Raw genomic sequence first — 70350 nt, 5'->3', positions numbered from 1 at the left:
CAGAGTTACATCTTTCCCTTCAAGAAGCCTTTCGCTAAGGCTGTTCTTGTGGAATTCCCAAAGGGATATTTGGAAGCCCATAGAGGGCTATGGTGAAAAAGGAAATATCTGCCGTTCAAAACTGGAAAGAAGCGTTCTGAGAAACTGCTCTGTGTTCTGTTAATTTATCTCACAGAGTTACATCTTTCCCTTCAAGAAGCCTTTCGCTAAGGCTGTTCTTGTGGAATTGGCAAAGGGATATTTGGAAGCCCATAGAGGGCTATGGTGAAAAAGGAAATATCTTCCGTTCAAAACTGGAAAGAAGCTTTCTGAGAAACTGCTCTGTGTTCTGTTAATTCATCTCACAGGTATACATCTTTCCCTTCAAGAAGCCTTTCGCTAAGGCTGTTCTTGTGGAATTGGCAAAGGGATATTTGGAAGCCCATAGAGGGCTTTGGGGAAAAAGGAAATATCTTCTGTTCCAAACTGGAAAGAAGCTTTCTGAGAAACTGCTCTGTGTTCTGTTAATTCATCTCACAGAGTTACATCTTTCCCTTCAAGAAGCCTTTCGCTAAGGCTGTTCTTGTGGAATTGGCAAAGGGATATTTGGAAGCCCCTAGAGGGCTATGGTGAAAAAGGAAATATCTTCCGTTCAAAACTGGAAAGAAGCTTTCTGAGAAACTGCTCTGTGTTCTCTTAATTCATCTCACAGAGTTACATCTTTCCCTTGAAGAAACCTTTCGCTAAACCTGTTCTTGTGGAATTGGCAAAGGGATATTTGGAAGCCCATAGTGGGCTATGGTGAAAAAGGAAATATCTTCCGTTCAAAACTGGAAAGAAGCTTTCTGAGAAACTGCTCTGTGTTCTGTTAATTCATCTCACAGAGTTACATCTTTCCCTACAAGAAGCCTTTCGCTAAGGCTGTTCTTGTGGAATTGGCAAAGGGATATTTGGAAGCCCATAGAGGGCTATGGTGAAAAAGGAAATATCTTCCGTTCAAAACTGGAAAGAAGCTTTCTGAGAAACTGCTCTGTGTTCTGTTAATTCATCTCACAGAGTTACATCTTTCCCTTCAGGAAGCCTTTCGCTAAGGCTGTTCTTGTGGAATTGGCAAAGGGATATTTGGAAGCCCATAGAGGGCTATGGTGAAAAAGAAAATATCTTCCGTTCAAAACTGGAAAGAAGCTTTCTGAGAAACTGCTCTGTGTTCTGTTAATTCATCTCACAGAGTTACATCTTTCCCTTCAAGAAGCCTTTCGCTAAGGCTGTTCTTGTGGAATTGGCAAAGGGATATTTGGAAGCCCATAGAGGGCTATGGTGAAAAAGGAAATATCTTCCGTTCAAAACTGGAAAGAAGCTTTCTGAGAAACTGCTCTGTGTTCTGTTAATTCATCTCACAGAGTTACATCTTTCCCTTCAAGAAGCCTTTCGCTAAGGCTGTTCTTGTGGAATTCGCAAAGGGATATTTGGAAGCCCATAGAGGGCTATGGTGAAAAAGGAAATATCTGCCGTTCAAAACTGGAAAGAAGCTTTCTGAGAAACTGCTCTGTGTTCTGTTAATTCATCTCACAGAGTTACATCTTTCCCTTCAAGAAGCCTTTCGCTAAGGCTGTTCTTGTGGAATTGGCAAAGGGATATTTGGAAGCCCATAGAGGGCTATGGTGAAAAAGGAAATATCTTCCGTTCAAAACTGGAAAGCTTTCTGAGAAACTGCTCTGTGTTCTGTTAATTCATCTCACAGAGTTACATCTTTCCCTTCAAGAAGCCTTTCGCTAAGGCTGTTCTTGTGGAATTGGCACAGGGATATTTGGAAGCCCATAGAGGGCTATGGTGAAAAAGGAAATATCTTCCGTTCAAAACTGGAAAGAAGCTTTCTGAGAAACTGCTCTGTGTTCTGTTAATTCATCTCACAGAGTTACATCTTCCCCTTCAAGAAGCCTTTCGCTAAGGCTGTTCTTGTGGAATTGGCAAAGGGATATTTGGAAGCCCATAGAGGGCTATGGTGAAAAAGGAAATATCTTCCGTTCAAAACTGGAAAGAAGCTTTCTGAGAAACTGCTCTGTGTTCTGTTATTTCATCTCACAGAGTTACATCTTTCCCTTCAAGAAGCCTTTCGCTAAGGCTGTTCTTGTGGAATTGGCAAAGGGATATTTGGAAGCCCATAGAGGGCTATGGTGAAAAAGGAAATATCTTCCGTTCAAAACTGGAAAGAACCTTTCTGAGAAACTGCTCTGTGTTCTGTTAATTCATCTCACAGAGTTACATCTTTCCCTTCAAGAAGCCTTTCGCTAAGGCTGTTCTTGTGGAATTGGCAAAGGGATATTTGGAAGCCCTTAGAGGGCTATGGTGAAAAAGGAATTCTCTTCCGTTCAAAACTGGAGAGAAGCTTTCTGAGAATCTGCTCTGTGTTCTCTTAATTCATCTCACAGAGTTACATCTTTCCCTTCAAAAAGCCTTTCCCTAAGGCTGTTCTTGTGGAATCCAAAGGGATATTTGGAAGCCCATAGGGGGCTATGGTGAAAAAGGAAATATCTTCCGTTCAAATCTGGAAAGAAGCTTTCTGAGAAACTGCTCTGTGTTCTGTTAATTCATCTCACAGAGTTACATCTTTCCCTTCAGGAAGCCTTTCCCTAAGGCTGTTCTTGTGGAATTGGCAAAGGGATATTTGGAAGCCCATAGAGGGCTATGGTGAAAAAGGAAATATCTTCCGTTCAAAACTGGAAAGAAGCTTTCTGAGAAACTGCTCTGTGTTCTGTTAATTCATCTCACAGAGTTACATCTTTCCCTTCAAGAAGCCTTTCGCTAAGGCTGTTCTTGTGGAATTGGCAAAGGGATATTTGGAAGCCCATAGAAGGCTATGGTGAAAAAGGAAATATCTTCCGTTCAAAACTGGAAAGAAGCTTTCTGAGAAACTGCTCTGTGTTCTGTTAATTCATCTCACAGAGTTACATCTTTCCCTTCAGGAAGCCTTTCGCTAAGGGTGTTCTTGTGGAATTGGCAAAGGGATATTTGGAAGCCCATAGAGGGCTATGGTGAAAAAGGAAATATCTTCCGTTCAAAACTGGAGTGAAGCTTTCTGAGAAACTGCTCTGTGTTCTGTTAATTCATCTCACAGAGTTACATCTTTCCCTTCAAGAAGCCTTTCTCTAAGGCTGTTCTTGTGGAATTGGCAAAGGGATATTTGGAAGCCCATAGAGGGCTATGGTGAAAAAGGAAATATCTTCCGTTCAAAACTGGAAAGAAGCTTTCTGAGAAACTGCTCTGTGTTCTGTTAATTCATCTCACAGAGTTACATCTTTCCCTTCAAGAAGCCTTTCGCTAAGGCTGTTCTTGTGGATTTGGCAAAGGGATATTTGGAAGCCCATAGAGGGCTATGGTGAAAAAGGAAATATCTTCCGTTCAAAACTGGAAAGAAGCTTTCTGAGAAACTGCTCTGTGTTCTGTTAATTCATCTCACAGAGTTACATCTTCCCCTTCAAGAAGCCTTTCGCTAAGGCTGTTCTTGTGGAATTGGCAAAGGGATATTTGGAAGCCCATAGAGGGCTATGGTGAAAAAGGAAATATCTTCCGTTCAAAACTGGAAAGAAGCTTTCTGAGAAACAGCTCTGTGTTCTGTTAATTCATCTCACAGAGTTACATCTTTCCCTTCAAGAAGCCTTTCGCTAAGGCTGTTCTTGTGGAATTGGCAAAGGGATATTTGGAAGCCCATAGAGGGCTATGGTGAAAAAGGAAATATCTTCCGTTCAAAACTGGAAAGAAGCTTTCTGAGAATCTGCTCTGTGTTCTGTTAATTCATCTCACAGAGTTACATCTTTCCCTTCAAGAAGCCTTTCGCTAATGCTGTTCTTGTGGAATTGGCAAAGGGATATTTGGAAGCCCATAGAGGGCTATGGTGAAAAAGGAAATATCTTCCGTTCAAAACTGGAAAGAAGCTTTCTGAGAAACTGCTCTGTGTTCTCTTAATTCATCTCACAGAGTTACATCTTTCCCTTCAAGAAGCCTTTCGCTAAGGCTGTTCTTGTGGAATTGGCAAAGGGATATTTGGAAGCCCATAGAGGGCTTTGGGGAAAAAGGAAATATCTTCTGTTCCAAACTGGAAAGAAGCTTTCTGAGAAACTGCTCCGTGTTCTGTTAATTCATCTCACAGAGTTACATCTTTCCCTTCAAGAAGCCTTTCGCTAAGGCTGTTCTTGTGGAATTGGCAAAGGGATATTTGGAATCCCATAGAGGGCTATGGTGAAAAAGGAAATATCTTCCGTTCAAAACTGGAAAGAAACTTTCTGAGAAACTGCTCTGTGTTCTGTTAATTCATCTCACAGGGTTACATCTTTCCCTTCAAGAAGCCTTTCGCTAAGGCTGTTCTTGTGGAATTCGCAAAGGGATATTTGGAAGCCCTTAGAGGGCTATGGTGAAAAAGGAATTCTCTTCCGTTCAAAACTGGAGAGAAGCTTTCTGAGAAACTGCTCTGTGTTCTGTTAATTCATCTCACAGAGTTACATCTTTCCCTTCAAGAAGCCTTTCGCTAAGGCTGTTCTTGTGGAATTGGCAAAGGGATATTTGGAAGCCCATAGAGGGCTATGGTGAATAAGGAAATATCTTCCGTTCAAAACTGGAAAGAAGCTTTCTGAGAAACAGCTCTGTGTTCTGTTAATTCATCTCACAGAGTTACATCTTTCCCTTCAAGAAGCCTTTCGCTAAGGCTGTTCTTGTGGAATTGGCAAAGGGATATTTGGAAGCCCATAGAGGGCTATGGTGAAAAAGGAAATATCTTCCGTTCAAAACTGGAAAGAAGCTTTCTGAGAAACTGCTCTGTGTTCTGATATTTCATCTCACAGAGTTACATCTTTCCCTTCAAGAAGCCTTTCGCTAAGGCTGTTCTTGTGGAATTGGCAAAGGGATATTTGGAAGCCCATAGAGGGCTATGGTGAAAAAGGAAATATCTTCCGTTCAAAACTGGAAAGAAGCTTTCTGAGAAACTGCTCTGTGTTCTGTTAATTCATCTCACAGAGTTACATCTTTCCCTTCAAGAAGCCTTTCGCTAAGGCTGTTCTTGTGGAATTGGCAAAGGGATATTTGGAAGCCCTTAGAGGGCTATGGTGAAAAAGGAATTCTCTTCCGTTCAAAACTGGAGAGAAGCTTTCTGAGAAACTGCTCTGTGTTCTCTTAATTCATCTCACAGAGTTACATCTTTCCCTTCAAGAAGCCTTTCCCTAAGGCTGTTCTTGTGGAATCCAAAGGGATATTTGGAAGCCCATAGAGGGCTATGGTGAAAAAGGAAATATCTTCCGTTCAAATCTGGAAAGAAGCTTTCTGAGAACCTGCTCTGTGTTCTGTTAATTCATCTCACAGAGTTACATCTTTCCCTTCAGGAAGCCTTTCCCTAAGGCTGTTCTTGTGGAATTGGCAAAGGGATATTTGGAAGCCCATAGAGGGCTATGGTGAAAAAGGAAATATCTTCCGTTCAAAACTGGAAAGAAGCTTTCTGAGAAACTGCTCTGTGTTCTGTTAATTCATCTCACAGAGTTACATCTTTCCCTTCAAGAAGCCTTTCGCTAAGGCTGTTCTTGTGGAATTGGCAAAGGGATATTTGGAAGCCCATAGAGGGCTATGGTGAAAAAGGAAATATCTTCCGTTCAATACTGGAAAGAAGCTTTCTGAGAAACTGCTCTGTGTTCTGTTAATTCATCTCACAGAGTTACATCTTTCCCTTCAGGAAGCCTTTCGCTAAGGGTGTTCTTGTGGAATTGGCAAAGGGATATTTGGAAGCCCATAGAGGGCTATGGTGAAAAAGGAAATATCTTCCGTTCAAAACTGGAAAGAAGCTTTCTGAGAAACTGCTCTGTGTTCTGTTAATTCATCTCACAGAGTTACATCTTTCCCTTCAAGAAGCCTTTCGCTAAGGCTGTTCTTGTGGAATTGGCAAAGGGATATTTGGAAGCCCATAGAGGGCTATGGTGAAAAAGGAAATATCTTCCGTTCAAAACTGGAAAGAAGCTTTCTGAGAAACTGCTCTGTGTTCTGTTAATTCATCTCACAGAGTTACATCTTTCCCTTCAAGAAGCCTTTCGCTAAGGCTGTTCTTGTGGAATTGGCAAAGGGATATTTGGAAGCCCATAGAGGGCTTTGGGGAAAAAGGAAATATCTTCTGTTCCAAACTGGAAAGAAGCTTTCTGAGAAACTGCTCCGTGTTCTGTTAATTCATCTCACAGAGTTACATCTTTCCCTTCAAGAAGCCTTTCGCTAAGGCTGTTCTTGTGGAATTGGCAACGGGATATTTGGAATCCCATAGAGGGCTATGGTGAAAAAGGAAATATCTTCCGTTCAAAACTGGAAAGAAACTTTCTGAGAAACTGCTCTGTGTTCTGTTAATTCATCTCACAGGGTTACATCTTTCCCTTCAAGAAGCCTTTCGCAAAGGCTGTTCTTGTGGAATTCGCAAAGGGATATTTGGAAGCCCTTAGAGGGCTATGGTGAAAAAGGAATTCTCTTCCGTTCAAAACTGGAGAGAAGCTTTCTGAGAAACTGCTCTGTGTTCTCTTAATTCATCTCACAGAGTTACATCTTTCCCTTCAAGAAGCCTTTCGCTAAGGCTGTTCTTGTGGAATCCAAAGGGATATTTGGAAGCCCATAGAGGGCTATGGTGAAAAAGGAAATATCTTCCGTTCAAATCTGGAAAGAAGCTTTCTGAGAAACTGCTCTGTGTTCTGTTAATTCATCTCACAGAGTTACATCTTTCCCTTCAGGAAGCCTTTCTCTAAGGCTGTTCTTGTGGAATTGGCAAAGGGATATTTGGAAGCCCATAGAGGGCTATGGTGAAAAAGGAAATATCTTCCGTTCAAAACTAGAAAGAAGCTTTCTGAGAAACTGCTCTGTGTTCTGTTAATTCATCTCACAGAGTTACATCTTTCCCTTCAAGAAGCCTTTCGCTAAGTCTGTTCTTGTGGAATTGGCAAAGGGATATTTGGAAGCCCATAGAGGGCTATGGTGAAAAAGGAAATATCTTCCGTTCAAAACTGGAAAGAAGCTTTCTGAGAAACTGCTCTGTGTTCTGTTAATTCATCTCACAGAGTTACATCTTTCCCTTCAGGAAGCCTTTCGCTAAGGGTGTTCTTGTGGAATTGGCAAAGGGATATTTGGAAGCCCATAGAGGGCTATGGTGAAAAAGGAAATATCTTCCGTTCAAAACTGGAAAGAAGCTTTCTGAGAAACTGCTCTGTGTTCTGTTAATTCATCTCACAGAGTTACATCTTTCCCTTCAAGAAGCCTTTCGCTAAGGCTGTTCTTGTGGAATTGGCAAAGGGATATTTGGAAGCCCATAGAGGGCTATGGTGAAAAAGGAAATATCTTCCGTTCAAAACTGGAAAGAAGCTTTCTGAGAAACTGCTCTGTGTTCTGTTAATTCATCTCACAGAGTTACATCTTTCCCTTCAAGAAGCCTTTCGCTAAGGCTGTTCTTGTGGAATTGGCAAAGGGATATTTGGAAGCCCATAGAGGGCTATGGTGAAAAAGGAAATATCTTCCGTTCAAAACTGGAAAGAAGTTTCTGAGAAACTGCTCTGTGTTCTGTTAATTCATCTCACAGAGTTACATCTTTCCCTTCAAGAAGCCTTTCGCTAAGGCTGTTCTTGTGGAATTGGCAAAGGGATATTTGGAAGCCCATAGAGGGCTATGGTGAAAAAGGAAATATCTTCTGTTCAAAACTGGAAAGAAGCTTTCTGAGAAACTGCTCTGTGTTCTGTTAATTCATCTCACAGAGTTACATCTTTCCCTTCAAGAAGCCTTTCGCTAAGGCTGTTCTTGTGGAATTGGCAAAGGGATATTTGGAAGCCCATAGAGGGCTTTGGGGAAAAAGGAAATATCTTCTGTTCCAAACTGGAAAGAAGCTTTCTGAGAAACTGCTCCGTGTTCTGTTAATTCATCTCACAGAGTTACATCTTTCCCTTCAAGAAGCCTTTCGCTAAGGCTGTTCTTGTGGAATTGGCAAAGGGATATTTGGAATCCCATAGAGGGCTATGGTGAAAGAGGAAATATCTTCCGTTCAAAACTGGAAAGAAACTTTCTGAGAAACTGCTCTGTGTTCTGTTAATTCATCTCACAGGGTTACATCTTTCCCTTCAAGAAGCCTTTCGCTAAGGCTGTTCTTGTGGAATTCGCAAAGGGATATTTGGAAGCCCATAGAGGGCTATGGTGAAAAAGGAAATATCTTCCGTTCTAAAACTGGAAAGAAGCTTTCTGAGAAACTGCTCTGTGTTCTCTTAATTCATCTCACAGAGTTACATCTTTCCCTTGAAGAAACCTTTCGCTAAACCTGTTCTTGTGGAATTGGCAAAGGGATATTTGGAAGCCCATAGTGGGCTATGGTGAAAAAGAAAATATCTTCCGTTCCAAACTGGAAAGAAGCTTTCTGAGAAACTGCTCTGTGTTCTGTTAATTCATCTCACAGAGTTACATCTTCCCCTTCAAGAAGCCTTTCGCTAAGGCTGTTCTTGTGGAATTGGCAAAGGGATATTTGGAAGCCCATAGAGGGCTATGGTGAAAAAGGAAATATCTTCCGTTCAAAACTGGAAAGAAGCTTTCTGAGAAACTGCTCTGTGTTCTGTTAATTCATCTCACAGAGTTACATCTTTCCCTTCAGGAAGCCTTTCGCTAAGGGTGTTCTTGTGGAATTGGCAAAGGGATATTTGGAAGCCCATAGAGGGCTATGATGAAAAAGGAAATATCTTCCGTTCAAAACTGGAAAGAAGCTTTCTGAGAAACTGCTCTGTGTTCTGTTAATTCATCTCACAGAGTTACATCTTTCCCTTCAAGAAGCCTTTCGCTAAGGCTGTTCTTGTGGAATTGGCAAAGGGATATTTGGAAGCCCATAGAGGGCTTTGGGGAAAAAGGAAATATCTTCTGTTCCAAACTGGAAAGAAGCTTTCTGAGAAAATGCTCCGTGTTCTGTTAATTCATCTCACAGAGTTACATCTTTCCCTTCAAGAAGCCTTTCGCTAAGGCTGTTCTTGTGGAATTGGCAAAGGGATATTTGGAATCCCATAGAGGGCTATGGTGAAAAAGGAAATATCTTCCGTTCAAAACTGGAAAGAAACTTTCTGAGAAACTGCTCTGTGTTCTGTTAATTCATCTCACAGGGTTACATCTTTCCCTTCAAGAAGCCTTTCGCTAAGGCTGTTCTTGTGGAATTCGCAAAGGGATATTTGGAAGCCCTTAGAGGGCTATGGTGAAAAAGGAATTCTCTTCCGTTCAAAACTGGAGAGAAGCTTTCTGAGAAACTGCTCTGTGTTCTCTTAATTCATCTCACAGAGTTACATCTTTCCCTTCAAGAAGCCTTTCGCTAAGGCTGTTCTTGTGGAATCCAAAGGGATATTTGGAAGCCCATAGAGGGCTATGGTGAAAAAGGAAATATCTTCCGTTCAAATCTGGAAAGAAGCTTTCTGAGAAACTGCTCTGTGTTCTGTTAATTCATCTCACAGAGTTACATCTTTCCCTTCAGGAAGCCTTTCTCTAAGGCTGTTCTTGTGGAATTGGCAAAGGGATATTTGGAAGCCCATAGAGGGCTATGGTGAAAAAGGAAATATCTTCCGTTCAAAACTAGAAAGAAGCTTTCTGTGGAACTGCTCTGTGTTCTGTTAATTCATCTCACAGAGTTACATCTTTCCCTTCAAGAAGCCTTTCGCTAAGGCTGTTCTTGTGGAATTGGCAAAGGGATATTTGGAAGCCCATAGAGGGCTATGGTGAAAAAGGAAATATCTTCCGTTCAAAACTGGAAAGAAGCTTTCTGAGAAACTGCTCTGTGTTCTGTTAATTCATCTCACAGAGTTACATCTTTCCCTTCAGGAAGCCTTTCGCTAAGGGTGTTCTTGTGGAATTGGCAAAGGGATATTTGGAAGCCCATAGAGGGCTATGGTGAAAAAGGAAATATCTTCCGTTCAAAACTGGAAAGAAGCTTTCTGAGAAACTGCTCTGTGTTCTGTTAATTCATCTCACAGAGTTACATCTTTCCCTTCAAGAAGCCTTTCGCTAAGGCTGTTCTTGTGGAATTGGCAAAGGGATATTTGGAAGCCCATAGAGGGCTATGATGAAAAAGGAAATATCTTCCGTTCAAAACTGGAAAGAAGCTTTCGGAGAAACTGCTCTGTGTTCTGTTAATTCATCTCACAGAGTTACATCTTTCCCTTCAAGAAGCCTTTCGCTAAGGCTGTTCTTGTGGAATTGGCAAAGGGATATTTGGAAGCCCATAGAGGGCTATGGTGAAAAAGGAAATATCTTCCGTTCAAAACTGGAAAGAAGCTTTCTGAGAAACTGCTCTGTGTTCTGTTAATTCATCTCACAGAGTTACATCTTTCCCTTCAAGAAGCCTTTCGCTAAGGCTGTTCTTGTGGAATTGGCAAAGGGATATTTGGAAGCCCATAGAGGGCTTTGGGGAAAAAGGAAATATCTTCTGTTCCAAACTGGAGAGAAGCTTTCTGAGAAACTGCTCCGTGTTCTGTTAATTCATCTCACAGAATTACATCTTTCCCTTCAAGAAGCCTTTCGCTAAGGCTGTTCTTGTGGAATTGGCAAAGGGATATTTGGAAGCCCATAGAGGTCTATGGTGAAAAAGGAAATATCTTCCGTTCAAAACTGGAAAGAAGCTTTCTGAGAAACTGCTCTGTGTTCTCTTAATTCATCTCACAGAGTTACATCTTTCCCTTGAAGAAACCTTTCGCTAAACCTGTTCTTGTGGAATTGGCAAAGGGATATTTGGAAGACCATAGTGGGCTATGGTGAAAAAGGAAATATCTTCCGTTCCAAACTGGAAAGAAGCTTTCTGAGAAACTGCTCTGTGTTCTGTTAATTCATCTCACAGAGTTACTTCTTCCCCTTCAAGAAGCCTTTCGCTAAGGCTGTTCTTGTGGAATTGGCAAAGGGATATTTGGAATCCCATAGAGGGCTATGGTGAAAAAGGAAATATCTTCCGTTCAAAACTGGAAAGAAGCTTTCTGAGAAACTGCTCTGTGTTCTGTTAATTCATCTCACAGAGTTACATCTTTCCCTTCAAGAAGCCTTTCGCTAAGGCTGTTCTTGTGGAATTGGCAAAGGGATATTTGGAAGCCCATAGAGGGCAATGGTGAAAAAGGAAATATCTTCCGTTCAAAACTGGAAAGAAGCTTTCTGAGAAACTGCTCTGTGTTCTCTTAATTCATCTCACAGAGTTACATCTTTCCCTTGAAGAAACCTTTCGCTAAACCTGTTCTTGTGGAATTGGCAAAGGGATATTTGGAAGCCCATAGTGGGCTATGGTGAAAAAGGAAATATCTTCCGTTCCAAACTGGAAAGAAGCTTTCTGAGAAACTGCTCTGTGTTCTGTTAATTCATCTCACAGAGTTACATCTTCCCCTTCAGGAAGCCTTTCGCTCAGGCTGTTCTTGTGGAATTGGCAAAGGGATATTTGGAAGCCCATAGAGGGCTATGGTGAAAAAGGAAATATCTTCCGTTCAAAACAGGAAAGAAGCTTTCTGAGAAACTGCTCTGTGTTCTGTTAATTCATCTCACAGAGTTACATCTTTCCCTTCAAGAAGCCTTTCGCTAAATCTGTTCTTGTGGAATTGGCAAAGGGATATTTGGAAGCCCATAGTGGGCTATTGTGAAAAAGGAAATATCTTCCGTTCAAAACTGGAAAGTAGCTTTCTGAGAAACTGCTCTGTGTTCTGTTAATTCATCTCACAGAGTTACATCTTTCCCTTGAAGAAGCCTTTCGCTAAATCTGTTCTTGTGGAATTGGCAAAGGGATATTTGGAAGCCCATAGTGGGCTATGGTGAAAAAGGAAATATCTTCCGTTCCAAACTGGAAAGAAGCTTTCTGAGAAACTGCTCTGTGTTCTGTTAATTCATCTCACAGAGTTACATCTTCCCCTTCAGGAAGCCTTTCGCTAAGGCTGTTCTTGTGGAATTGGCAAAGGGATATTTGGAAGCCCATAGAGGGCTATGGGGAAAAAGGAAATATCTTCCGTTCAAAACTGGAAAGAAGCTTTCTGAGAAACTGCTCTGTGTTCTGTTAAATCATCTCACAGAGTTACATCTTTCCCTTCAAGAAGCCTTTCGCTAAGGCTGTTCTTGTGGAATTGGCAAAGGGATATTTGGAAGCCCATAGAGGGCTATGGTGAAAAAGGAAATATCTTCCGTTCAAAACTGGAAAGAAGCTTTCTGAGAAACTGCTCTGTGTTCTGTTAATTCACCTCACAGAGTTACATCGTTCCCTTCAAGAAGCCTTTCGCTAAGGCTGTTCTTGTGGAATTCGCAAAGGGATATTTGGAAGCCCATAGAGGGCTATGGTGAAAAAGGAAATATCTTCCGTTCAAAACTGGAAAGAAGCTTTCTGAGAAACTGCTCTGTGTTCTGTTAATTCATCTCACAGAGTTACATCTTTCCCTTCAAGAAGCCTTTCGCTAAGGCTGTTCTTGTGGAATTGGCAAAGGGATATTTGGAAGCCCATAGAGGGCTATGGTGAAAAAGGAAATATCTTACGTTCAAAACTGGAAAGAAGCTTTCTGAGAAACTGCTCTGTGTTCTGTTAATTCATCTCACAGGTATACATCTTTCCCTTCAAGAAGCCTTTCGCTAAGGCTGTTCTTGTGGAATTGGCAAAGGGATATTTGGAAGCCCATAGAGGGCTTTGGGGAAAAAGGAAATATCCTCTGTTCCAAACTGGAAAGAAGCTTTCTGAGAAACTGCTCTGTGTTCTGTTAATTCATCTCTCAGAGTTACATCTTTCCCTTCAAGAAGCCTTTCGCTAAGGCTGTTCTTGTGGAATTGGCAAAGGGATATTTGGAATCCCATAGAGGGCTAAGGTGAAAAAGGAAATATCTTCCGTTCAAAACTGGAAAGAAGCTTTCGGAGAAACTGCTCTGTGTTCTGTTAATTCATCTCACAGAGTTACATCTTTCCCTTCAAGATGCCTTTCGCTAAGGCTGTTCTTGTGGAATTGGCAAAGGGATATTTGGAAGCCCCTAGAGGGCTATGGTGAAAAAGGAAATATCTTCCGTTCAAAACTGGAAAGAAGCTTTCTGAGAAACTGCTCTGTGTTCTCTTAATTCATCTCACAGAGTTACATCATTCCCTTGAAGAAACCTTTCGCTAAACCTGTTCTTGTGGAATTGGCAAAGGGATATTCGGAAGCCCATAGAGGGCTATGGTGAAAAAGGAAATATCTTCCGTTCAAAACTGGAAAGAAGCTTTCTGAGAAACTGCTCTGTGTTCTGTTAATTCATCTCACAGAGTTACATCTTTCCCTTCAAGAAGCCTTTCGCTAAGGCTGTTCTTGTGGAATTGTCAAAGGGATATTTGGAAGCCCATAGAGGGCTATGGTGAAAAAGGAAATATCTTCCGTTCAAAACTGGAAAGAAGCTTTCTGAGAAACTGCTCTGCGTTCTGTTAATTCATCTCACAGTGTTACATCTTTCCCTTCATGAAGCCTTTCACTAAGGCTGTTCTTGTGAAATTGGCAAAGGGATATTTGGAAGCCCCTAGAGGGCTATGGTGAAAAAGGAAATATCTTCCGTTCAAAACTGGAAAGAAGCTTTCTGAGAAACTGCTCTGTGTTCTGTTAATTCATCTCACAGAGTTACATCTTTCCCTTCAAGAAGCGTTTCGCTCAGGCTGTTCTTGTGGAATTGGCAAAGGGATATTTGGAAGCCCATAGAGGGCTATGGTGAAAAAGGAAATATCTTCCGTTCAAAACTGGAAAGAAGCTTTCTGAGAAACTGCTCTGTGTTCCGTTAATTCATCTCACAGAGTTACATCTTTCCCTTCAATAAGCCTTTCGCTAAATCTGTTCTTGTGGAATAGGCAAAGGGATATTTGGAAGCCCATAGTGGGCTATGGTGAAAAAGGAAATATCTTCCGTTCCAAACTGGAAAGAAGCTTTCTGAGAAACTGCTCTGTGTTCTGTTAATTCATCTCACAGAGTTACATCTTCCCCTTCAGGAAGCCTTTCGCTAAGGCTGTTCTTGTGGAATTGGCAAAGGGATATTTGGAAGCTCATACAGGGCTATGGGGAAAAAGGAAATATCTTCCGTTCAAAACTGGAAAGAAGCTTTCTGAGAAACTGCTCTGTGTTCTGTTAATTCATCTCACAGAGTTACATCCTTCCCTTCAAGAAGCCTTTCGCTAAGGCTGTTCTTGTGGAATTGGCAAAGGGATATTTGGAAGCCCATAGAGGGATATGGTGAAAAAGGAAATATCTTCCGTTCAAAACTGGAAAGAAGCTTTCTGAGAAAATGCTCTGTGTTCTCTTAATTCATCTCACAGAGTTACATCTTTCCCTTGAAGAAACCTTTCGCTAAACCTGTTCTTGTGGAATTGGCAAAGGGATATTTGGAAGCCCATAGTGGGCTATGGTGAAAAAGGAAATATCTTCCGTTCCAAACTGGAAAGAAGCTTTCTGAGAAACTGCTCTGTGTTCTGTTAATTCATCTCACAGAGTTACATCTTCCCCTTCAGGAAGCCTTTCGCTAAGGCTGTTCTTGTGGAAATGGCAAAGGGATATTTGGAAGCCCATAGAGGGCTATGGGGAAAAAGGAAATATCTTCCGTTCAAAACTGGAAAGAAGCTTTCTGAGAAAATGCTCTGTGTTCTCTTAATTCATCTCACAGAGTTACATCTTTCCCTTCAAGAAGCCTTTCGCTAAGGCTGTTCTTGTGGAATTGGCAAAGGGATATTTGGAAGCCCATAGAGGGCTATGGTGAAAAAGGAAATATCTTCCGTTCAAAACTGGAAAGAAGCTTTCTGAGAAACTGCTCTGTGTTCTGTTAATTCATCTCACAGAGTTACATCTTTCCCTTCAAGAAGCCTTTCGCTAAGGCTGTTCTTGTGGAATTGGCAAAGGGATATTTGGAAGCCCTTAGAGGGCTATGGTGAAAAAGGAAATATCTTCCGTTCAAAACTGGAAAGAAGCTTTCTGAGAAACTGCTCTGTGTTCTGTTAGTTCATCTCACAGAGTTACATCTTTCCCTTCAAGAAGCCTTTCGCTAAGGCTGTTCTTGTGGAATTGGCAAAGGGATATTTGGAAGCCCATAGAGGGCGATGGTGAAAAAGGAAATATCTTCCGTTCAAAACTGGAAAGAAGCTTTCTGAGAAACTGCTCTGTGTTCTGTTAATTCATCTGACAGAGTTACATCTTTCCCTTCAAGAAGCCTCTCAATAAGGCTGTTCTTGTGAAATTGGCAAAGGGATATTTGGAAGCCCATAGAGGGCTATGGTGAAAAAGGAAATATCTTCCGTTCAAAACTGGAAAGAAGCTTTCTGAGAAACTGCTCTGTGTTCTGTTAATTCATCTCACAGAGTTACATCTTTCCCTTCAGGAAGCCTTTCGATAAGGCTGTTCTTGTGGAATTGGCAAAGGGATATTTGGAAGCCCATAGAGGGCTATGGTGAAAAAGGAAATATCTTCCGTTCAAAACTGGAAAGAAGCTTTCTGTGAAACTGCTCTGTGTTCTGTTAATTCATCTCACAGAGTTACATCTTTCCCTTCAAGAAGCCTTTCGCTAAGGCTGTTCTTGTGGAATTGGCAAAGGGATATTTGGAAGCCCTTAGAGGGCTATGGTGAAAAAGGAAATATCTTCCGTTCAAAACTGGAAAGTAGCTTTCTGAGAAACTGCTCTGTGTTCTGTTAATTCATCTCACAGAGTTACATCTTTCCCTTGAAGAAGCCTTTCGCTAAATCTGTTCTTGTGAAATTGGCAAAGGGATATTTGGAAGCCCATAGTGGGCTATGGTGAAAAAGGAAATATCTTCCGTTCCAAACTGGAAAGAAGCTTTCTGAGAAACTGCTCTGTGTTCTGTTACTTCATCTCACAGAGTTACATCTTCCCCTTCAGGAAGCCTTTCGCTAAGGCTGTTCTTGTGGAAATGGCAAAGGGATATTTGGAAGCCCATAGAGGGCTATGGGGAAATAGGAAATATCTTCCGTTCAAAACTGGAAAGAAGCTTTCTGAGAAACTGCTCTGTGTTCTGTTAATTCATCTCACAGAGTTACATCTTTCCCTTCAAGAAGCCTTTCGCTAAGGCTGTTCTTGTGGAATTGGCAAAGGGATATTTGGAAGCCCATAGAGGGCTATGGTGAAAAAGGAAATATCTTCCTTTCAAAACTGGAGAGAAGCTTTCTGAGAAACTGCTCTGTGTTCTGTTAATTCATCTCACAGAGTTACATCTTTCCCTTCAAGAAGCCTTTCGCTAAGGCTGTTCTTGTGGAATTGGCAAAGGGATATTTCGAAGCCCATAGAGGGCTATGGTGAAAAAGGAAATATCTTCCGTTCAAAACTGGAAAGAAGCTTTCTGAGAAACTGCTCTGTGTTCTGTTAATTCATCTCACAGATTTACATCTTTCCCTTCAAGAAGCCTTTCGCTAAGGCTGTTCTTGTGGAATTGCCAAAGGGATATTTGGAAGCCCATAGAGGGCTTTGGGGAAAAAGGAAATATCTTCTGTTCCAAACTGGAAAGAAGCTTTTTGAGAAACTGCTCTGTGTTCTGTTAATTCATCTCACAGAGTTACATCTTTCCCTTCAAGAAGCCTTTCGCTAAGGCTGTTCTTGTGGAATTGGCAAAGGGATATTTGGAAGCCCATAGAGGGCTATGGTGAAAAAGGAAATATCTTCCGTTCAAAACTGGAAAGAAGCTTTCTGAGAAACTGCTCTGTGTTCTGTTAATTCATCTCACAGAGTTACATCTTTCCCTTCAAGAAGCCTTTCGCTAAGGCTGTTCTTGTGGAATTGGCAAAGGGATATTTGGAAGCCCATAGAGGGCTATGGTGAAAAAGGAAATATCTTCCGTTCAAAACTGGAAAGAAGCTTTCTGAGAAACTGCTCTGTGTTCTCTTAATTCATCTCACAGAGTTACATCTTTCCCTGGAAGAAACCTTTCGCTAAACCTGTTCTTGTGGAATTGGCAAAGGGATATTTGGAAGCCCATAGTGGGCTATGGTGAAAAAGGAAATATCTTCCGTTCCAAACTGGAAAGAAGCTTTCTGAGAAACTGCTCTGTGTTCTGTTAATTCATCTCACAGAGTTACATCTTCCCCTTCAGGAAGTCTTTCGCTAAGGCTGTTCTTGTGGAATTGGCAAAGGGATATTTGGAAGCCCATAGAGGGCTATGGTGAAAAAGGAAATATCTTCCGTTCAATACTGGAAAGAAGCTTTCTGAGAAACTGCTCTGTGTTCTCTTAATTCATCTCACAGAGTTACATCTTTCCCTTGAAGAAACCTTTCGCTAAACCTGTTCTTGTGGAATTGGCAAAGGGATATTTGGAAGCCCATAGTGGGCTATGGTGAAAAAGGAAATATCTTCCGTTCCAAACTGGAAAGAAGCTTTCTGAGAAACTGCTCTGTGTTCTGTTAATTCATCTCACAGAGTTACATCTTTCCCTTCATGAAGCCTTTCACTAAGGCTGTTCTTGTGAAATTGGCAAAGGGATATTTGGAAGCCCCTAGAGGGCTATGGTGAAAAAGGAAATATCTTCCGTTCAAAACTGGAAAGAAGCTTTCTGAGAAGCTGCTCTGTGTTCTCTTAATTCATCTCACAGAGTTACATCTTTCCCTTCAAGAAGCCTTTCGCTCAGGCTGTTCTTGTGGAATTGGCAAAGGGATATTTGGAAGCCCATAGAGGGCTATGGTGAAAAAGGAAATATCTTCCGTTCAAAACTGGAAAGAAGCTTTCTGAGAAACTGCTCTGTGTTCCGTTAATTCATCTCACAGAGTTACATCTTTCCCTTCAATAAGCCTTTCGCTAAATCTGTTCTTGTGGAATAGGCAAAGGGATATTTGGAAGCCCATAGTGGGCTATGGTGAAAAAGGAAATATCTTCCGTTCCAAACTGGAAAGAAGCTTTCTGAGAAACTGCTCTGTGTTCTGTTAATTCATCTCACAGAGTTACATCTTCCCCTTCAGGAAGCCTTTCGCTAAGGCTGTTCTTGTGGAATTGGCAAAGGGATATTTGGAAGCTCATAGAGGGCTATGGGGAAAAAGGAAATATCTTCCGTTCAAAACTGGAAAGAAGCTTTCTGAGAAACTGCTCTGTGTTCTGTTAATTCATCTCACAGAGTTACATGTTCCCCTTCAGGAAGCCTTTCGCTAAGGCTGTTCTTGTGGAAATGGCAAAGGGATATTTGGAAGCCCATAGAGGGCTATGGTGAAAAAGGAAATATCTTCCGTTCAAAACTGGAAAGAAGCTTTCTGAGAAAATGCTCTGTGTTCTCTTAATTCATCTCACAGAGTTACATCTTTCCCTTGAAGAAACCTTTCGCTAAACCTGTTCTTGTGGAATTGGCAAAGGGATATTTGGAAGCCCATAGTGGGCTATGGTGAATAAGGAAATATCTTCCGTTCCAAACTGGAAAGAAGCTTTCTGAGAAACTGCTCTGTGTTCTGTTAATTCATCTCACAGAGTTACATCTTCCCCTTCAGGAAGCCTTTCGCTAAGGCTGTTCTTGTGGAATTGGCAAAGGGATATTTGGAAGCCCATAGAGGGCTATGGTGAAAAAGGAAATATCTTCCGTTCAAAACTGGAAAGAAGCTTTCTGAGAAACTGCTCTGTGTTCTGTTCATTCATCTCACAGAGTTACATCTTTCCCTTCAAGAAGCCTCTCGCTAAGGCTGTTCTTGTGGAATTGGCAAAGGGATATTTGGAAGCCCATAGAGGGCTATTGTGAAAAAGGAAATATCTTCCGTTCAAAACTGGAAAGTGGCTTTCTGAGAAACTGCTCTGGGTTCTGTTAATTCATCTCACAGAGTTACATCTTTCCCTTGAAGAAGCCTTTCGCTAAATCTGTTCTTGTGAAATTGGCAAAGGGATATTTGGAAGCCCATAGTGGGCTATGGTGAAAAAGGAAATATCTTCCGTTCCAAACTGGAAAGAAGCTTTCTGAGAAACTGCTCTGTGTTCTGTTAATTCATCTCACAGAGTTACATCTTTCCCTTCAGGAAGCCTTTCGCTAAGGCTGTTCTTGTGGAAATGGCAAAGGGATATTTGGAAGCCCATAGAGGGCTATGGGGAAAAAGGAAATATCTTCCGTTCAAAACTGGAAAGAAGCTTTCTGAGAAACTGCTCTGTGTTCTGTTAATTCATCTCACAGAGTTACATCTTTCCCTTCAAGAAGCCTTTCGCTAAGGCTGTTCTTGTGGAATTGGCAAAGGGATATTTGGAAGCCCATAGAGGGCTATGGTGAAAAAGGAAATATCTTCCTTTCAAAACTGGAGAGAAGCTTTCTGAGAAACTGCTCTGTGTTCTGTTAATTCATCTCACAGAGTTACATCTTTCCCTTCAAGAAGCCTTTCGCTAAGGCTGTTCTTGTGGAATTGGCAAAGGGATATTTGGAAGCCCATAGAGGGCTAGGGTGAAAAAGGAAATATCTTCCGTTCAAAACTGGAAAGAAGCTTTCTGAGAAACTGCTCTGTGTTCTGTTAATTCATCTCACAGAGTTACATCTTCCCCTTCAGGAAGTCTTTCGCTAAGGCTGTTCTTGTGGAATTGGCAAAGGGATAATTGGAAGCCCATAGAGGGCTATGGTGAAAAAGGAAATATCTTCCGTTCAATACTGGAAAGAAGCTTTCTGAGAAACTGCTCTGTGTTCTCTTAATTCATCTCACAGAGTTACATCTTTCCCTTGAAGAAACCTTTCGCTAAACCTGTTCTTGTGGAATTGGCAAAGGGATATTTGGAAGCCCATAGTGGGCTATGGTGAAAAAGGAAATATCTTCCGTTCCAAACTGGAAAGAAGCTTTCTGAGAAACTGCTCTGTGTTCTGTTAATTCATCTCACAGAGTTACATCTTCCCCTTCAGGAAGTCTTTCGCTAAGGCTGTTCTTGTGGAATTGGCAAAGGGATATTTGGAAGCCCATAGAGGGCTATGGTGAAAAAGGAAATATCTTCCGTTCAATACTGGAAAGAAGCTTTCTGAGAAACTGCTCTGTGTTCTGTTAATTCATCTCACAGAGTTACATCTTTCCCTTCAAGAAGCCTTTCGCTAAGGCTGTTCTTGTGGAATTGGCAAAGGGATATTTGGAAGCCCATAGAGGGCTATGGTGAAAAAGGAAATATCTTCCGTTCAAAACTGGAAAGAAGCTTTCTGAGAAACTGCTCTGCGTTCTGTTAATTCATCTCACAGAGTTCCATCTTTCCCTTCAAGAAGCCTTTCACTAAGGCTGTTCTTGTGGAATTGGCAAAGGGATATTTGGAAGCCCCTAGAGGGCTTTGGTGAAAAAGGAAATATCTTCCGTTCAAAACTGGAAAGAAGCTTTCTGAGAAACTGCTCTGTGTTCTGTTAATTCATCTCACAGAGTTACATCTTTCTCTTCAAGAAGCCTTTCGCTAAGGCTGTTCTTGTGGAATTGGCAAAGGGATATTTGGAAGCCCATAGAGGGCTATGGTGAAAAAGGAAATATCTTCCGTTCCAAACTGGAAAGAAGCTTTCTGAGAAACTGCTCTGTGTTCTGTTAATTCATCTCACAGAGTTACATCTTTCCCTTCAAGGAGCCTTTCGCTAAGGCTGTTCTTGTGGAATTGGCAAAGGGATATTTGGAAGACCATAGAGGGCTATGGTGAAAAAGGAAATATCTTCCGTTCAAAACTGGAAAGAAGCTTTCTGAGAAACTGCTCTGTGTTCTGTTAATTCATCTCACAGAGTTACATCTTTCCCTTCAAGAAGCCTTTCGCTAAGGCTGTTCTTGTGGAATTGGCAAAGGGATATTTGGAAGCCCATAGAGGGCTATGGTGAAAAAGGAAATATCTTCCGTTCAAAACTGGAAAGAAGCTTTCTGAGAAACTGCTCTGTGTTCTGTTAATTCATCTCACAGAGTTACATCTTTCCCTTCAAGAAGCCTTTCGCTAAGGCTGTTTTCTGTGGAATTGGCAAAGGGATATTTGGAAGCCCATAGAGGGCTATGGTGAAAAAGGAAATATCTTCCGTTCAAAACTGGAAAGAAGCTTTCTGAGAAACTGCTCTGTGTTCTGTTAATTCATCTCACAGAGTTACATCTTCCCCTTCAAGAAGCCTTTCGCTAAGGCTGTTCTTGTGGAATTGGCAAAGGGATATTTGGAAGCCCATAGAGGGCTATGGTGAAAAAGGAAATATCTTCCGTTCAAAACTGGAAAGAAGCTTTCTGAGAAACTGCTCTGTGTTCTGTTAATTCATCTCACAGAGTTACATCTTTCCCTTCAAGAAGCCTTTCGCTAAGGCTGTTCTTGTGGAATTGGCAAAGGGATATTTGGAAGCCCATAGAGGGCTATGGTGAAAAAGGAAATATCTTCCGTTCAAAACTGGAAAGAAGCTTTCTGAGAAACTGCTCTGTGTTCTGTTAATTCATCTCACAGAGTTACATCTTTCCCTTCAAGAAGCCTTTCGCTAAGGCTGTTTTCTGTGGAATTGGCAAAGGGATATTTGGAAGCCCATAGAGGGCTATGGTGAAAAAGGAAATATCTTCCGTTCAAAACTGGAAAGAAGCTTTCTGAGAAACTGCTCTGTGTTCTGTTAATTCATCTCACAGAGTTACATCTTTCCCTTCAAGAAGCCTTTCGCTAAGGCTGTTCTTGTGGAATTGGCAAAGGGATATTTGGAAGCCCATAGAGGGCTATGGTGAAAAAGGAAATATCTTCCGTTCAAAACTGGAAAGAAGCTTTCTGAGAAACTGCTCTGTGTTCTGTTAATTCACCTCACAGAGTTTCATCTTTCCCTTCAAGAAGCCTTTCGCTAAGGCTGTTCTTGTGGAATTCGCAAAGGGATATTTGGAAGCCCATAGAGGGCTATGGTGAAAAAGGAAATATCTGCCGTTCAAAACTGGAAAGAAGCTTTCTGAGAAACTGCTCTGTGTTCTGTTAATTCATCTCACAGAGTTACATCTTTCCCTTCGAGAAGCCTTTCGCTAAGGCTGTTCTTGTGGAATTGGCAAAGGGATATTTGGAAGCCCATAGAGGGCTATGGTGAAAAAGGAAATATCTTCCGTTCAAAACTGGAAAGAAGCTTTCTGAGAAACTGCTCTGTGTTCTGTTAATTCATCTCACAGGTATACATCTTTCCCTTTAAGAAGCCTTTCGCTAAGGCTGTTCTTGTGGAATTGGCAAAGGGATATTTGGAAGCCCATAGAGGTCTTTGGGGAAAAAGGAAATATCTTCTGTTCCAAACTGGAAAGAAGCTTTCTGAGAAACTGCTCTGTGTTCTGTTAATTCATCTCACAGAGTTACATCTTTCCCTTCAAGAAGCCTTTCGCTAAGGCTGTTCTTGTGGAATTGGCAAATGGATATTTGGAAGCCCATAGAGGGCTATGTTGAAAAAGGAAATATCTTCCGTTCAAAACTGGAAAGAATCTTTCTGAGAAACTGCTCTGTGTTCTGTTAATTCATCTCACAGAGTTACATCTTTCCCTTCAAGAAGCCTTTCGCTAAGGCTGTTCTTGTGGAATTGGCAAAGGGATATTTGGAAGCCCATAGAGGGCTATGGTGAAAAAGGAAATATCTTCCGTTTAAAACTGGAAAGAAGCTTTCTGAGAAACTGCTCTGTGTTCTCTTAATTCATCTCACAGAGTTACATCTGTCCCTTGAAGAAACCTTTCGCTAAACCTGTTCTTGTGGAATTGGCAAAGGGATATTTGGAAGCCCATAGTGGGCTATGGTGAAAAAGGAAATATCTTCCGTTCAAAACTGGAAAGAAGCTTTCTGAGAAACTGCTCTGTGTTCTGTTAATTCATCTCACAGAGTTACATCTTCCCCTTCAGGAAGCCTTTCGCTAAGGCTGTTCTTGTGGAATTGGCAAAGGGATATTTGGAAGCCCATAGAGGGCTATGGTGAAAAAGGAAATATCTTCCGTTCAAAACAGGAAAGAAGCTTTCTGAGAAACTGCTCTGTGTTCTGTTAATTCATCTCACACAGTTACATCTTTCACTTCAAGAAGCCTTTCGCTAAGGCTGTTCTTGTGGAATTGGCAAAGGGATATTTGGAAGCCCATAGTGGGCTATTGTGAAAAAGGAAATATCTTCCGTTCAAAACTGGAAAGTAGCTTTCTGAGAAACTGCTCTGTGTTCTGTTAATTCATCTCACAGAGTTACATCTTTCCCTTGAAGAAGCCTTTCGCTAAATCTGTTCTTGTGGAATTGGCAAAGGGATATTTGGAAGCCCATAGTGGGCTATGGTGAAAAAGGAAATATCTTCCGTTCCAAACTGGAAAGAAGCTTTCTGAGAAACTGCTCTGTGTTCTGTTAATTCATCTCACAGAGTTACATCTTCCCCTTCAGGAAGCCTTTCGCTAAGGCTGTTCTTGTGGAATTGGCAAAGGGATATTTGGAAGCCCATAGAGGGCTATGGGGAAAAAGGAAATATCTTCCGTTCAAAACTGAAAAGAAGCTTTCTGAGAAACTGCTCTGTGTTCTGTTAATTCATCTCCCAGAGTTACATCTTTCCCTTCAAGAAGCCTTTCGCTAAGGCTGTTCTTGTGGAATTGGCAAAGGGATATTTGGAAGCCCATAGAGGGCTATGGTGAAAAAGGAAATATCTTCCGTTCAAAACTGGAAAGAAGTTTTCTGAGAAACTGCTCTGTGTTCTGTTAATTCACCTCACAGAGTTTCATCTTTCCCTTCAAGAAGCCTTTCGCTAAGGCTGTTCTTGTGGAATTCGCAAAGGGATATTTGGAAGCCCATAGAGGGCTATGGTGAAAAAGGAAATATCTTCCGTTCAAAACTGGAAAGAAGCTTTCTGAGAAACTGCTCTGTGTTCTGTTAATTCATCTCACAGAGTTACATCTTTCCCTTCAAGAAGCCTTTCGCTAAGGCTGTTCTTGTGGAATTGGCAAAGGGATATTTGGAAGCCCATAGAGGGCTATGGTGAAAAAGGAATTATCTTCCGTTCAAAACTGGAAAGAAGCTTTCTGAGAAACTGCTCTGTGTTCTGTTAATTCATCTCACAGGTATACATCTTTCCCTTTAAGAAGCCTTTCGCTAAGGCTGTTCTTGTGGAATTGGCAAAGGGATATTTGGAAGCCCATAGAGGGCTTTGGGGAAAAAGGAAAAATCTTCTGTTCCAAACTGGAAAGAAGCTTTCTGAGAAATTGCTCTGTGTTCTGTTAATTCATCTCACAGAGTTACATCTTTCCCTTCAAGAAGCCTTTCGCTAAGGCTGTTCTTGTGGAATTGGCAAAGGGATATTTGGAAGCCCATAGAGGGCTATGGTGAAAAAGGTAATATCTTCCGTTCAAAACTGGAAAGAAGGTTTCGCAGAAACTGCTCTGTGTTCTGTTAATTCATCTCACAGAGTTACATCTTTCCCTTCAAGAAGCCTTTCGCTAAGGCTGTTCTTGTGGAATTGGCAAAGGGATATTTGGAAGCCCCTAGAGGGCTATGGTGAAAAAGGAAATATCTTCCGTTCAAAACTGGAAAGAAGCTTTCTGAGAAACTGCTCTGTGTTCTCTTAATTCATCTCACAGAGTTACATCTTTCCCTTGAAGAAACCTTTCGCTAAACCTGTTCTTGTGGAATTGGCAAAGGGATATTTGGAAGCCCATAGTGGGCTATGGTGAAAAAGGAAATATCTTCCGTTCCAAACTGGAAAGAAGCTTTCTGAGAAACTGCTCTGTGTTCTGTTAATTCATCTCACTGAGTTACATCTTCCCCTTCAGGAAGTCTTTCGCTAAGGCTGTTCTTGTGGAATTGGCAAAGGGATATTTGGAAGCCCATAGAGGGCTATGGTGAAAAAGGAAATATCTTCCGTTCAAAACTGGAAAGAAGCTTTCTGAGAAACTGCTCTGTGTTCTGTTAATTCATCTCACAGGTATACATCTTTCCCTTCAAGAAGCCTTTCGCTAAGGCTGTTCTTGTGGAATTGGCAAAGGGATATTTGGAAGCCCATAGAGGGCTTTGTGGAAAAAGGAAATATCCTCTGTTCCAAACTGGAAAGAAGCTTTCTGAGAAACTGCTCTGTGTTCTGTTAATTCATCTCACAGAGTTACATCTTTCCCTTCAAGAAGCCTTTCGCTAAGGCTGTTCTTGTGGAATTGGCAAAGGGATATTTGGAATCCCATAGAGGGCTAAGGTGAAAAAGGAAATATCTTCCGTTCAAAACTGGAAAGAAGCTTTCGGAGAAACTGCTCTGTGTTCTGTTAATTCATCTCACAGAGTTACATCTTTCCCTTCAAGAAGCCTTTCGCTAAGGCTGTTCTTGTGGAATTGGCAAAGGGATATTTGGAAGCCCATAGTGGGCTATGGTGAAAAAGGAAATATCTTCCGTTCAAAACTGGAAAGAAGCTTTCTGAGAAACTGCTCTGTGTTCTCTTAATTCATCTCACAGAGTTACATCATTCCCTTGAAGAAACCTTTCGCTAAACCTGTTCTTGTGGAATTGGCAAAGGGATATTTGGAAGCCCATAGTGGGCTATGGTGAAAAAGGAAATATCTTCCGTTCCAAACTGGAAAGAAGCTTTCTGAGAAACTGCTCTGTGTTCTGTTAATTCATCTCACAGAGTTACATCTTCGCCTTCAGGAAGTCTTTCGCTAAGGCTGTTCTTGTGGAATTGGCAAAGGGATATTTGGAAGCCCATAGAGGGCTATGGTGAAAAAGGAAATATCTTCCGTTCAAAACTGGAAAGAAGCTTTCTGAGAAACTGCTCTGTGTTCTGTTAATTCATCTCACAGAGTTACATCTTTCCCTTCAAGAAGCCTTTCGCTAAGGCTGTTCTTGTGGAATTGGCAAAGGGATATTTGGAAGCCCATAGAGGGCTATGGTGAAAAAGGAAATATCTTCCGTTCAAAACTGGAAAGAAGCTTTCTGAGAAACTGCTCTGCGTTCTGTTAATTCATCTCACAGTGTTACATCTTTCCCTTCATGAAGCCTTTCACTAAGGCTGTTCTTGTGAAATTGGCAAAGGGATATTTGGAAGCCCCTAGAGGGCTATGGTGAAAAAGGAAATATCTTCCGTTCAAAACTGGAAAGAAGCTTTCTGAGAAACTGCTCTGTGTTCTGTTAATTCATCTCACAGAGTTACATCTTTCCCTTCAAGAAGCCTTTCGCTCAGGCTGTTCTTGTGGAATTGGCAAAGGGATATTTGGAAGCCCATAGAGGGCTATGGTGAAAAAGGAAATATCTTCCGTTCAAAACTGGAAAGAAGCATTCTGAGAAACTGCTCTGTGTTCCGTTAATTCATCTCACAGAGTTACATCTTTCCCTTCAATAAGCCTTTCGCTAAATCTGTTCTTGTGGAATAGGCAAAGGGATATTTGGAAGCCCATAGTGGGCTATGGTGAAAAAGGAAATATCTTCCGTTCCCAACTGGAAAGAAGCTTTCTGAGAAACTGCTCTGTGTTCTGTTAATTCATCTCACAGAGTTACATCTTCCCCTTCAGGAAGCCTTTCGCTAAGGCTGTTCTTGTGGAATTGGCAAAGGGATATTTGGAAGCTCATAGAGGGCTATGGGGAAAAAGGAAATATCTTCCGTTCAAAACTGGAAAGAAGCTTTCTGAGAAACTGCTCTGTGTTCTGTTAATTCATCTCACAGAGTTACATCCTTCCCTTCAAGAAGCCTTTCGCTAAGGCTGTTCTTGTGGAATTGGCAAAGGGATATTTGGAAGCCCATAGAGGGCTATGGTGAAAAAGGAAATATCTTCCGTTCAAAACTGGAAAGAAGCTTTCTGAGAAAATGCTCTGTGTTCTCTTAATTCATCTCACAGAGTTACATCTTTCCCTTGAAGAAACCTTTCGCTAAACCTGTTCTTGTGGAATTGGCAAAGGATATTTGGAAGCCCATAGTGGGCTATGGTGAATAAGGAAATATCTTCCGTTCCAAACTGGAAAGAAGCTTTCTGAGAAACTGCTCTGTGTTCTGTTAATTCATCTCACAGAGTTACATCTTCCCCTTCAGGAAGCCTTTCGCTGAGGCTCTTCTTGTGAAATTGGCAAAGGGATATTTGGAAGCCCATAGAGGGCTATGGTGAAAAAGGAAATATCTTCCGTTCAAAACAGGAAAGAAACTTTCTGAGAAACTGCTCTGTGTTCTGTTAATTCATCTCACAGAGTTACATCTTTCCCTTCAAGAAGCCTTTCCCTAAGGCTGTTCTTGTGGAATTGGCAAAGGGATATTTGGAAGCCCATAGAGGGCTATTGTGAAAAAGGAAATATCTTCCGTTCAAAACTGGAAAGTAGCTTTCTGAGAAACTGCTCTGTGTTCTGTTAATTCATCTCACAGAGTTACATCTTTCCCTTCAAGAAGCCTTTCGCTAAATCTGTTCTTGTGAAATTGGCAAAGGGATATTTGGAAGCCCATAGTGGGCTATGGTGAAAAAGGAAATATCTTCCGTTCCAAACTGGAAAGAAGCTTTCTGAGAAACTGCTCTGTGTTCTGTTAATTCATCTCACAGAGTTACATCTTCCCCTTCAGGAAGCCTTTCGCTAAGGCTGTTCTTGTGGAAATGGCAAAGGGATATTTGGAAGCCCATAGAGGGCTATGGGGAAAAAGGAAATATCTTCCGTTCAAAACTGGAAAGAAGCTTTCTGAGAAAATGCTCTGTGTTCTCTTAATTCATCTCACAGAGTTACATCTTTCCCTTGAAGAAACCTTTCGCTAAACCTGTTCTTGTGGAAGTGGCAAAGGGATATTTGGAAGCCCATAGTGGGCTATGGTGAATAAGGAAATATCTTCCGTTCCAAACTGGAAAGAAGCTTTCTGAGAAACTGCTCTTGTTCTGTTAATTCATCTCACAGAGTTACATCTTCCCCTTCAGGAAGCCTTTCGCTAAGGCTGTTCTTGTGGAATTGGCAAAGGGATATTTGGAAGCCCATAGAGGGCTATGGTGAAAAAGGAAATATCTTCCGTTCAAAACAGGAAAGAAGCTTTCTGAGAAACTGCTCTGTGTTCTGTTAATTCATCTCACAGAGTTACATCTTTCCCTTCAAGAAGCCTTTCGCTAAGGCTGTTCTTGTGGAATTGGCAAAGGGATATTTGGAAGCCCATAGAGGGCTATGGGGAAAAAGGAAATATCTTCCGTTCAAAACTGGAAAGAAGCTTTCTGAGAAACTGCTCTGTGTTCTGTTAATTCATCTCACAGAGTTACATCTTTCCCTTCAAGAAGCCTTTCGCTAAGGCTGTTCTTGTGGAATTGGCAAAGGGATATTTGGAAGCCCATAGAGGGCTATGGTGAAAAAGGAAATATCTTCCTTTCAAAACTGGAGAGAAGCTTTCTGAGAAACTGCTCTGTGTTCTGTTAATTCATCTCACAGAGTTACATCTTTCCCTTCAAGAAGCCTTTCGCTAAGGCTGTTCTTGTGGAATTGGCAAAGGGATATTTGGAAGCCCATAGAGGGCTATGGTGAAAAAGGAAATATCTTCCGTTCAAAACTGGAAAGAAGCTTTCTGAGAAACTGCTCTGTGTTCTGTTAATTCATCTCACAGATTTACATCTTTCCCTTCAAGAAGCCTTTCGCTAAGGCTGTTCTTGTGGAATTGGCAAAGGGATATTTGGAAGCCCATAGAGGGCTTTGGGGAAAAAGGAAATATCTTCTGTTCCAAACTGGAAAGAAGCTTTTTGAGAAACTGCTCTGTGTTCTGTTAATTCATCTCACAGAGTTACATCTTTCCCTTCAAGAAGCCTTTCGCTAAGGCTGTTCTTGTGGAATTGGCAAAGGGATATTTGGAAGCCCATAGAGGGCTATGGTGAAAAAGGAAATATCTTCCGTTCAAAACTGGAAAGAAGCTTTCTGAGAAACTGCTCTGTGTTCTGTTAATTCATCTCACAGAGTTACATCTTTCCCTTCAAGAAGCCTTTCGCTAAGGCTGTTCTTGTGGAATTGGCAAAGGGATATTTGGAAGCCCATAGAGGGCTATGGTGAAAAAGGAAATATCTTCCGTTCAAAACTGGAAAGAAGCTTTCTGAGAAACTGCTCTGTGTTCTCTTAATTCATCTCACAGAGTTACATCTTTCCCTTGAAGAAACCTTTCGCTAAACCTGTTCTTGTGGAATTGGCAAAGGGATATTTGGAAGCCCATAGTGGGCTATGGTGAAAAAGGAAATATCTTCCGTTCCAAACTGGAAAGAAGCTTTCTGAGAAACTGCTCTGTGTTCTGTTAATTCATCTCACAGAGTTACATCTTCCCCTTCAGGAAGTCTTTCGCTAAGGCTGTTCTTGTGGAATTGGCAAAGGGATATTTGGAAGCCCATAGAGGGCTATGGTGAAAAAGGAAATATCTTCCGTTCAATACTGGAAAGAAGCTTTCTGAGAAACTGCTCTGTGTTCTCTTAATTCATCTCACAGAGTTACATCTTTCCCTTGAAGAAACCTTTCGCTAAACCTGTTCTTGTGGAATTGGCAAAGGGATATTTGGAAGCCCATAGTGGGCTATGGTGAAAAAGGAAATATCTTCCGTTCCAAACTGGAAAGAAGCTTTCTGAGAAACTGCTCTGTGTTCTGTTAATTCATCTCACAGAGTTACATCTTTCCCTTCATGAAGCCTTTCACTAAGGCTGTTCTTGTGAAATTGGCAAAGGGATATTTGGAAGCCCATAGAGGGCTATGGTGAAAAAGGAAATATCTTCCGTTCAAAACTGGAAAGAAGCTTTCTGAGAAACTGCTCTGTGTTCTGTTAATTCATCTCACAGAGTTACATCTTTCCCTTCAAGAAGCCTTTCGCTCAGGCTGTTCTTGTGGAATTGGCAAAGGGATATTTGGAAGCCCATAGAGGGCTATGGTGAAAAAGGAAATATCTTCCGTTCAAAACTGGAAAGAAGCTTTCTGAGAAACTGCTCTGTGTTCCGTTAATTCATCTCACAGAGTTACATCTTTCCCTTCAATAAGCCTTTCGCTAAATCTGTTCTTGTGGAATAGGCAAAGGGATATTTGGAAGCCCATAGTGGGCTATGGTGAAAAAGGAAATATCTTCCGTTCCAAACTGGAAAGAAGCTTTCTGAGAAACTGCTCTGTGTTCTGTTAATTCATCTCACAGAGTTACATCTTCCCCTTCAGGAAGCCTTTCGCTAAGGCTGTTCTTGTGGAATTGGCAAAGGGATATTTGGAAGCTCATAGAGGGCTATGGGGAAAAAGGAAATACCTTCCGTTCAAAACTGGAAAGAAGCTTTCTGAGAAACTGCTCTGTGTTCTGTTAATTCATCTCACAGAGTTACATGTTCCCCTTCAGGAAGCCTTTCGCTAAGGCTGTTCTTGTGGAAATGGCAAAGGGATATTTGGAAGCCCATAGAGGGCTATGGTGAAAAAGGAAATATTTTCCGTTCAAAACTGGAAAGAAGCTTTCTGAGAAAATGCTCTGTGTTCTCTTAATTCATCTCACAGAGTTACATCTTTCCCTTGAAGAAACCTTTCGCTAAACCTGTTCTTGTGGAATTGGCAAAGGGATATTTGGAAGCCCATAGTGGGCTATGGTGAATAAGGAAATATCTTCCGTTCCAAACTGGAAAGAAGCTTTCTGAGAAACTGCTCTGTGTTCTGTTAATTCATCTCACAGAGTTACATCTTCCCCTTCAGGAAGCCTTTCGCTAAGGCTGTTCTTGTGGAATTGGCAAAGGGATATTTGGAAGCCCATCGAGGGCTATGGTGAAAAAGGAAATATCTTCCGTTCAAAACAGGAAAGAAGCTTTCTGAGAAACTGCTCTGTGTTCTGTTAATTCATCTCACAGAGTTACATCTTTCCCTTCAAGAAGCCTTTCGCTAAGGCTGTTCTTGTGGAATTGGCAAAGGGATATTTGGAAGCCCATAGAGGGCTATTGTGAAAAAGGAAATATCTTCCGTTCAAAACTGGAAAGTGGCTTTCTGAGAAACTGCTCTGTGTTCTGTTAATTCATCTCACAGAGTTACATCTTTCCCTTGAAGAAGCCTTTCGCTAAATCTGTTCTTGTGAAATTGGCAAAGGGATATTTGGAAGCCCATAGTGGGCTATGGTGAAAAAGGAAATATCTTCCGTTCCAAACTGGAAAGAAGCTTTCTGAGAAACTGCTCTGTGTTCTGTTAATTCATCTCACAGAGTTACATCTTCCCCTTCAGGAAGCCTTTCGCTAAGGCTGTTCTTGTGGAAATGGCAAAGGGATATTTGGAAGCCCATAGAGGGCTATGGGGAAAAAGGAAATATCTTCCGTTCAAAACTGGAAAGAAGCTTTCTGAGAAACTGCTCTGTGTTCTGTTAATTCATCTCACAGAGTTACATCTTTCCCTTCCAGAAGCCTTTCGCTAAGGCTGTTCTTGTGGAATTGGCAAAGGGATATTTGGAAGCCCATAGAGGGCTATGGTGAAAAAGGAAATATCTTCCTTTCAAAACTGGAGAGAAGCTTTCTGAGAAACTGCTCTGTGTTCTGTTAATTCATCTCACAGAGTTACATCTTTCCCTTCAAGAAGCCTTTCGCTAAGGCTGTTCTTGTGGAATTGGCAAAGGGATATTTGGAAGCCCATAGAGGGCTATGGTGAAAAAGGAAATATCTTCCGTTCAAAACTGGAAAGAAGCTTTCTGAGAAACTGCTCTGTGTTCTGTTAATTCATCTCACAGAGTTACATCTTCCCCTTCAGGAAGTCTTTCGCTAAGGCTGTTCTTGTGGAATTGGCAAAGGGATATTTGGAAGCCCATAGAGGGCTATGGTGAAAAAGGAAATATCTTCCGTTCAATACTGGAAAGAAGCTTTCTGAGAAACTGCTCTGTGTTCTCTTAATTCATCTCACAGAGTTACATCTTTTCCTTGAAGAAACCTTTCGCTAAACCTGTTCTTGTGGAATTGGCAAAGGGATATTTGGAAGCCCATAGTGGGCTATGGTGAAAAAGGAAATATCTTCCGTTCCAAACTGGAAAGAAGCTTTCTGAGAAACTGCTCTGTGTTCTGTTAATTCATCTCACAGAGTTACATCTTCCCCTTCAGGAAGTCTTTCGCTAAGGCTGTTCTTGTGGAATTGGCAAAGGGATATTTGGAAGCCCATAGAGGGCTATGGTGAAAAAGGAAATATCTTCCGTTCAAAACTGGAAAGAAGCTTTCTGAGAAACTGCTCTGTGTTCTGTTAATTCATCTCTCAGAGTTACATCTTTCCCTTCAAGAAGCCTTTCGCTAAGGCTGTTCTTGTGGAATTGGCAAAGGGATACTTGGAAGCCCATAGAGGGCTATGGTGAAAAAGGAAATATCTTCCGTTCAAAACTGGAAAGAAGCTTTCTGAAAAACTGCTCTGTGTTCTGTTAATTCATCTCACAGAGCTACAACTTTCCCTTCAAGAAGCCTTTCGCTAAGGCTGTTCTTGAGGAATTGGCAAAGGGATATTTGGAAGCCCATAGAGGGCTATGGTGAAAAAGGAAATATCTTCCGTTCAAAACTGGAAATAAGCATTCTGAGAAACTGCTCTGTGTTCTGTTAATTCATCTCACAGAGTTCCATCTTCCCCTTCAGGAAGCCTTTCGCTAAGGCTGTTCTTGTGGAATTGGCAAAGGGATATTTGGAAGCCCATAGAGGGCTATGGTGAAAAAGGAAATATCTTCCGTTCAAAACTGGAAAGAAGCTTTCTGAGAAACTGCTCTGTGTTCTGTTAATTCATCTCACAGAGTTACATCTTTCCCTTCAAGAAGCCTTTCGCTAAGGCTGTTCTTGTGGAATTGGCAAAGGGATATTTGGAAGCCCACAGAGGGCTATGGTGAAAAAGGAAATATCTTCCGTTCAAAACTGGAAAGTAGCTTTCTGAGAAACTGCTCTGTGTTCTGTTAATTCATCTCACAGAGTTACATCTTTCCCTTGAAGAAGCCTTTCGCTAAATCTGTTCTTGTGGAATTGGCAAAGGGATATTTGGAAGCCCATAGTGGGCTATGGTGAAAAAGGAAATATCTTCCGTTCCAAACTGGAAAGAAGCTTTCTGAGAAACTGCTCTGTGTTCTGTTAATTCATCTCATAGAGTTACATCTTTCCCTTCAAGAAGCCTTTCGCTAAGGCTGTTCTTGTGGAATTCGCAAAGGGATATTTGGAAGCCCATAGAGGGCTATGGTGAAAAAGGAAATATCTGCCGTTCAAAACTGGAAAGAAGCTTTCTGAGAAACTGCTCTGTGTTCTGTTAATTCATCTCACAGAGTTACATCTTTCCCTTCGAGAAGCCTTTCGCTAAGGCTGTTCTTGTGGAATTGGCAAAGGGATATTTGGAAGCCCATAGAGGGCTATGGTGAAAAAGGAAATATCTTCCGTTCAAAACTGGAAAGAAGCTTTCTGAGAAACTGCTCTGTGTTCTGTTAATTCATCTCACAGGTATACATCTTTCCCTTTAAGAAGCCTTTCGCTAAGGCTGTTCTTGTGGAATTGGCAAAGGGATATTTGGAAGCCCATAGAGGGCTTTGGGGAAAAAGGAAATATCTTCTGTTCCAAACTGGAAAGAAGCTTTCTGAGAAACTGCTCTGTGTTCTGTTAATTCATCTCACAGAGTTACATCTTTCCCTTCAAGAAGCCTTTCGCTAAGGCTGTTCTTGTGGAATTGGCAAAGGGATATTTGGAAGCCCATAGAGGGCTATGTTGAAAAAGGAAATATCTTCCGTTCAAAACTGGAAAGAAGCTTTCTGAGAAACTGCTCTGTGTTCTGTTAATTCATCTCACAGAGTTACATATTTCCCTTCAAGAAGCCTTTCGCTAAGGCTGTTCTTGTGGAATTGGCAAAGGGATATTTGGAAGCCCATAGAGGGCTATGGTGAAAAAGGAAATATCTTCCGTTCAAAACTGGAAAGAAGCTTTCTGAGAAACTGCTCTGTGTTCTCTTAATTCATCTCACAGAGTTACATCTTTCCCTTGAAGAAACCTTTCGCTAAACCTGTTCTTGTGGAATTGGCAAAGGGATATTTGGAAGCCCATAGTGGGCTATGGTGAAAAAGGAAATATCTTCCGTTCAAAACTGGAAAGAATCTTTCTGAGAAACTGCTCTGTGTTCTGTTAATTCATCTCACAGAGTTACATCTTCCCCTTCAGGAAGCCTTTCGCTAAGGCTGTTCTTGTGGAACTGGCAAAGGGATATTTGGAAGCCCATAGAGGGCTATGGTGAAAAAGGAAATATCTTCCGTTCAAAACAGGAAAGAAGCTTTCTGAGAAACTGCTCTGTGTTCTGTTAATTCATCTCACACAGTTACATCTTTCCCTTCAAGAAGCCTTTCGCTAAGGCTGTTCTTGTGGAATTGGCAAAGGGATATTTGGAAGCCCATAGTGGGCTTTTGTGAAAAAGGAAATATCTTCCGTTCAAAACTGGAAAGAAGCTTTCTGAGAAACTGCTCTGTGTTCTGTTAATTCATCTCACAGAGTTACATCTTTCCCTTGAAGAAGCCTTTCGCTAAATCTGTTCTTGTGGAATTGGCAAAGGGATATTTGGAAGCCCATAGTGGGCTATGGTGAAAAAGGAAATATCTTCCGTTACAAACTGGAAAGAAGCTTTCTGAGAAACTGCTCTGTGTTCTGTTAATTCATCTCACAGAGTTACATCTTCCCCTTCAGGAAGCCTTTCGCTAAGGCTGTTCTTGTGGAATTGGCAAAGGGATATTTGGAAGCCCATAGAGGGCTATGGGGAAAAAGGAAATATCTTCCGTTCAAAACTGGAAAGAAGCTTTCTGAGAAACTGCTCTGTGTTCTGTTAATTCATCTCCCAGAGTTACATCTTTCCCTTCAAGAAGCCTTTCGCTAAGGCTGTTCTTGTGGAATTGGCAAAGGGATATTTGGAAGCCCATAGAGGGCTATGGTGAAAAAGGAAATATCTTCCGTTCAAAACTGGAAAGAAGTTTTCTGAGAAACTGCTCTGTGTTCTGTTAATTCACCTCACAGAGTTTCATCTTTCCCTTCAAGAAGCCTTTCGCTAAGGCTGTTCTTGTGGAATTCGCAAAGGGATATTTGGAAGCCCATAGAGGGCTATGGTGAAAAAGGAAATATCTTCCGTTCAAAACTGGAAAGAAGCTTTCTGAGAAACTGCTCTGTGTTCTGTTAATTCATCTCACAGAGTTACATCTTTCCCTTCAAGAAGCCTTTCGCTAAGGCTGTTCTTGTGGAATTGGCAAAGGGATATTTGGAAGCCCATAGAGGGCTATGGTGAAAAAGGAAATATCTTCCGTTCAAAACTGGAAAGAAGCTTTCTGAGAAACTGCTCTGTGTTCTGTTAATTCATCTCACAGGTATACATCTTTCCCTTTAAGAAGCCTTTCGCTAAGGCTGTTCTTGTGGAATTGGCAAAGGGATATTTGGAAGCCCATAGAGGGCTTTGGGGAAAAAGGAAAAATCTTCTGTTCCAAACTGGAAAGAAGCTTTCTGAGAAACTGCTCTGCGTTCTGTTAATTCATCTCACAGAGTTACATCTTTCCCTTCATGAAGCCTTTCACTAAGGCTGTTCTTGTGAAATTGGCAAAGGGATATTTGGAAGCCCCTAGAGGGCTATGGTGAAAAAGGAAATATCTTCCGTTCAAAAGTGGAAAGAAGCTTTCTGAGAAACTGCTCTGTGTTCTGTTAATTCATCTCACAGAGTTACATCTTTCCCTTCAAGAAGCCTTTCGCTAAGGCTGTTCTTGTGGAATTGGCAAAGGGATATTTGGAAGCCCATAGAGGGCTATGGTGAAAAAGGAAATATCTTCCGTTCCAAACTGGAAAGAACTTTTCTGAGAAACTGCTCTGTGTTCTGTTAATTCATCTCACAGAGTTACATCTTTCCCTTCAAGGAGCCTTTCGCTAAACCTGTTCTTGTGAAATTGGCAAAGGGATATTTGGAAGCCCATAGAGGGCTATGGTGAAAAAGGAAATATCTTCCGTTCCAAACTGGAAAGAAGCTTTCTGAGAAACTGCTCTGTGTTCTGTTAATTCATCTCACAGAGTTACATCTTCCCCTTCAGGAAGCCTTTCGCTAAGGCTGTTCTTGTGGAATTGGCAAAGGGATATTTGGAAGCCCATAGAGGGCTATGGTGAAAAAGGAAATATCTTCCGTTCAAAACTGGAAATTAGCTCTCTGAGAAACTGCTCTGTGTTCTGTTAATTCATCTCACAGAGTTACATCTTTCCCTTCAAGAAGCCTTTCTCTAAGGCTGTTCTTGTGAAATTGGCAAAGGGATATTTGGAAGCCCATAGAGGGCTATGGTGAAAAACGAAATATCTTCCGTTCAAAACTGGAAAGAAGCTTTCTGAAAAACTGCTCTGTGTTCTGTTAATTCATCTCATAGAGTTACATCTTTCCCTTCAAGACGCCTTTCGCTAAACCTGTTCTTGTGGAATTGGCAAAGGGATATTTGGAAGCCCATAGAGGGCTATGGTTAAAAAAGGAAATATCTTCCGTTCAAAACTGGAAAGAAGCTTTCTGAGAAACTGCTCTGTGTTCTGTTAATTCATCTCACAGAGTTACATCTTCCCCTTCAGGAAGCCTTTCGCTAAGGCTGTTCTTGTGGAATTGGCAAAGGGATATTTGGAAGCCCATAGAGGGCTATGGTGAAAAAGGAAATATCTTCCGTTCAAAACTGGAAAGAAGCTTTCTGAGAAACTGCTCTGTGTTCTGTTAATTCATCTCACAGAGTTACATCTTTCCCTTCAAGAAGCCTTTCGCTAAGGCTGTTCTTGTGGAATTGGGAAAGGGATATTTGGAAGCCCATAGAGGGCTATGGTGAAAAAGGAAATATCTTCCGTTCAAAACTGGAAAGAAGCTTTCTGAGAAACTGCTCTGTGTTCTGTTAATTCATCTCACAGAGTTACATCTTTCCCTTGAAGAAGCCTTTCGCTAAGGCTGTTCTTGTGGAATTGGCAAAGGGATATTTGGAAGCCCATAGAGGGCTATGGTGAAAAAGGAAATATCTTCCGTTCAAAACTGGAAAGAAGCTTTCTGAGAAACTGCTCTGTGTTCTGTTAATTCATCTCACAGAGTTACATCTTCCCCTTCAAGAAGCCTTTCGCTAAGGCTGTTCTTGTGGAATTGGCAAAGGGATATTTGGAAGCCCATAGAGGGCTATGGTGAAAAAGGAAATATCTTCCGTTCAAAACTGGAAAGAAGCTTTCTGAGAAACTGCTCTGTGTTCTGTTAATTCATCTCACAGAGTTACATCTTTCCCTTCAAGAAGCCTTTCGCTAAGGCTGTTCTTGTGGAATTGGCAAAGGGATATTTGGAAGACCATAGAGGGCTATGGTGAAAAAGGAAATATCTTCCGTTCCAAACTGGAAAGAAGCTTTCTGAGAAACTGCTCTGTGTTCTGTTAATTCATCTCACAGAGTTACATCTTCCCCTTCAGGAAGCCTTTCGCTAAGGCTGTTCTTGTGGAATTGGCAAAGGGATATTTGGAAGCCCATGGAGGGCTATGGTGAAAAAGGAAATATCTTCCGTTCAAAACTGGAAAGAAGCTTTCTGAGAAACTGCTCTGTGTTCTGTTAATTCATCTCACAGAGTTACATCTTTCCCCTCAAGAAGCCTTTCGCTAAGGCTGTTCTTGTGGAATTGGCAAAGGGATATTTGGAATCCCAGAGAGGGCGATGGTTAAAAAGGAAATATCTTCCGTTCAAAACTGGAAAGAAGCTTTCTGAGAAACTGCTCTGTGTTCTGTTAATTCATCTCCCAGAGTTACATCTTTCCCTTCAAGAAGCCTTTCGCTAAGGCTGTTCTTGTGGAATTGGCAAAGGGATATTTGGAAGCCCATAGAGGGCTATGGTGAAAAAGGAAATATCTTCCGTTCAAAACTGGAAAGAAGTTTTCTGAGAAACTGCTCTGTGTTCTGTTAATTCACCTCACAGAGTTTCATCTTTCCCTTCAAGAAGCCTTTCGCTAAGGCTGTTCTTGTGGAATTCGCAAAGGGATATTTGGAAGCCCATAGAGGGCTATGGTGAAAAAGGAAATATCTTCCGTTCAAAACTGGAAAGAAGCTTTCTGAGAAACTGCTCTGTGTTCTGTTAATTCATCTCACAGAGTTACATCTTTCCCTTCAAGAAGCCTTTCGCTAAGGCTGTTCTTGTGGAATTGGCAAAGGGATATTTGGAAGCCCATAGAGGGCTATGGTGAAAAAGGAAATATCTTCCGTTCAAAACTGGAAAGAAGCTTTCTGAGAAACTGCTCTGTGTTCTGTTAATTCATCTCACAGGTATACATCTTTCCCTTTAAGAAGCCTTTCGCTAAGGCTGTTCTTGTGGAATTGGCAAAGGGATATTTGGAAGCCCATAGAGGGCTTTGGGGAAAAAGGAAAAATCTTCTGTTCCAAACTGGAAAGAAGCTTTCTGAGAAACTGCTCTGCGTTCTGTTAATTCATCTCACAGAGTTACATCTTTCCCTTCATGAAGCCTTTCACTAAGGCTGTTCTTGTGAAATTGGCAAAGGGATATTTGGAAGCCCCTAGAGGGCTATGGTGAAAAAGGAAATATCTTCCGTTCAAAACTGGAAAGAAGCTTTCTGAGAAACTGCTCTGTGTTCTGTTAATTCATCTCACAGAGTTACATCTTTCCCTTCAAGAAGCCTTTCGCTAAGGCTGTTCTTGTGGAATTGGGAAAGGGATATTTGGAAGCCCATAGAGGGCTATGGTGAAAAAGGAAATATCTTCCGTTCCAAACTGGAAAGAAGCTTTCTGAGAAACTGCTCTGTGTTCTTTTAATTCATCTCACAGAGTTACATCTTTCCCTTCAAGGAGCCTTTCGCTAAGGCTGTTCTTGTGGAATTGGCAAAGGGATATTTGGAAGCCCATAGAGGGCTATGGTGAAAAAGGAAATATCATCCGTTCAAAACTGGAAAGAAGCTTTCTGAGAAACTGCTCTGTGTTCTGTTAATTCATCTCACAGAGTTACATCTTTCCCTTCAAGAAGCCTTTCGCTAAGGCTGTTCTTGTGGAATTGGCAAAGTGATATTTGGAAGCCCATAGAGGGCAATGGTGAAAAAGGAAATATCTTCCGTTCAAAACTGGAAAGAAGCTTTCTGAGAAACTGCTCTGTGTTCTGTTAATTCATCTCACAGAGTTACATCTATCCCTTCAAGAAGCCTTTCGCTAAACCTGTTCTTGTGGAATTCGCAAAGGGATATTTGGAAGCCCATAGAGGGCTATGGTGAAAAAGGAAATATCTTCCGTTCAAACTGGAAAGAAGCTTTCTGAGAAACTGCTCTGTGTTCTGTTAATTCATCTCACAGAGTTACATCTTCCCCTTCAGGAAGTCTTTCGCTAAGGCTGTTCTTGTGGAATTGGCAAAGGGATATTTGGAAGCCCATAGAGGGCTATGGTGAAAAAGGAAATATCTTCCGTTCAATACTGGAAAGAAGCTTTCTGAGAAACTGCTCTGTGTTCTGTTAATTCATCTCACAGAGTTACATCTTTCCCTTCAAGAAGCCTTTCGCTAAGGCTGTTCTTGTGGAATTGGCAAAGGGATATTTGGAAGCCCATAGAGGGCTATGGTGAAAAAGGAAATATCTTCCGTTCAAAACTGGAAAGAAGCTTTCTGAGAAACTGCTCTGCGTTCTGTTAATTCATCTTACAGAGTTACATCTTTCCCTTCAAGAAGCCTTTCACTAAGGCTGTTCTTGTGGAATTGGCAAAGGGATATTTGGAAGCCCCTAGAGGGCTATGGTGAAAAAGGAAATATCTTCCGTTCAAAAGTGGAAAGAAGCTTTCTGAGAAACTGCTCTGTGTTCTGTTAATTCATCTCACAGAGTTACATCTTTCCCTTCAAGAAGCCTTTCGCTAAGGCTGTTCTTGTGGAATTGGCAAAGGGATATTTGGAAGCCCATAGAGGGCTATGGTGAAAAAGGAAATATCTTCCGTTCCAAACTGGAAAGAACTTTTCTGAGAAACTGCTCTGTGTTCTGTTAATTCATCTCACAGAGTTACATCTTTCCCTTCAAGGAGCCTTTCGCTAAACCTGTTCTTGTGAAATTGGCAAAGGGATATTTGGAAGCCCATAGAGGGCTATGGTGAAAAAGGAAATATCTTCCGTTCCAAACTGGAAAGAAGCTTTCTGAGAAACTGCTGTGTGTTCTGTTAATTCATCTCACAGAGTTACATCTTCCCCTTCAGGAAGCCTTTCGCTAAGGCTGTTCTTGTGGAATTGGCAAAGGGATATTTGGAAGCCCATAGAGGGCTATGGTGAAAAAGGAAATATCTTCCGTTCAAAACTGGAAATTAGCTCTCTGAGAAACTGCTCTGTGTTCTGTTAATTCATCTCACAGAGTTACATCTTTCCCTTCAAGAAGCCTTTCTCTAAGGCTGTTCTTGTGAAATTGGCAAAGGGATATTTGGAAGCCCATAGAGGGCTATGGTGAAAAAGGAAATATCTTCCGTTCAAAACTGGAAAGAAGCTTTCTGAAAAACTGCTCTGTGTTCTGTTAATTCATCTCATAGAGTTACATCTTTCCCTTCAAGACGCCTTTCGCTAAACCTGTTCTTGTGGAATTGGCAAAGGGATATTTGGAAGCCCATAGAGGGCTATGGTGAAAAAGGAAATATCTTCCGTTCAAAACTGGAAAGAAGCTTTCTGAGAAACTGCTCTGTGTTCTGTTAATTCATCTCACAGAGTTACATCTTCCCCTTCAGGAAGCCTTTCGCTAAGGCTGTTCTTGTGGAATTGGCAAAGGGATATTTGGAAGCCCATAGAGGGCTATGGTGAAAAAGGAAATATCTTCCGTTCAAAACTAGAAAGAAGCTTTCTGAGAAACTGCTCTGTGTTCTGTTAATTCATCTCACAGAGTTACATCTTTCCCTTCAAGAAGCCTTTCGCTAAGGCTGTTCTTGTGGAATTGGCAAAGGGATATTTGGAAGCCCATAGAGGGCTATGGTGAAAAAGGAAATATCTTCCGTTCAAAACTGGAAAGAAGCTTTCTGAGAAACTGCTCTGTGTTCTGTTAATTCATCTCACAGAGTTACATCTTTCCCTTGAAGAAGCCTTTCGCTAAGGCTGTTCTTGTGGAATTGGCAAAGGGATATTTGGAAGCCCATAGAGGGCTATGGTGAAAAAGGAAATATCTTCCGTTCAAAACTGGAAAGAAGCTTTCTGAGAAACTGCTCTGTGTTCTGTTAATTCATCTCACAGAGTTACATCTTCCCCTTCAAGAAGCCTTTCGCTAAGGCTGTTCTTGTGGAATTGGCAAAGGGATATTTGGAAGCCCATAGAGGGCTATGGTGAAAAAGGAAATATCTTCCGTTCAAAACTGGAAAGAAGCTTTCTGAGAAACTGCTCTGTGTTCTGTTAATTCATCTCACAGAGTTACATCTTTCCCTTCAAGAAGCCTTTCGCTAAGGCTGTTCTTGTGGAATTGGCAAAGGGATATTTGGAAGACCATAGAGGGCTATGGTGAAAAAGGAAATATCTTCCGTTCCAAACTGGAAAGAAGCTTTCTGAGAAACTGCTCTGTGTTCTGTTAATTCATCTCACAGAGTTACATCTTCCCCTTCAGGAAGCCTTTCGCTCAGGCTGTTCTTGTGGAATTGGCAAAGGGATATTTGGAAGCCCATGGAGGGCTATGGTGAAAAAGGAAATATCTTCCGTTCAAAACTGGAAAGAAGCTTTCTGAGAAACTGCTCTGTGTTCTGTTAATTCATCTCACAGAGTTACATCTTTCCCCTCAAGAAGCCTTTCGCTAAGGCTGTTCTTGTGGAATTGGCAAAGGGATATTTGGAATCCCAGAGAGGGCGATGGTTAAAAAGGAAATATCTTCCGTTCAAAACTGGAAAGAAGCTTTCTGAGAAACTGCTCTGTGTTCCGTTAATTCATCTCACAGAGTTACATCTTCCCCTTCAGGAAGCCTTTCGCTAAGGCTGTTCTTGTGGAATTGGCAAAGGGATATTTGGAAGCCCATAGAGGGCTATGGTGAAAAAGGAAATATCTTCCGTTCAAAACTGGAAAGAAGCTTTCTGAGAAACTGCTCTGTGTTCTTTTAATTCATCTCACAGAGTTACATCTTTCCCTTCAAGGAGCCTTTCGCTAAGGCTGTTCTTGTGGAATTGGCAAAGGGATATTTGGAAGCCCATAGAGGGCTATGGTGAAAAAGGAAATATCTTCAGTTCCAAACTGGAAAGAAGCTTTCTGAGAAACTGCTCTGTGTTCTGTTAATTCATCTCACAGAGTTACATCTTTCCCTTCAAGGAGCCTTTCGCTAAACCTGTTCTTGTGAAATTGGCAAAGGGATATTTGGAAGCCCATAGAGGGCTATGGTGAAAAAGGAAATATCTTCCGTTCCAAACTGGAAAGAAGCTTTCTGAGAAACTGCTGTGTGTTCTGTTAATTCATCTCACAGAGTTACATCTTCCCCTTCAGAAAGCCTTTCGCTAAGGCTGTTCTTGTGGAATTGGCAAAGGGATATTTGGAAGCCCATAGAGGGCTATGGTGAAAAAGGAAATATCTTCCGTTCAAAACTGGAAATTAGCTCTCTGAGAAACTGCTCTGTGTTCTGTTAATTCATCTCACAGAGTTACATCTTTCCCTTCAAGAAGCCTTTCTCTAAGGCTGTTCTTGTGAAATTGGCAAAGGGATATTTGGAAGCCCATAGAGGGCTATGGTGAAAAAGGAAATATCTTCCGTTCAAAACTGGAAAGAAGCTTTCTGAAAAACTGCTCTGTGTTCTGTTAATTCATCTCACAGAGTTACATCTTTCCCTTCAAGACGCCTTTCGCTAAACCTGTTCTTGTGGAATTGGCAAAGGGATATTTGGAAGCACATAGAGGGCTATGGTGAAAAAGGAAATATCTTCCGTTCAAAATTGGAAAGAAGCTTTCTGAGAAACTGCTCTGTGTTCTGTTAATTCATCTCACAGAGTTACATCTTCCCCTTCAGGAAGCCTTTCGCTAAGGCTGTTCTTGTGGAATTGGCAAAGGGATATTTGGAAGCCCATAGAGGGCTATGGTGAAAAAGGAAATATCTTCCGTTCAAAACTGGAAAGAAGCTTTCTGAGAAACTGCTCTGTGTTCTGTTAATTCATCTCACAGAGTTACATCTTTCCCTTCAAGAAGCCTTTCGCTAAGGCTGTTCTTGTGGAATTGGCAAAGGGATATTTGGAAGCCCATAGAGGGCTATGGTGAAAAAGGAAATATCTTCCGTTCAAAACTGGAAAGAAGCTTTCTGAGAAACTGCTCTGTGTTCTGTTAATTCATCTCACAGAGTTACATCTTTCCCTTCAAGAAGCCTTTCGCTAAGGCTGTTCTTGTGGAATTGGCAAAGGGATATTTGGAAGCCCATAGAGGGCTATGGTGAAAAAGGAAATATCTTCCGTTCAAAACTGGAAAGAAGCTTTCTGAGAAACTGCTCTGTGTTCTGTTAATTCATCTCACAGAGTTACATCTTTCCCTTCAAGAAGCCTTTCGCTAAGGCTGTTCTTGTGGAATTCGCAAAGGGATATTTGGAAGCCCATAGAGGGCTATGGTGAAAAAGGAAATATCTTCCGTTCAAAACTGGAAAGAAGCTTTCTGAAAAACTGCTCTGTGTTCTGTTAATTCATCTCACAGAGTTACATCTTTCCCTTCAAGACGCCTTTCGCTAAACCTGTTCTTGTGGAATTGGCAAAGGGATATTTGGAAGCCCATAGAGGGCTTTGGGGAAAAAGGAAATATCTTCCGTTCAAAACTGGAAAGAAGCTTTCTGAGAAACTGCTCTGTGTTCTGTTAATTCATCTCACAGAGTTACATCTTCCCCTTCAGGAAGCCTTTCGCTAAGGCTGTTCTTGTGGAATTGGCAAAGGGATATTTGGAAGCCCATAGAGGGCTATGGTGAAAATGGAAATATCTTCCGTTCAAAACTGGAAAGAAGCTTTCTGAGAAACTGCTCTGTGTTCTGTTAATTCATCTCACAGAGTTACATCTTTCCCTTCAAGAAGCCTTTCGCTAAGGCTGTTCTTGTGGAATTGGCAAAGGGATATTTGGAAGCCCATAGAGGGCTATGGTGAAAAAGGAAATATCTTCCGTTCAAAACTGGAAAGAAGCTTTCTGAGAAACTGCTCTGTGTTCTGTTAATTCATCTCACAGAGTTACATCTTTCCCTTCAAGAAGCCTTTCGCTTTGGCTGTTCTTGTGGAATTCGCAAAGGGATATTTGGAAGCCCATAGAGGGCTATGGTGAAAAAGGAAATATCTTCCGTTCAAAACTGGAAAGAAGCTTTCTGAGAAACTGCTCTGTGTTCTGTTAATTCATCTCACAGAGTTACATCTTTCCCTTCAAGAAGCCTTTCGCTAAGGCTGTTCTTGTGGAATTGGCAAAGGGATATTTGGAAGCCCATAGAGGGCTATGGTGAAAAAGGAAATATCTTCCGTTCAAAACTGGAAAGAAGCTTTCTGAGAAACTGCTCTGTGTTCTGTTAATTCATCTCACAGAGTTACATCTTTCCCTTCAAGAAGCCTTTCGCTAAGGCTGTTCTTGTGGAATTGGCAAAGGGATATTTGGAAGCCCATAGAGGGCTATGGTGAAAAAGGAAATATCTTCCGTTCAAAACTGGAAAGAAGCTTTCTGAGAAACTGCTCTGTGTTCTGTTAATTCACCTCACAGAGTTACATCTTTCCCTTCAAGAAGCCTTTCGCTAAGGCTGTTCTTGTGGAATTCGCAAAGGGATATTTGGAAGCCCATAGAGGGCTACGGTGAAAAAGGAAATATCTTCCGTTCAAAACTGGAAAGAAGCTTTCTGAGAAACTGCTCTGTGTTCTGTTGATTCATCTCACAGAGTTACATCTTTCCCTTCAAGAAGCCTTTCGCTAAGGCTGTTCTTGTGGAATTGGCAAAGGGATATTTGGAAGCCCATAGAGGGCTATGGTGAAAAAGGAAATATCTTCCGTTCAAAACTGGAAAGAAGCTTTCTGAGAAACTGCTCTGTGTTCTGTTAATTCATCTCACAGAGTTACATCTTTCCCTTCAAGAAGCCTTTCGCTAAGGCTGTTCTTGTGGAATTGGCAAAGGGATATTTGGAAGCCCATAGAGGGCTATGGTGAAAAAGGAAATATCTTCCGTTCAAAACTGGAAAGAAGCTTTCTGAGAAACTGCTCTGTGTTCTGTTAATTCATCTCACAGAGTTACATCTTCCCCTTCAAGAAGCCTTTCGCTAAGGCTGCTCTTGTGGAATTGGCAAAGGGATATTTGGAAGCCCATAGAGGGCTATGGTGAAAAAGGAAATATCTTCCGTTCAAAACTGGAAAGAAGCTTTCTGAGAAACTGCTCTGTGTTCTGTTAATTCATCTCACAGAGTTACATCTTTCCCTTCAAGAAGCCTTTCGCTAAGGCTGTTCTTGTGGAATTGGCAAAGGGATATTTGGAAGACCATAGAGGGCTATGGTGAAAAAGGAAATATCTTCCGTTCCAAACTGGAAAGAAGCTTTCTGAGAAACTGCTCTGTGTTCTGTTAATTCATCTCACAGAGTTACATCTTCCCCTTCAGGAAGCCTTTCGCTAAGGCTGTTCTTGTGGAATTGGCAAAGGGATATTTGGAAGCCCATGGAGGGCTATGGTGAAAAAGGAAATATCTTCCGTTCAAAACTGGAAAGAAGCTTTCTGAGAAACTGCTCTGTGTTCTGTTAATTCATCTCACAGAGTTACATCTTTCCCTTCAAGACGCCTTTCGCTAAACCTGTTCTTGTGGAATTGGCAAAGGGATATTTGGAAGCCCATAGAGGGCTATGGTGAAAAAGGAAATATCTTCCGTTGAAAACTGGAAAGAAGCTTTCTGAGAAACTGCTCTGTGTTCTGTTAATTCATCTCACAGAGTTACATCTTCCCCTTCAGGAAGCCTTTCGCTAAGGCTGTTCTTGTGGAATTGGCAAAGGGATATTTGGAAGCCCATAGAGGGCTATGGTGAAAAAGGAAATATCTTCCGTTCAAAACTGGAAAGAAGCTTTCTGAGAAACTGCTCTGTGTTCTGTTAATTCATCTCACAGAGTTACATCTTTCCCTTCAAGAAGCCTTTCGCTAAAGCTGTTCTTGTGGAATTGGCAAAGGGATATTTGGAAGCCCATAGAGGGCTATGGTGAAAAAGGAAATATCTTCCGTTCAAAACTGGAAAGAAGCTTTCTGAGAAACTGCTCTGTGTTCTGTTAATTCATCTCACAGAGTTACATCTTTCCCTTCAAGAAGCCTTTCGCTAAGGCTGTTCTTGTGGAATTCGCAAAGGGATATTTGGAAGCCCATAGAGGGCTATGGTGAAAAAGGAAATATCTTCCGTTCAAAACTGGAAAGAAGCTTTCTGAAAAACTGCTCTGTGTTCTGTTAATTCATCTCACAGAGTTACATCTTTCCCTTCAAGACGCCTTTCGCTAAACCTGTTCTTGTGGAATTGGCAAAGGGATATTTGGAAGCCCATAGAGGGCTTTGGGGAAAAAGGAAATATCTTCCGTTCAAAACTGGAAAGAAGCTTTCTGAGAAACTGCTCTGTGTTCTGTTAATTCATCTCACAGAGTTACATCTTCCCCTTCAGGAAGCCTTTCTCTAAGGCTGTTCTTGTGGAATTGGCAAAGGGATATTTGGAAGCCCATAGAGGGCTGTGGTGAAAATGGAAATATCTTCCGTTCAAAACTGGAAAGAAGCTTTCTGAGAAACTGCTCTGTGTTCTGTTAATTCATCTCACAGAGTTACATCTTTCCCTTCAAGAAGCCTTTCGCTAAGGCTGTTCTTGTGGAATTGGCAAAGGGATATTTGGAAGCCCATAGAGGGCTATGGTGAAAAAGGAAATATCTTCCGTTCAAAACTGGAAAGAAGCTTTCTGAGAAACTGCTCTGTGTTCTGTTAATTCATCTCACAGAGTTACATCTTTCCCTTCAAGAAGCCTTTCGCTAAGGCTGTTCTTGTGGAATTGGCAAAGGGATATTTGGAAGCCCATAGAGGGCTATGGTGAAAAAGGAAATATCTTCCGTTCAAAACTGGAAAGAAGCTTTCTGAGAAACTGCTCTGTGTTCTGTTAATTCATCTCACAGAGTTACATCTTTCCCTTCAAGAAGCCTTTCGCTAAGGCTGTTCTTGTGGAATTGGCAAAGGGATATTTGGAAGCCCATAGAGGGCTCTGGTGAAAAAGGAAATATCTTCCGTTCAAAACTGGAAAGAAGCTTTCTGAGAAACTGCTCTGTGTTCTGTTAATTCATCTCACAGAGTTACATCTTCCCCTTCAAGAAGCCTTTCGCTAAGGCTGTTCTTGTGGAATTGGCAAAGGGATACTTGGAAGCCCATAGAGGGCTATGGTGAAAAAGGAAATATCTTCCGTTCAAAACTGGAAAGAAGCTTTCTGAGAAACTGCTCTGTGTTCTGTTAATTCATCTCACAGAGTTACATCTTTCCCTTCAAGAAGCCTTTCGCTAAGGCTGTTCTTGTGGAATTGGCAAAGGGATATTTGGAAGACCATAGAGGGCTATGGTGAAAAAGGAAATATCTTCCGTTCCAAACTGGAAAGAAGCTTTCTGAGAAACTGCTCTGTGTTCTGTTAATTCATCTCACAGAGTTACATCTTCCCCTTCAGGAAGCCTTTCGCTAAGGCTGTTCTTGTGGAATTGGCAAAGGGATATTTGGAAGCCCATGGAGGGCTATGGTGAAAAAGGAAATATCTTCCGTTCAAAACTGGAAAGAAGCTTTCTGAGAAACTGCTCTGTGTTCTGTTAATTCATCTCACAGAGTTACATCTTTCCCTTCAAGAAGCCTTTCGCTAAGGCTGTTCTTGTGGAATTGGCAAAGGGATATTTGGAATCCCAGAGAGGGCGATGGTTAAAAAGGAAATATCTTCCGTTCAAAACTGGAAAGAAGCTTTCTGAGAAACTGCTCTGTGTTCTGTTAATTCATCTCACAGAGTTACATCTTTCCCTTCAAGGAGCCTTTCGCTAAACCTGTTCTTGTGAAATTGGCAAAGGGATATTTGGAAGCCCATAGAGGGCTATGGTGAAAAAGGAAATATCTTCCGTTCCAAACTGGAAAGAAGCTTTCTGAGAAACTGCTGTGTGTTCTGTTAATTCATCTCACAGAGTTACATCTTCCCCTTCAGGAAGCCTTTCGCTAAGGTTGTTCTTGTGGAATTGGCAAAGGGATATTTGGAAGCCCATAGAGGGCTATGGTGAAAAAGGAAATATCTTCCGTTCAAAACTGGAAATTAGCTCTCTGAGAAACTGCTCTGTGTTCTGTTAATTCATCTCACAGAGTTACATCTTTCCCTTCAAGAAGCCTTTCTCTAAGGCTGTTCTTGTGAAATTGGCAAAGGGATATTTGGAAGCCCATAGAGGGCTATGGTGAAAAAGGAAATATCTTCCGTTCAAAACTGGAAAGAAGCTTTCTGAGAAACTGCTCTGTGTTCTGTTAATTCATCTCACAGAGTTACATCTTTCCCTTCAAGAAGCCTTTCGCTAAGGCTGTTCTTGTGTAATTGGCAAAGGGATATTTGGAAGCCCATAGAGGGCTATGGTGAAAAAGGAAATATCTTCCGTTCAAAACTGGAAAGAAGCTTTCTGAGAAACTGCTCTGTGTTCTGTTAATTCATCTCACAGAATTACATCTTTCACTTCAAGAAGCCTTTCGCTAAGACTGTTCTTGTGGAATTCGCAAAGGGATATTTGGAAGCCCATAGAGGGCTATGGTGAAAAAGGAAATATCTTCCGTTCAAAACTGGAAAGAAGCTTTCTGAAAAACTGCTCTGTGTTCTGTTAATTCATCTCACAGAGTTACATCTTTCCCTTCAAGAAGCCTTTCGCTAAGGCTGTTCTTGTGGAATTGGCAAAGGGATATTTGGAAGCCCATAGAGGGCTATGGTGAAAAAGGAAATATCTTCCGTTCAAAACTGGAAAGAAGCTTTCTGAGAAACTGCTCTGTGTTCTGTTAATTCATCTCACAGAGTTACATCTTTCCCTTCAAGAAGCCTTTCGCTAAGGCTGTTCTTGTGGAATTGGCAAAGGGATATTTGGAAGCCCATAGAGGGCTATGGTGAAAAAGGAAATATCTTCCGTTCAAAAGCGGAAGGAAGCTTTCTGAGAAACTGCTCTGTGTTCTGTTAATTCATCTCACAGAGTTACATCTTTCCCTTCAAGAAGCCTTTCGCTAAGGCTGTTCTTGTGGAATTGGCAAAGGGATATTTGGAAGCCCATAGAGGGCTATGGTGAAAAAGGAAATGTCTTCCGTTCAAAACTGGAAAGAAGCTTTCTGAGAAACTGCTCTATGTTCTGTTAATTCATCTCACAGAGTTACATCTTTCCCTTCAAGAAGCCTTTCGCTAAGGCTGTTTTTGTGGAATTGGCAAAGGGATATTTGGAAGCCCATAGAGGGCTATGGTGAAAAAGGAAATATCTTCCGTTCAAAACTGGAAAGAAGCTTTCTGAGAAACTGCTCTGTGTTCTGTTAATTCATCTCACAGAGTTACATCTTTCCCTTCAAGAAGCCTTTCGCTAAGGCTGTTCTTGTGGAAGTGGCAAAGGGATATTTGGAAGCCCCTAGAGGGCTATGGTGAAAAAGGAAATATCTTCCGTTCAAAACTGGAAAGAAGCTTTCTGAGAAACTGCTCTGTGTTCTCTTAATTCATCTCACAGAGTTACATCTTTCCCTTGAAGAAACCATTCGCTAAACCTGTTCTTGTGGAATTGGCAAAGGGATATTTGGAAGCCCCTAGAGGGCTACGGTGAAAAAGGAAATATCTTCCGTTCAAAACTGGAAAGAAGCTTTCTGAGAAACTGCTCTGTGTTCTGTTAATTCATCTCACAGAGTTACATCTTTCCCTTCAAGAAGCCTTTCGCTAAGGCTGTTCTTGTGGAATTGGCAAAGGGATATTTGGAAGCCCATAGAGGGCTATGGGGAAAAAGGAAATATCTTCCGTTCCAAACTGGAAAGAAGCTTTCTGAGAAACTGCTCTGTGTTCTGTTAATTCATCTCACAGAGTTACATCTTTCCCTTCAAGGAGCCTTTCGCTAAACCTGTTCTTGTGAAATTGGCAAAGGGATATTTGGAAGCCCATAGAGGGCTATGGTGAAAAAGGAAATATCTTCCGTTCCAAACTGGAAAGAAGCTTTCTGAGAAACTGCTGTATGTTCTGTTAGTTCATCTCACAGAGTTACATCTTCCCCTTCAGGAAGCCTTTCGCTAAGGCTGTTCTTGTGGAATTGGCAAAGGGATATTTGGAAGCCCATAGAGAGCTATGGTGAAAAAGGAAATATCTTCCGTTCAAAACTGGAAATTAGCTCTCTGAGAAACTGCTCTGTGTTCCGTTAATTCATCTCACAGAGTTACATCTTTCCCTTCAAGAAGCCTTTCTCTAAGGCTGTTCTTGTGAAATTGGCAAAGGGATATTTGGAAGCCCATAGAGGGCTATGGTGAAAAAGGAAATATCTTCCGTTCAAAACTGGAAAGAAGCTTTCTGAAAAACTGCTCTGTGTTCTGTTAATTCATCTCACAGAGTTACATCTTTCCCTTCAAGACGCCTTTCGCTAAACCTGTTCTTGTGGAATTGGCAAAGGGATATTTGGAAGCCCATAGAGGGCTATGGTGAAAAAGGAAATATCTTCCGTTCAAAACTGGAAAGAAGCTTTCTGAGAAACTGCTCTGTGTTCTGTTAATTCATCTCACAGAGTTACATCTTCCCCTTCAGGAAGCCTTTCGCTAAGGCTGTTCTTGTGGAATTGTCAAAGGGATATTTGGAAGCCCATAGAGGGCTATGGTGAAAAAGGAAATATCTTCCGTTCAAAACTGGAAAGAAGCTTTCTGAGAAACTGCTCTGTGTTCTGTTAATTCATCTCACAGAGTTATGTCTTTCCCTTCAAGAAGCCTTTCGCTAAGGCTGTTCTTGTGGAATTGGCAAAGGGATATTTGGAAGCCCATAGAGGGCTATTGTGAAAAAGGAAATATCTTCCGTTCAAAACTGGAAAGTAGCTTTCTGAGAAACTGCTCTGTGTTCTGTTAATTCATCTCACAGAGTTACATCTTTCCCTTGAAGAAGCCTTTCGCTAAATCTGTTCTTGTGGAATTGGCAAAGGGATATTTGGAAGCCCATAGTGGGCTATGGTGAAAAAGGAAATATCTTCCGTTCCAAACTGGAAAGAAGCTTTCTGAGAAACTGCTCTGTGTTCTGTTAATTCATCTCACAGAGTTACATCTTCCCCTTCAGGAAGCCTTTCGCTAAGGCTGTTCTTGTGGAATTGGCAAAGGGATATTTGGAAGCCCATAGAGGTCTATGGGGAAAAAGGAAATATCTTCCGTTCAAAACTGGAAAAAAGCTTTCTGAGAAACTGCTCTGTGTTCTGTTAATTCATCTCACAGGTTTACATCTTTCCCTTCAAGAAGCCTTTCGCTAAGGCTGTTCTTGTGGAATTGGCAAAGGGATATTTTGAAGCCCATAGAGGGCTTTGGGGAAAAAGGAAATATCTTCTTTTCAAAACTGGAAAGAAGCTTTCTGAGAAACTGCTCTGTGTTCTGTTAATTCATCTCACAGAGTTACATCTTTCCCTTCAAGAAGCCTTTCGCTAAGGCTGTTCTTGTGGAATTGGCAAAGGGATATTTGGAAGCCCATAGAGGGCTATGGTGAAAAAGGAAATATCTTCCGTTCAAAACTGGAAAGAAGCTTTCTGAGAAACTGCTCTGTGTTCTCTTAATTCATCTCACAGAGTTACATCTTTCCCTTGAAGAAACCTTTCGCTAAACCTGTTCTTGTGGAATTGGCAAAGGGATATTTGGAAGCCCATAGTGGGCTATGGTGAAAAAGGAAATATCTTCCGTTCCAAACTGGAAAGAAGCTTTCTGAGAAACTGCTCTGTGTTCTGTTAATTCATCTCACAGAGTTACATCTTCCCCTTCAGGAAGTCTTTCGCTAAGGCTGTTCTTGTGGAATTGGCAAAGGGATATTTGGAAGCCCCTAGAGGGCTATGGTGAAAAAGGAAATATCTTCCGTTCAATACTGGAAAGAAGCTTTCTGAGAAACTGCTCTGTGTTCTGTTAATTCATCTCACATTGTTACATCTTTCCCTTCAAGAAGCCTTTCGCTAAGGCTGTTCTTGTGGAATTGGCAAAGGGATATTTGGAAGCCCATAGAGGGCTATGGTGAAAAAGGAAATATCTTCCGTTCAAAACTGGAAAGAAGCTTTCTGAGAAACTGCTCTGTGTTCTGTTAATTCATCTCACAGAGTTACATCTTCCCCTTCAGGAAGCCTTTCGCTAAGGCTGTTCTTGTGGAATTGGCAAAGGGATATTTGGAAGCCCATAGAGGGCCTAGGTGAAAAAGGAAATATCTTCCGTTCAAAACTGGAAAGAAGCTTTCTGAGAAACTGCTCTGCGTTCTGTTAATTCATCTCACAGAGTTACATCTTTCCCTTCAAGAAGCCTTTCACTAAGGCTGTTCTTGTGGAATTGGCAAAGGGATATTTGGAAGCCCCTAGAGGGCTATGGTGAAAAAGGAAATATCTTCCGTTGAAAACTGGAAAGAAGCTTTCTTAGAAACTGCTCTGTGTTCTGTTAATTCATCTCACAGAGTTACATCTTCCCCTTCAGGAAGCCTTTCGCTAAGGCTGTTCTTGTGGAATTGGCAAAGGGATATTTGGAAGCCCATGGAGGGCTATGGTGAAAAAGGAAATATCTTCCGTTCAAAACTGGAAAGAAGCTTTCTGAGAAACTGCTCTGTGTTCTGTTAATTCATCTCACAGAGTTACATCTTTCCCTTCAAGAAGCCTTTCGCTAAGGCTGTTCTTGTGGAATTGGCAAAGGGATATTTGGAAGCCCATAGAGGCCTATGGTGAAAAAGGAAATATCTTCCGTTCAAAACTGGAAAGAAGCTTTCTGAGAAACTGCTCTGTGTTCTGTTAATTCATCTCACAGAGTTACATCTTTCCCTTCAAGAAGCCTTTCGCTAAGGCTGTTCTTGTGGAATTGGCAAAGGGATATTTGGAAACCCATAGAGGGCTATGGTGAAAAAGGAAATATCTTCCGTTCAAAACTGGAAAGAAGCTTTCTGAGAAACTGCTCTGTGTTCTGTTAATTCATCTCACAGAGTTACATCTTTCCCTTCAAGAAGCCTTTCGCTAAGGCTGTTCTTGTGGAATTGGCAAAGGGATATTTGGAAGCCCATAGAGGGCTATGGTGAAAAAGGAAATATCTTCCGTTCAAAACTGGAAAGAAGCTTTCTGAGAAACAGCTCTGTGTTCTGTTAATTCATCTCACAGAGTTACATCTTTCCCTTCAAGAAGCCTTTCGCTAAGGCTGTTCTTGTGGAATTGGCAAAGGGATATTTGGAAGCCCATAGAGGGCTATGGTGAAAAAGGAAATATCTTCCGTTCCAAACTGGAAAGAAGCTTTCTGAGAAACTGCTCTGTGTTCTGTTAATTCATCTCACAGAGTTACATCTTCCCCTTCAGGAAGCCTTTCGCTAAGGCTGTTCTTGTGGAATTGGCAAAGGGATATTTGGAAGCCCATAGACGCTATGGTGAAAAAGGAAATATCTTCCGTTCAAAACTGGAAAGAAGCTTTCTGAGAAACTGCTCTGTGTTCTGTTAATTCATCTCACAGAGTTACATCTTTCCCTTCAAGAAGCCTTTCGCTAAGGCTGTTCTTGTGGAATTGGCAAAGGGATATTTGGAAGCCCATAGAGGGCTATGGGGAAAAAGGAAATATCTTCCGTTCCAAACTGGAAAGAAGCTTTCTGAGAAACTGCTCTGTGTTCTGTTAATTCATCTCACAGAGTTACATCTTTCCCTTCAAGGAGCCTTTCGCTAAACCTGTTCTTGTGAAATTGGCAAAGGGATATTTGGAAGCCCATAGAGGGCTATGGTGAAAAAGGAAATATCTTCCGTTCCAAACTGGAAAGAAGCTTTCTGAGAAACTGCTGTATGTTCTGTTAGTTCATCTCACAGAGTTACATCTTCCCCTTCAGGAAGCCTTTCGCTAAGGCTGTTCTTGTGGAATTGGCAAAGGGATATTTGGAAGCCCATAGAGGGCTATGGTGAAAAAGGAAATATCTTCCGTTCAAAACTGGAAATTAGCTCTCTGAGAAACTGCTCTGTGTTCCGTTAATTCATCTCACAGAGTTACATCTTTCCCTTCAAGAAGCCTTTCTCTAAGGCTGTTCTTGTGAAATTGGCAAAGGGATATTTGGAAGCCCATAGAGGGCTATGGTGAAAAAGGAAATATCTTCCGTTCAAAACTGGAAAGAAGCTTTCTGAAAAACTGCTCTGTGTTCTGTTAATTCATCTCACAGAGTTACATCTTTCCCTTCAAGACGCCTTTCGCTAAACCTGTTCTTGTGGAATTGGCAAAGGGATATTTGGAAGCCCATAGAGGGCTATGGTGAAAAAGGAAATATCTTCCGTTCAAAACTGGAAAGAAGCTTTCTGAGAAACTGCTCTGTGTTCTGTTAATTCATCTCACAGAGTTACATCTTCCCCTTCAGGAAGCCTTTCGCTAAGGCTGTTCTTGTGGAATTGTCAAAGGGATATTTGGAAGCCCATAGAGGGCTATGGTGAAAAAGGAAATATCTTCCGTTCAAAACTGGAAAGAAGCTTTCTGAGAAACTGCTCTGTGTTCTGTTAATTCATCTCACAGAGTTATGTCTTTCCCTTCAAGAAGCCTTTCGCTAAGGCTGTTCTTGTGGAATTGGCAAAGGGATATTTGGAAGCCCATAGAGGGCTATTGTGAAAAAGGAAATATCTTCCGTTCAAAACTGGAAAGTAGCTTTCTGAGAAACTGCTCTGTGTTCTGTTAATTCATCTCACAGAGTTACATCTTTCCCTTGAAGAAGCCTTTCGCTAAATCTGTTCTTGTGGAATTGGCAAAGGGATATTTGGAAGCCCATAGTGGGCTATGGTGAAAAAGGAAATATCTTCCGTTCCAAACTGGAAAGAAGCTTTCTGAGAAACTGCTCTGTGTTCTGTTAATTCATCTCACAGAGTTACATCTTCCCCTTCAGGAAGCCTTTCGCTAAGGCTGTTCTTGTGGAATTGGCAAAGGGATATTTGGAAGCCCATAGAGGTCTATGGGGAAAAAGGAAATATCTTCCGTTCAAAACTGGAAAAAAGCTTTCTGAGAAACTGCTCTGTGTTCTGTTAATTCATCTCACAGGTTTACATCTTTCCCTTCAAGAAGCCTTTCGCTAAGGCTGTTCTTGTGGAATTGGCAAAGGGATATTTTGAAGCCCATAGAGGGCTTTGGGGAAAAAGGAAATATCTTCTTTTCAAAACTGGAAAGAAGCTTTCTGAGAAACTGCTCTGTGTTCTGTTAATTCATCTCACAGAGTTACATCTTTCCCTTCAAGAAGCCTTTCGCTAAGGCTGTTCTTGTGGAATTGGCAAAGGGATATTTGGAAGCCCATAGAGGGCTATGGTGAAAAAGGAAATATCTTCCGTTCAAAACTGGAAAGAAGCTTTCTGAGAAACTGCTCTGTGTTCTCTTAATTCATCTCACAGAGTTACATCTTTCCCTTGAAGAAACCTTTCGCTAAACCTGTTCTTGTGGAATTGGCAAAGGGATATTTGGAAGCCCATAGTGGGCTATGGTGAAAAAGGAAATATCTTCCGTTCCAAACTGGAAAGAAGCTTTCTGAGAAACTGCTCTGTGTTCTGTTAATTCATCTCACAGAGTTACATCTTCCCCTTCAGGAAGTCTTTCGCTAAGGCTGTTCTTGTGGAATTGGCAAAGGGATATTTGGAAGCCCCTAGAGGGCTATGGTGAAAAAGGAAATATCTTCCGTTCAATACTGGAAAGAAGCTTTCTGAGAAACTGCTCTGTGTTCTGTTAATTCATCTCACATTGTTACATCTTTCCCTTCAAGAAGCCTTTCGCTAAGGCTGTTCTTGTGGAATTGGCAAAGGGATATTTGGAAGCCCATAGAGGGCTATGGTGAAAAAGGAAATATCTTCCGTTCAAAACTGGAAAGAAGCTTTCTGAGAAACTGCTCTGTGTTCTGTTAATTCATCTCACAGAGTTACATCTTCCCCTTCAGGAAGCCTTTCGCTAAGGCTGTTCTTGTGGAATTGGCAAAGGGATATTTGGAAGCCCATAGAGGGCCTAGGTGAAAAAGGAAATATCTTCCGTTCAAAACTGGAAAGAAGCTTTCTGAGAAACTGCTCTGCGTTCTGTTAATTCATCTCACAGAGTTACATCTTTCCCTTCAAGAAGCCTTTCACTAAGGCTGTTCTTGTGGAATTGGCAAAGGGATATTTGGAAGCCCCTAGAGGGCTATGGTGAAAAAGGAAATATCTTCCGTTGAAAACTGGAAAGAAGCTTTCTTAGAAACTGCTCTGTGTTCTGTTAATTCATCTCACAGAGTTACATCTTCCCCTTCAGGAAGCCTTTCGCTAAGGCTGTTCTTGTGGAATTGGCAAAGGGATATTTGGAAGCCCATGGAGGGCTATGGTGAAAAAGGAAATATCTTCCGTTCAAAACTGGAAAGAAGCTTTCTGAGAAACTGCTCTGTGTTCTGTTAATTCATCTCACAGAGTTACATCTTTCCCTTCAAGAAGCCTTTCGCTAAGGCTGTTCTTGTGGAATTGGCAAAGGGATATTTGGAAGCCCATAGAGGCCTATGGTGAAAAAGGAAATATCTTCCGTTCAAAACTGGAAAGAAGCTTTCTGAGAAACTGCTCTGTGTTCTGTTAATTCATCTCACAGAGTTACATCTTTCCCTTCAAGAAGCCTTTCGCTAAGGCTGTTCTTGTGGAATTGGCAAAGGGATATTTGGAAACCCATAGAGGGCTATGGTGAAAAAGGAAATATCTTCCGTTCAAAACTGGAAAGAAGCTTTCTGAGAAACTGCTCTGTGTTCTGTTAATTCATCTCACAGAGTTACATCTTTCCCTTCAAGAAGCCTTTCGCTAAGGCTGTTCTTGTGGAATTGGCAAAGGGATATTTGGAAGCCCATAGAGGGCTATGGTGAAAAAGGAAATATCTTCCGTTCAAAACTGGAAAGAAGCTTTCTGAGAAACAGCTCTGTGTTCTGTTAATTCATCTCACAGAGTTACATCTTTCCCTTCAAGAAGCCTTTCGCTAAGGCTGTTCTTGTGGAATTGGCAAAGGGATATTTGGAAGCCCATAGAGGGCTATGGTGAAAAAGGAAATATCTTCCGTTCCAAACTGGAAAGAAGCTTTCTGAGAAACTGCTCTGTGTTCTGTTAATTCATCTCACAGAGTTACATCTTCCCCTTCAGGAAGCCTTTCGCTAAGGCTGTTCTTGTGGAATTGGCAAAGGGATATTTGGAAGCCCATAGACGCTATGGTGAAAAAGGAAATATCTTCCGTTCAAAACTGGAAAGAAGCTTTCTGAGAAACTGCTCTGTGTTCTGTTAATTCATCTCACAGAGTTACATCTTTCCCTTCAAGAAGCCGTTCGCTAAGGCTGTTCTTGTGGAATTGGCACAGGGATATTTCGAATCCCAGAGAGGGCTATGGTGAAAAAGGAAATATCTTCCGTTCAGAACTCGAAAGAAGCTTTCTGAGAAACTGCTCTGTGTTCTGTTAATACATCTCACAGAGTTACATCTTCCCCTTCAGGAAGCCTTTCGCTAAGGCTGTTCTTGTGGAATTGGCAAAGGGATATTTGGAAGCCCATAGAGGGCAATGGTGAAAAAGGAAATATCTTCCGTTCAAAACTGGAAAGAAGCTTTCTGAGAAACTGCTCTGTGTTCTGTTAATTCATCTCACAGAGTTACACCTTTCCCTTCAAGAAGCCTTTCGCTAAGGCTGTTCTTGTGGAATTGGCAAAGGGATATTTGGAAGCCCATAGAGGGCTATGGTGAAAAAGGAAATATCTTCCGTTCAAAACTGGGAAGAAGCTTTCTGAGAAACTGCTCTGTGTTCTGTTAATTCATCTCACAGAGTTACATCTTTCCCTTCAAGAAGCCTTTGGCTAAGGCTGTTCTTGTGGAATTCGCAAAGGGATATTTGGAAGCCCATAGAGGGCTATGATGAAAAAGGAAATATCTTCCGTTCAAAACTGGAAAGAAGCTTTTTGAGAAACTGCTCTGTGTTCTGTTAATTCATCTCACAGAGTTACATCTTTCCCTTCAAGAAGCCTTTCGCTAAGGCTGTTCTTGTGGAATTGGCAAAGGGATATTTGGAAGCCCATAGAGGGCTATGGTGAAAAAGGAAATATCTTCCGTTCAAAACTGGAAAGAAGCTTTCTGAGAAACTGCTCTGTGTTCTGTTAATTCATCTCACAGAGTTACATCTTTCCCTTCAAGAAGCCTTTCGCTAAGGCTGTTCTTGTGGAATTGGCAAAGGGATATTTGGAAGCCCATAGAGGGCTTTGGGAAAAAGGAAATATCTTCTGTTCCAAACTGGAAAGAAGCTTTCTGAGAAACTGCTCTGTGTTCTGTTAATTCATCTCACAGAGTTACATCTTTCCCTTCAAGAAGCCTTTCGCTTAGGCTGTTCTTGTGGAATTGTCAAAGGGATATTTGGAAGCCCATAGAGGGCTATGGTGAAAAAGGAAATATCTTCCGTTCAAAACTGGAAAGAAGCTTTCTGAGAAACTGCTCAGTGTTCTGTTAATTCATCTCACAGAGTTACATCTTTCCCTTCAAGAAGCCTTTCGCTAAGGCTGTTCTTGTGGAATTGGCAAAGGGATAATTGGAAGCCCATAGAGGGCTATGGTGAAAAAGGAAATATCTTCCGTTCAAAACTGGAAAGAAGCTTTCTGAGAAACTGCTCTGTGTTCTGTTAATTCATCTCACAGAGTTACATCTTTCCCTTCAAGAAGCCTTTCGCTAACGCTGTTCTTGTGGAATTGGCAAAGGGATATTTGGAAGCCCATAGAGGGCTATGGTGAAAAAGGAAATATCTTCCTTTCAAAACTGGAAAGAAGCTTTCTGAGAAACTGCTCTGTGTTCTCTTAATTCATCTCACAGAGTTACATCTTTCTCTTGAAGAAGCCTTTCGCTAAACCTGTTCTAGTGGAATTGGCAAAGGGATATTTGGAAGCCCATAGAGGGCTTTGGGAAAAAGGAAATATCTTCTGTTCCAAACTGTAAAGAAGCTTTCTGAGAAACTGCACTGTGTTCTGTTAATTCATCTCACAGAGTTACATCTTTCCCTTCAAGAAGCCTTTCGCTAAGGCTGTTCTTGTGGAATTGGCAAAGGGATATTTGGAAGCCCATAGAGGGCTATGGTGAAAAAGGAAATATCTTCCGTTCAAAACTGGAAAGAAGCTTTCTGAGAAACAGCTCTGTGTTCTGTTAATTCATCTCACAGAGTTACATCTTTCCCTTCAAGAAGCCTTTCGCTAAGGCTGTTCTTGTGGAATTGGTAAAGGGATATTTGGAATCCCAGAGAGGGCTATGGTGAAAAAGGAAATATCTTCCGTTCCAAACTGGAAAGAAGCTTTCTGAGAAACTGCTCTGTGTTCTGTTAATTCATCTCACAGAGTTACATCTTCCCCTTCAGGAAGCCTTTCGCTAAGGCTGTTCTTGTGGAATTGGCAAAGGGATATTTGGAAGCCCATAGAGGGCTATGGTGAAAAAGGAAATATCTTCCGTTCAAAACTGTAAAGAAGCTTTCTGAGAAACTGCTCTGTGTTCTGTTAATTCATCTCACAGAGTTACATCTTTCCCTTCAAGAAGCCTTTCGCTAAGGCTGTTCTTGTGGAATTGGCAAAGGGATATTTGGAAGCCCATAGAGGGCTATGGTGAAAAAGGAAATATCTTCCGTTCAAAACTGGAAAGAAGCTTTCTGAGAAACTGCTCTGTGTTCTGTTAATTCATCTCACAGAGTTACATCTTTCCCTTCAAGAAGCCTTTGGCTAAGGCTGTTCTTGTGGAATTGGCAAAGGGATATTTGGAAGCCCATAGAGGGCTATGGTGAAAAAGGAAATATCTTCCGTTCAAAACTGGAAAGAAGCTTTTGGAGAAACTGCTCTGTGTTCTGTTAATTCATCTCACAGAGTTACATCTTTCCCTTCAAGAAGCCTTTCGCTAAGGCTGTTCTTGTGGAATTGGCAAAGGGATATTTGGAAGCCCATAGAGGGCTATGGTGAAAAAGGAAATATCTTCCGTTCAAAACTGGAAAGAAGCTTTCTGAGAAACTGCTCTGTGTTCTGTTAATTCATCTCACAGAGTTACATCTTTCCCTTCAAGAAGCCTTTGGCTAAGGCTGTTCTTGTGGAATTGGCAAAGGGATATTTGGAAGCCCATAGAGGGCTATGGTGAAAAAGGAAATATCTTCCGTTCAAAACTGGAAAGAAGCTTTTGGAGAAACTGCTCTGTGTTCTGTTAATTCATCTCACAGAGTTACATCTTTCCCTTCAAGAAGCCTTTCGCTAAAGCTGTTCTTGTGGAATTGGCAAAGGGATATTTGGAAGCCCATAGAGGGCTATGGTGAAAAAGGAAATATCTTCCGTTCAAAACTGGAAAGAAGCTTTCTGAGAAACTGCTCTGTGTTCTGTTAATTCATCTCACAGAGTTACATCTTTCCCTTCAAGAAGCCTTTCGCTAAGGCTGTTCTTGTGGAATTGGCAAAGGGATATTTGGAAGCCCATAGAGGGCTTTGGGAAAAAGGAAATATCTTCTGTTCCAAACTGGAAAGAAGCTTTCTGAGAAACTGCTCTGTGTTCTGTTAATTCATCTCACAGAGTTACATCTTTCCCTTCAAGAAGCCTTTCGCTTAGGCTGTTCTTGTGGAATTGGCAAAGGGATATTTGGAAGCCCATAGAGGGCTATGGTGAAAAAGGAAATATCTTCCGTTCAAAACTGGAAAGAAGCTTTCTGAGAAACTGCTCAATGTTCTGTTAATTCATCTCACAGAGTTACATCTTTCCCTTCAGGAAGCCTTTCGCTAAGGCTGTTCTTGTGGAATTGGCAAAGGGATATTTGGAAGCCCATAGAGGGCTATGGTGAAAAAGGAAATATCTTCCGTTCAAAACTGGAAAGAAGCTTTCTGAGAAACTGCTCTGTGTTCTGTTAATTCATCTCACAGAGTTACATCTTTCCCTTCAAGAAGCCTTTCGCTAAGGCTGTTCTTGTGGAATTGGCAAAGGGATATTTGGAAGCTATTAGAGGGCTATGGTGAAAAAGGAAATATCTTCCGTTCAAAACCGGAAAGAAGCTTTCTGAGAAACTGCTCTGCTTTCTGTTAATTCATCTCACAGAGTTACATCTTTCCCTTCAAGAAGCCTTTCGCTAAGGCTGTTCTTGTGGAATTGGCAAAGGGATATTTGGAAGCCCCTAGAAGGCTATGGTGAAAAAGGAAATATCTTCCGTTCCAAACTGGAAAGAAGCTTTCTGAGAAACTGCTCTGTGTTCTGTTAATTCATCTCACAGAGTTACATCTATCCCTTCAAGAAGCCTTTCGCTAAACCTGTTCTTGTGGAATTGGCAAAGGGATATTTGGAAGCCCATAGAGGGCTATGGTGAAAAAGGAAATATCTTCCGTTCCAAACTGAAAAGAAGCTTTCTGAGAAACTGCTCTGTGTTCTGTTAATTCGTCTCACAGAGTTACATCTTCCCCTCAGGAAGCCTTTCGCTAAGGCTGTTCTTGTGGAATTGGCAAAGGGATATTTGGAAGCCCATAGAGGGCTATGGTGAAAAAGGAAATATATTCCGTTCAAAACTGGAAAGAAGCTTTCTGAGAAACTGCTCTGTGTTCTGTTAATTCATCTCACAGAGTTACATCTTTCCCTTTAAGAAGCCTTTCGCTAAGTCTGTTCTTGTGGAATTGGCAAAGGGATATTTGGAAGCCCATAGAGGGCTATGGTGAAAAAGGAAATATCTTCCTTTCAAAACTGGAAAGAAGCTTTCTGAGAAACTGCTCTGTGTTCTGTTAATTCATCTCACAGAGTTACATCATTCCCTTCAAGAAGCCTTTCGCTAAGGCTGTTCTTGTGGAATTGGCAAAGGGATATTTGGAAGCCCATAGAGGGCTATGGTGAAAAAGGAAATATCTTCCATTCAAAACTGGAAAGAAGCTTTCTGAGAAACTGCTCTGTGTTCTGTTAATTCATCTCACAGAGTTACATCTTTCCCTTCAAGAAGCCTTTCGCTAAGGCTGTTCTTGTGGAATTGGCAAAGGGATATTTGGAAGCCCTTAGAGGGCTATGGTGAAAAAGGAAATATCTTCCGTTCAAAACTGGAAAGAAGCTTTCTGAGAAACTGCTCTGTGTTCTGCTAATTGATCTCACAGAGTTACATCTTTCCCTTCAAGAAGCCTTTCGCTAAGGCTGTTCTTGTGGAATTGGCAAAGGGATATTTGGAAGCCCATAGAGGGCTATGGTGAAAAAGGAAATATCTTCCGTTCAAAACTGGAAAGAAGCTTTCTGAGAAACTGCTCTGTGTTCTGTTAATTCATCTCACAGAGTTACATCTTTCCCTTCAAGAAGCCTTTCGCTAAGTCTGTTCTTGTGGAATTGGCAAATGGATATTTGGAAGCCCATAGAGGGCTATGGTGAAAAAGGAAATATCTTCCGTTCAAAACTGGAAAGAAGCTTTCTGAGAAACTGCTCTGTGTTCTGTTAATTCATCTCACAGAGTTACATCTTTCCCTTCAAGAAGCCTTTCGCTAAGGCTGTTCTTGTGGAATTGGCAAAGGGATATTTGGAAGCCCATAGAGGGCTATGGTGAATAAGGAAATATCTTCCGTTCAAAACTGGAAAGAAGCTTTCTGAGAAACTGCTCTGTGTTCTGTTAATTCATCTCACAGAGTTACATCTTTCCCTTCAAGAAGCCTTTCGCTAAGGCTGTTCTTGTGGAATTGGAAAAGGGATATTTGGAAGCCCATAGAGGGCTATGGTGAAAAAGGAAATATCTTCCGTTCAAAACTGGAAAGAAGCTTTCTGAGAAACTGCTCTGTGTTCTGTTAATTCATCTCACAGAGTTACATCTTTCCCTTCAAGAAGCCTTTCGCTAAACTTGTTCTTGTTTAATTGGCAAAGGGATATTTGGAAGCCCATAGAGGGCTATGGTGAAAAAGGAAATATCTTCCGTTCAAAACTGGAAAGAAGCTTTCTGAGAAACTGCTCTGTGTTCTGTTAATTTATCTCACAGAGTTACATCTTTCCTTTCAAGAAGCCTTTCGCTAAGGCTGTTCTTGTGGAATTGGCAAAGGGATATTTGGAAGCCCATAGAGGGCTATGGTGAAAAAGGAAATATCTTCCGTTCAAAACCGGAAAGAAGCTTTCTGAGAAACTGCTCTGCTTTCTGTTAATTCATCTCACAGAGTTACATCTTTCCCTTCAAGAAGCCTTTCGCTAAGGCTGTTCTTGTGGAATTGGCAAAGGGATATTTGGAAGCCCCTAGAAGGCTATGGTGAAAAAGGAAATATCTTCCGTTCAAAACTGGAAAGAAGCTTTCTGAGAAACTGCTCTGTGTTCTGTTAATTCATCTCACAGAGTTACATCTTTCCCTTCAAGAAGCCTTTCGCTAAGGCTGTTCTTGTGGAATTGGCAAAGGGATATTTGGAAGCCCATAGAGGGCTATGGTGAAAAAGGAAATATCTTCCGTTCAAAACTGGAAAGAAGCCTTCTGAGAAACTGCTCTGTGTTCTGTTAATTCATCTCACAGAGTTACATCTTCCCTTTCAGGAAGCCTTTCGCTAAGGCTGTTCTTGTGGAATTGGCAAAGGGATATTTGGAAGCCCATAGAAGGCTATGGTGAAAAAGGAAATACCTTCCGTTCAAAACTGGAAAGAAGCTTTCTGAGAAACTGCTCTGTGTTCTGTTAATTCATCTCACAGAGTTACATCTTTCCCATCAAGAAGCCTTTCGCTAAGGCTGTCCTTGTGGAATTGGCAAAGGGATATTTGGAAGCCCTTAGAGGGCTATGGTGAAAAAGGAAATATCTTCCGTTCAAAACTGGAAAGAAGCTTTCTGAGAAACTGCTCTGTGTTCTGTTAATTCATCTCACGGAGTACATCTTTCCCTTCAAGAAGCCTTTCGCTAAGTCTGTTCTTGAGGAATTGGCAAAGGGATATTTGGAAGCCCATAGAGGGCTATGGTGAAAAAGGAAATATCTTCCTTTCAAAACTGGAAAGAAGCTTTCTGAGAAACTGCTCTGTGTTCCGTTAATTCATCTCACAGAGTTACATCTTTCCCTTCAAGAAGGCTTTCGCGAAGGCTGTTCTTGTGGAATTGGCAAAGGGATATTTGGAAGCCCATAGAGGGCTATGGTGAAAAAGGAAATCTCTTCCGTTCAAAACTGGAAAGAAGCTTTCTGAGAAACTGCTCTGTGTTCTGTTAATTCATCTCACAGAGTTACATCTTTCCCTTCAAGAAGCCTTTCGCTAAGGCTGTTCTTGTGCAATTGGCAAAGGGATATTTGGAAGCCCATAGAGGGCTATGGTGAAAAAGGAAATATCTTCCGTTCAAAACTGGAAAGAAGCTTTCTGAGAAACTGCTCTGTGTTCTGTTAATTCATCTCACAGAGTTACATCTATCCCTTCAAGAAGCCTTTCGCTAAACCTGTTCTTGTGGAATTGGCAAAGGGATATTTGGAAGCCCATAGAGGGCTATGGTGAAAAAGGAAATATCTTCCGTTCCAAACTGAAAAGAAGCTTTCTGAGAAACTGCTCTGTGTTCTGTTAATTCATCTCACAGAGTTACATCTTCCCCTCAGGAAGCCTTTCGCTAAGGCTGTTCTTGTGGAATTGGCAAAGGGATATTTGGAAGCCCATAGAGGGCTATGGTGAAAAAGGAAATATATTCCGTTCAAAACTGGAAAGAAGCTTTCTGAGAAACTGCTCTGTGTTCTGTTAATTCATCTCACAGAGTTACATCTTTCCCTTTAAGAAGCCTTTCGCTAAGTCTGTTCTTGTGGAATTGGCAAAGGGATATTTGGAAGCCCATAGAGGGCTATGGTGAAAAAGGAAATATCTTCCTTTCAAAACTGGAAAGAAGCTTTCTGAGAAACTGCTCTGTGTTCTGTTAATTCATCTCACAGAGTTACATCATTCCCTTCAAGAAGCCTTTCGCTAAGGCTGTTCTTGTGGAATTGGCAAAGGGATATTTGGAAGCCCATAGAGGGCTATGGTGAAAAAGGAAATATCTTCCATTCAAAACTGGAAAGAAGCTTTCTGAGAAACTGCTCTGTGTTCTGTTAATTCATCTCACAGAGTTACATCTTTCCCTTCAAGAAGCCTTTCGCTAAGGCTGTTCTTGTGGAATTGGCAAAGGGATATTTGGAAGCCCTTAGAGGGCTATGGTGAAAAAGGAAATATCTTCCGTTCAAAACTGGAAAGAAGCTTTCTGAGAAACTGCTCTGTGTTCTGCTAATTGATCTCACAGAGTTACATCTTTCCCTTCAAGAAGCCTTTCGCTAAGGCTGTTCTTGTGGAATTGGCAAAGGGATATTTGGAAGCCCATAGAGGGCTATGGTGAAAAAGGAAATATCTTCCGTTCAAAACTGGAAAGAAGCTTTCTGAGAAACTGCTCTGTGTTCTGTTAATTCATCTCACAGAGTTACATCTTTCCCTTCAAGAAGCCTTTCGCTAAGTCTGTTCTTGTGGAATTGGCAAATGGATATTTGGAAGCCCATAGAGGGCTATGGTGAAAAAGGAAATATCTTCCGTTCAAAACTGGAAAGAAGCTTTCTGAGAAACTGCTCTGTGTTCTGTTAATTCATCTCACAGAGTTACATCTTTCCCTTCAAGAAGCCTTTCGCTAAGGCTGTTCTTGTGGAATTGGCAAAGGGATATTTGGAAGCCCATAGAGGGCTATGGTGAATAAGGAAATATCTTCCGTTCAAAACTGGAAAGAAGCTTTCTGAGAAACTGCTCTGTGTTCTGTTAATTCATCTCACAGAGTTACATCTTTCCCTTCAAGAAGCCTTTCGCTAAGGCTGTTCTTGTGGAATTGGAAAAGGGATATTTGGAAGCCCATAGAGGGCTATGGTGAAAAAGGAAATATCTTCCGTTCCAAACTGGAAAGAAGCTTTCTGAGAAACTGCTCTGTGTTCTGTTAATTCATCTCACAGAGTTACATCTTTCCCTTCAAGAAGCCTTTCGCTAAACTTGTTCTTGTTTAATTGGCAAAGGGATATTTGGAAGCCCATAGAGGGCTATGGTGAAAAAGGAAATATCTTCCGTTCAAAACTGGAAAGAAGCTTTCTGAGAAACTGCTCTGTGTTCTGTTAATTTATCTCACAGAGTTACATCTTTCCTTTCAAGAAACCTTTCGCTAAGGCTGTTCTTGTGGAATTGGCAAAGGGATATTTGGAAGCCCATAGAGGGCTATGGTGAAAAAGGAAATATCTTCCGTTCAAAACTGGAAAGAAGCTTTCTGAGAAACTGCTCTGTGTTCTGTTAATTCATCTCACAGAGTTATATCTTTCCCTTCAAGAAGCCTTTCGCTAAGGCTGTTCTTGTGGAATTGGCAAAGGGATATTTGGAAGCCCATAGACGGCTATGGTGAAAAAGGAAATATCTTCCGTTCAAAACTGGAAAGAAGCATTCTGAGAAACTGCTCTGTGTTCTGTTAATTCATCTCACAGAGTTACATCTTTCCCTTGAAGAAGCCTTTCGCTAAACCTGTTCTTGTGGAATTGGCAAAGGGATATTTGGAAGCCCATAGTGGGCTATGGTGAAAAAGGAAATATCTTCCGTTCCAAACTGGAAAGAAGCATTCTGAGAAACTGCTCTGTGTTCTGTTAATTCATCTCACAGAGTTACATCTTCCCCTTCAGGAAGCCTTTCGCTAAGGCTGTTCTTGTGGAATTGGCAAAGGGATATTTGGAAGCCCATAGAGGGCTATGGTGAAAAAGGAAATATCTTCCGTTCAAAACTGGAAAGAAGCTTTCTGAGAAACTGCTCTGTGTTCTGTTAATTCATCTCACAGAGTTACATCTTTCCCTTCAAGAAGCCTTTCGCTAAGGCTGTTCTTGTGGAATTGGCAAAAGGATATTTGGAAGCCCATAGAGGGCTATGGTGAAAAAGGAAATATCTTCCGTTCAAAACTGGAAAGAAGCTTTCTGAGAAACTGCTCTTCGTTCTGTTAATTCATCTCACAGAGTTACATCTTTCCCTTCAAGAAGCCTTTCACTAAGGCTGTTCTTGTGGAATTGGCAAAGGGATATTTGGAAGCCCCTAGAGGGCTATGGTGAAAAAGGAAATATCTTCCGTTCAAAACTGGAAAGAAGCTTTCTGAGAAACTGCTCTGCGTTCTGTTAATTCATCTCACAGAGTTACATCTTTCCCTTCAAGAAGCCTTTCACTAAGGCTGTTCTTGTGGAATTGGCAAAGGGATATTTGGAAGCCCCTAGAGGGCTATGGTGAAAAAGGAAATATCTTCCGTTCAAAATTGGAAAGAAGCTTTCTGAGAAACTGCTCTGTGTTCTGTTAATTCATCTCACAGAGTTACATCTTCCCCTTCAGGAAGCCTTTCGCTAAGGCTGTTCTTGTGGAATTGGCAAAGGGATATTTGGAAGCCCATAGAGGGCTATGGTGAAAAAGGAAATATCTTCCGTTCCAAACTGGAAAGAAGCTTTCTGAGAAACTGCTCTGTGTTCTGTTAATTCATCTCACAGAGTTACATCTTTCCCTTCAAGAAGCCTTTCGCTGAGGCTGTTCTTGTGGAATTGGCAAAGGGATATTTGGAAGCCCATAGAGGGCTATGGTGAAAAAGGAAATATCTTCCGTTCAAAACTGGAAAGAAGCTTTCTGAGAAACTGCTCTGTGTTCTGTTAATTCATCTCACAGAGTTACATCTTCCCCTTCAGGAAGCCTTTCGCTAAGGCTGTTCTTGTGGAATTGGCAAAGGGATATTTGGAAGCCCATAGAGGGCCTAGGTGAAAAAGGAAATATCTTCCGTTCAAAACTGGAAAGAAGCTTTCTGAGAAACTGCTCTGCGTTCTGTTAATTCATCTCACAGAGTTACATCTTTCCCTTCAAGAAGCCTTTCACTAAGGCTGTTCTTGTGGAATTGGCAAAGGGATATTTGGAAGCCCCTAGAGGGCTATGGTGAAAAAGGAAATATCTTCCGTTGAAAACTGGAAAGAAGCTTTCTTAGAAACTGCTCTGTGTTCTGTTAATTCATCTCACAGAGTTACATCTTCCCCTTCAGGAAGCCTTTCGCTAAGGCTGTTCTTGTGGAATGGGCAAAGGGATATTTGGAAGCCCATAGAGGGCTATGGTGAAAAAGGAAATATCTTCCGTTCAAAACTGGAAAGAAGCTTTCTGAGAAACTGCTCTGTGTTCTGTTAATTCATCTCACAGAGTTACGTCTTTCCCTTCAAGAAGCCTTTCGCTAAGGCTGTTCTTGTGGAATTGGCAAAGGGATATTTGGAAGCCCATAGAGGCCTATGGTGAAAAAGGAAATATCTTCCGTTCAAAACTGGAAAGAAGCTTTCTGAGAAACTGCTCTGTGTTCTGTTAATTCATCTCACAGAGTTACATCTTTCCCTTCAAGAAGCCTTTCGCTAAGGCTGTTCTTGTGGAATTGGCAAAGGGATATTTGGAAGCCCATAGAGGGCTATGGTGAAAAAGGAAATATCTTCCGTTCCAAACTGGAAAGAAGCTTTCTGAGAAACTGCTCTGTGTTCTGTTAATTCATCTCACAGAGTTACATCTTTCCCTTCAAGAAGCCTTTCGCTAAGGCTGTTCTTGTGGAATTGGCAAAGGGATATTTGGAAGCCCATAGAGGGCTATGGTGAAAAAGGAAATATCTTCCGTTCAAAACTGGAAAGAAGCTTTCTGAGAAACAGCTCTGTGTTCTGTTAATTCATCTCACAGAGTTACATCTTTCCCTTCAAGAAGCCTTTCGCTAAGGCTGTTCTTGTGGAATTGGCAAAGGGATATTTGGAAGCCCATAGAGGGCTATGGTGAAAAAGGAAATATCTTCCGTTCCAAACTGGAAAGAAGCTTTCTGAGAAACTGCTCTGTGTTCTGTTAATTCATCTCACAGAGTTACATCTTCCCCTTCAGGAAGCCTTTCGCTAAGGCTGTTCTTGTGGAATTGGCAAAGGGATATTTGGAAGCCCATAGAGGGCTATGGTGAAAAAGGAAATATCTTCCGTTCCAAACTGGAAAGAAGCTTTCTGAGAAACTGCTCTGTGTTCTGTTAATTCATCTCACAGAGTTACATCTTTCCCTTCAAGAAGCCGTTCGCTAAGGCTGTTCTTGTGGAATTGGCAAAGGGACATTTCGAATCCCAGAGAGGGCTATGGTGAAAAAGGAAATATCTTCCGTTCAAATCTGGAAAGAAGCTTTCTGAGAAACTGCTCTGTGTTCTGTTAATACATCCCACAGAGTTACATCTTCCCCTTCAGGAAGCCTTTCGCTAAGGCTGTTCTTGTGGAATTGGCAAAGGGATATTTGGAAGCCCATAGAGGGCAATGGTGAAAAAGGAAATATCTTCCGTTCCAAACTGGAAAGAAGCTTTCTGAGAAACTGCTCTGTGTTCTCTTAATTCATCTCACAGAGTTACATCTTTCCCTTCAAGAAGCCTTTCGCTAAGGCTGTTCTTGTGGAATTGGCAAAGGGATATTTGGAAGCCCATAGAGGGCTATGGTGAAAAAGGAAATATCTTCCGTTCCAAACTGGAAAGAAGCTTTCTGAGAAACTGCTCTGTGTTCTGTTAATTCATCTCACAGAGTTACATCTTCCCCTTCAGGAAGCCTTTCGCTAAGGCTCTTCTTGTGGAATTGGCAAAGGGATATTTGGAAGCCCATAGAGGGCTATGGTGAAAAAGGAAATATCTTCCGTTCCAAACTGGAAAGAAGCTTTCTGAGAAACTGCTCTGTGTTCTGATAATTCATCTCACAGAGTTACATCTTTCCCTTCAAGAAGCCTTTCGCTAAGTCTGTTCTTGTGGAATTGGCAAAGGGATATTTGGAAGCCCATAGAGGGCTATGGTGAAAAAGGAAATATCTTCCTTTCAAAACTGGAAAGAAGCTTTCTGAGAAACTGCTCTGTGTTCTGTTAATTCATCTCACAGAGTTACATCTTTCCCTTCAAGAAGCCTTTCGCTAAGGCTGTTCTTGTGGAATTGGCAAAGGGATATTTGGAAGCCCATAGAGGGCTATGGTGAAAAAGGAAATATCTTCCGTTCAAAACTGGAAAGAAGCTTTCTGAGAAACTGCTCTGTGTTCTGCTAATTCATCTCACAGAGTTACATCTTTCCCTTCAAGAAGCCTTTCGCTAAGGCTGTTCTTGTGGAATTGGCAAAGGGATATTTGGAAGCCCATAGAGGGCTATGGTGAAAAAGGAAATATCTTCCGTTCAAAACTGGAAAGAAGCTTTCTGAGAAACTGCTCTGTGTTCTGTTAATTCATCTCACAGAGTTACATCTTTCCCTTCAAGAAGCCTTTCGCTAAGGCTGTTCTTGTGGAATTGGCAAAGGGATATTTGGAAGCCCTTAGAGGGCTATGGTGAAAAAGGAAATATCTTCCGTTCAAAACTGGAAAGAAGCTTTCTGAGAAACTGCTCTGTGTTCTGTTAATTCATCTCACAGAGTTACATCTTTCCCTTCAAGAAGCCTTTCGCTAAGGCTGTTCTTGTGGAATTGGCAAAGGGATATTTGGAAGCCCATAGAGGGCTATGGTGAAAAAGGAAATATCTTCCGTTCAAAACTGGAAAGAAGCTTTCTGAGAAACTGCTCTGTGTTCTGTTAATTCATCTCACAGAGTTACATCTTTCCCTTC

Source organism: Chlorocebus sabaeus, chromosome 13, assembly GCF_047675955.1.
Source record: "Chlorocebus sabaeus isolate Y175 chromosome 13, mChlSab1.0.hap1, whole genome shotgun sequence".
NCBI lineage: Eukaryota > Metazoa > Chordata > Mammalia > Primates > Cercopithecidae > Chlorocebus > Chlorocebus sabaeus.
This window is presented reverse-complemented; position numbering follows the sequence as displayed.